The following is a 63792-nucleotide window of genomic DNA, read 5'->3' as shown; positions in this document are numbered from 1 at the left end:
CTTTGTATTGTTTATTTTAAATACAAAGCACATTTAATCTACAGTAAATGTTGAGATGGGTTGTTTTATGCTAAATATGTTGGCTAAAGGTTATTGAAAAATGCGTATTAATTGTTAGCGAGTGCAACAGCTAATGCTATACCCTGTCGGGTAAGTTAGAGCCATAAGATTTCAGTGGCGAAATGCGGTATTTGTGTCCTCATATCATTTTACCCCAAAGTAAATGTCATTGGAGTGCAAATTGGCAAATATGACTTATGCTGCAATTCATTACACACACAAAAAAATGCCTCCGACAAGGAAAAAGGCAATTTAACTGTCATTTAAATCCAAATTTCCAGACATAAACACGCCACAGCAACGTTTTCCTTCTCCTTACCTACAAAGCCTTGATTGGTGATGCACCATCATATCTTAAGGAGCTTGTAGTACCATATTGCCCCACTAGAGAGCTGCGCTCACTAAATGTTCCTTGAGTCTTAAAAAGTAGGATGGGAGCCAGAGCCTTCAGTTATCAAGCTCCTCTTTTATGGAACCAGCTTCCACCTTCAGTCCGGGAGGCAGACACAGTCACTTCATTTAAGAGTAGACTTGAGACTTTCCTCTTTAATAGTGCTTATAGGCTGAATCAGGTTCACCTGGTCCAGCCCCTATAGATATGCTGCTATAGGCTTATAGGCTGATGGGGACGTTTTAGGATACACTGATCACCTGTATCCTCTTCTCTCTCTCCTCTCTCTACAGATGTCATGTGTAGATTAACAGCGTTACAGAGTTACAACACATTCAATGAATATGAAAAACATTTCTGAATAATTAATAGTAGGCATGGGCCATGATCCAGAACTCCATGATCCATGAAACAGGGAGGAAGAGAGGAGAGGGGGGTCATCAGCAAGGCCATGGCAGGCGCCATGCAGGGCCACGGTGTCATGACCCAGAGTTTCTGTCTCGTTTTGTGTCTTATTTTGAAGTCCTTGTGTCATCTGTCTCCCTGTGATTGTCTGCCCTGGTCCTGATTGTTTCCTTCTGTGTGATTTCTAGCCCCGCCCTCATTGTGTCCACCTGTGTCTCGTTATTAAACTATTAAGCACTATTAAAGAGGAAAGTCTCAAGTCTACTCTTAAATGAGGTGACTGTGTCTGCCTCCTGGACTGAAGGTGGAAGCTGGTTCCATAAAAGAGGAGCTTGATAACTGAAGGCTCTGGCTCTTATCCTACTTTTTAAGACTCTAGGAACATTTAGTGAGTGCAGCTCTCTAGTGGGGCAATATGGTCCATCCTGGAGAGTGGTCCTCCTCTGTTGCTCTCCTGAAGGTTTCTTCCTTTTTTTCCCCGTGCAAGGATTTCTTTTCTGTTTTTCGGGGAGTTTTTCCTGATCCGATGTGAGGTCCTGGGACAGGGATGTCGTATGACCTGTCCCAGTAGTCATGTGCAATTAGTCTGCTCTTATCCGAGCCTAAGTCGTCCACTAATGGGCCATATATTTCGAGATCAAATTTAATTTGAACAGTATTTTGCATTCCCTTACACTCCTTTATAAATGACACTTCATAATTTTCAATCAAATTAGAAACTGCAACAGTACGATATTATTAATATGAACATCTCAAACTCCAAAACTACTGAAATGATGGTCTAATTGACTCTTACATGTCAGTGAGAAGTCTAACCAGGTGCATCATGGCTGACTTATTTCTCTTGGATGCCTCAGGGCCCCTTGGAAGAGAGCGTGTCTTTACGCAGCGTCCTTATATCGGCAGAGACAGATGGACAGTTCTTCACATGCAGGTTTATGCAAATCGATGTCCAGGTGATGAAATACTCCATTACTATGGCTCAACATCACCTGTCAGCGCTCGTATTCTTTGGTCCATCTCTATGATGGAGTCTTCGCCTTGACCCGGTCCCGTTTCAGTCATTGATCGCCTTGCTGTGCCGAGACGTTTTATTTATGCCATTTCCCTATTGAACCATTTCTTCCTTCTTCCATTGACAGTACGAACCTTAGGTGACACGGCAATAACAACAGATGTTATGTTCTCCCATTGGCTGACAGTGCTAAAAGAAAAGATGATTATTTATGGATGTATCCAAAAGTCTAAACTCTCTCGATTTGTAAAGTTATTTTTATTCTTTAATACTATTTTCATGAATTAACAGTTCCGGACACATGGGGCAGGACAAGTAGCCCTGTATGGTATTATTGGGGCATTAATGATGCTAATCTACAATTCTCACAAACACAACGTTATCTGTAGGACTTGTGCTTGTAGGAAGAAAGAGTTAAGATGGGTACCTCCTCTCTACCGCCATCTGCCTGATGGATCGTTGAGGTCTCCATCGTGGAATATGCCTACTATGAACTATTCATACACTCTGTCACATTCATTGAATGTATTTAAACTCTAAATCTGTCCTTCTGTACACATGACATCTATTGCATCTGTCCATCCTGGAGAGGGATCCTCCTCTGTTGCTCTCCTGCAGGTTGCTTCCCTTTTTTTCCCCCTGAAGGGTTATTTGGGAGTTTTTCCTGATCCGATGCGAGGTTTTGGGGCAGGCATGTCTATGTGTACAGATTGTAAAGCACTCTGAGACAAATTTGTAATTTGTGAAATTGGGCTATACAAATAAACTGAATTGAATTGAATTGAATAAGGCCCCTTGACTTTTCATGGTCTTGGGTAAAACAGCAGGGACATTGTTAATAGTGTAATGGTATAAACAGGCCAAAATAAATTGTAGTTTTTGACGGCTGGGAATGGCATCCATGAATCTCCCACTGTCTCATACATGTCCTGAGACCAACCGCTCAGCCGATGCTTTGGAGACCTTCTCTCACATGCAGTTCAGTCCACCTGGAGCCACCAAGATCACCTGCTCTACATTAAAGGTATTAACTAATGTTGACATTATTAACACGTCAGTTCAAGTGAGGCCAATTACACAAGGATTGATCCACAATCATAAACAGTGGGGCGCCATTAGAATTTAAATGAGTATCCAGGTATCATTGTTGTGCCAAAAGTGGTGTAGCAGAAATGACAAACCACCTCCATTCAACACAAACCAGCGCAGATTTCATGATGATGTGTTGGGTGGGCGAATTTGTCTAAGCAGGGGCAGGTAACAGGATAGGAGACTAGGCATAGGAGATGAAATAAAGACAATCAACTCATTGCAGAGGAGAGAGGTTTGGTGGAGCAATAAGATATTGTTTTAGAGCAACACAATTATTTGGTGCTCTGCTACCACCTAGTGGCATAACGTTGAACACATTCTACAACATCAATTTACCTTCGCAGAATGCGGAAGGTTATGTTTTGATCGCTGTGTATTTATTTATTTATTTGTATGTGTGTGTGTTATTCGCGTATTAAACCGAATCGCATGAAATTTGGTGGGATGATTTGTTATTTGTTCTAGTTACCTTCGCATTGAAAATGCGGAAGGTAATGTTTTGATCGCCGTGTATTTGTATGCGTGCGTGTTATTCGCATAAGTCAAAAAGTATTAAACCGAATCGCATGAAATTTGGTGGGATGATTGGTTATTATCCGGGGACCATTTGATTAGATGTTGGGATCGATTGGGTCAAAGGTCAAGGTCATGAAAAGGTACCAAAAAAGTGCCTGCGGCCAAGGTATGCGCTCTACCGAGTGCCCGTTCTAGTTATGTCAATGTATTTTTTCACCGAGGGCATCCTAACTTGTTATAGTAGGAAAAGAACAACGCTTGGTTCTCTGCAAGTGTCCCCCGTCCTCCACGACAGCCATCAGGAAGAACACCAGCACCCTGAAACTGGAATCCAACACATTTTTATTTTTATTATTTACACCTGTGCTTTTCCTACTGTGACATGTTGACATGTCCTCCGTGAAAGCGGGCCGGACGTGCAGTTGATGCCTCTCACCAGGGTCAAAGGTGAAGGAAATCTGTTACAAGCCCACAGGTGCGTGAGCCTGTAAGAGAACCCAAAGTCAGCAACAACTCAACAACACTAGTGGAAACGTCTTTATTAAGGCGGATATTATCCATTGTAGCTCGTGTTAAAACAGCAGATGAAGCCCCCCACATACATCACACCCCCACTGGGCCATAGGATCTGAACACCTATTTCATTGTGGAGCTAAAAAAAGGAACAGCTCTTCAGATGTCTCTCTGAGAGCCTGTAAGTGTTCCTGTTACATCACAGTAGAGTTTACACCATTAGATACAGGGCCTGCAGCCAGTGGTGTTTACTCGGGGTCTGTGAGTCCCAGCCTAGATTTGCATATTTGTAATGTGTGTATACTGAGGCATAAATACATAACACATTGTTTAAATTAGCAACACAGCTAGAACATATCAACACAAATTGAAATCAGAAGTATAGTAGCTTTTCAATTACTGCAGCCAGTTGGGGAAAAAAGTTAATTTGGTATTTTGGATGAGATAATTTGTTATTGTGATCCTCACAATGTCCCAGCAGGACATGCCCTAACTCAAGCTGATCTGGACACTGGGGAGGGGGGTGATGGAGTCCTTCATGTACTGAATGTAGGCTGTTCTCCCCTAGTGCATGAAGGAGGAGTAGAGGGAGTGTCCAGGTTGTTGGTGGCCTGCTTGTGGGAGCTGTAGACGATCTCCCGGTTGATCTTGAGGTGGTAGTCGCGGTCACTCCTGGTGTAACCCATAATCCCCCTGCAGACACACCTGTAGAGGAGAGTATAAAGACCCTGGATTGAACTGAGTCAGACATTAAGCTTCAAGGAGTCTCTACACAGCAGCTCCTCCAGACCGACCTTGAAGACGTCTCCTTCTGCCAGCCTGCTGCTGCTGCTGCTGCTGCTGCTTGACATCACCACCAACATTCTGACCTCGAACCACAGCCCCGATGACCTGCTGGCTGCCAGAACACGCCACGATGTGCTGGTCCCAGAACCGATCAGGAGCGACTGACTACCACATCAGGACCAACCAGCAGGTGGCCTGCAGCTTCCACAAGCAGGCCACCAACAACTTGAACACTCCCTCTACTCCTCCATCATGCTGAGAGAACAGCTAGCCTTCTCCATCCAGTAGGGACTCCATCACACCCAGGGCATGTCCGGCTGGGACATCGTGAGGATATACACGCTCTACGGGTGTTAATAGCAATGTTGATGCTAAATTCAACAATCTCCCTCTTTTTTCCAGTTATTTAGTTTCTGTAGTTAATCCAAAACTGTAAATTAGGGAACCACTGCTGAATATTTAACTTTCTTTCACAATATCATTTCAAATGTTGAGACAACGGAACATCAGCGTAACAAAGGTAGCGCAACATGACTGCTGAGGAGTTTATTTATTGATTATTCACCACCTCTGTTCCCGCAACTCATTTATATATGCACAAACATGCAGTCTCTGAGAAAGATGACTGATTTATCAGTGATGTTTAATATGTGTGCAAAATATGATCACCAAGGTGATGAGACTAAATCCTGAGGCGAACATGCATCATTCTATTAAAAGCCAAAAGAGATCTCTCGAGCCAGATATTAAGGTCTAAATCCATGGGTCAAGATGAACAGCGAGGCTATTCTATTGTTTACACTTGGATCCCTGACAGTGCCTTTAATTAGCTTACATCACTTACCTATTTACAACTGAAACAATTAGTCACTTGTTGATGATGAGTGAACGTAATTAGATAAGATCAGCAGAATATTGTAAAGAATCAGTAATTATGTTCATGCCATTTTTCCCAACAAATGTGTCAAACATTCTGTGTTTTCAGCCTTTTTGATGGAACAAAACAAACAAATGAAGACATCACGTTGGGCTTTAGGAAGATTTGTGTCAGTGTTTTGTGACATTTCATTGAAAAATGAATTGGCAGATTAGAAGATCTAATTAATTGTGACTTAAATGTTTTTTTTAAACATTGGGCCTCCCTAAAGTATAAGCTTGTGTATATTGTGTGATATTGTAATAACTTGTGTGCACTCTTTTGGCCACATATCTCGTTGTTGTTATTAGACCACTGCCTTATATATATTATATGTAGTGGTTTGAGATATACTGGTTCAGTATACAGTCTCGGTCATAACTAATGCAAGTCATTTTAATGATGCGACTTGACTTGAGGTCCAGAGGAGCATGACCTCAAGTCACCTCATCACCAACGTGACCAGCAGCCAACATTCAGAAGGTCACAGTCGGAGATGCAACGTTTGTCTGCACCATTCGACAGCTCAGACGTGTTTTTCTAGTTGTGCCTAAAGAACCCAACCTGAGAAGTGATGGCAAATACGCTTTGCTGCCAAAGGGATCGCAAGAGTAGTATTATATTGACATATATGCGCGTATACGTACGTGCACGCGCGCAGCCTCACATGCACTCTCATGCACGCATAATTATGTCAATATTATGCATAATAAAAAATAAAAATAAAGAATTTAACATAAAAAATATTATTAAAAATATTAAATATTATCAAAAATTAAAATTTATAAAATAAAAGAATTCCCTGTAAACAGGAGCTCATGTTTGTACCATATAGACCTTTATAAAACCCTACCCTGTGTCTTTATTAATACAAAGTGTTTATCGATGAGTAATGGACTGTAAAAGGGGGGTGTTGGGTAGGATGTCACGCAAACACATGCACTAACTTTGGATGGCGTGTCATACGTACATGCGCGGCACTGGGAGCGATACTGAAATGTGTATTGGGGTAGACGGCACAGGGAGCGATACTGAAATGTGTATTGGGATAGGCGGCACTGGGTTCGATACTGAAATGTGTATTGGGGTAGGCTGTCCAGGTAGGGGCGGGAAGCTAAGGTATGGGGGCGTGTTTGGTGAAAAATAAATAAAAAGGTACGTCCGGAGGAGTGGTCAACGATGTTATTGGGTGCGTTCTACTCGTGAATAGTTGGGGGCGGTGTCAGGTAGGGTATGGCTTGTTTCTTAAAAACTTTAAGCCTCAGATCCACTCGAGAGGCATCAGTCTACCGGTAGCTAGCTGTTGAACACATCGCCATACCGTTTGTTGCAGACCCTTCCTTGAGAATATTTTTTCTCCAAAAAAAAACAATGCGGATTTGTTTCTTGAACTAATATCCAAGGTATTGCAGAGCAATGATGACTCGATATCAGACGATTCGCTGGACCTGATTGTTACAGTAGCCCGTAACCGCAGTGGGGGTGTAGGGGAACGACTAAAATTGGGAGGGGTGACCTATGACGAGATACTATCTAAAAAAGGCAGGTTTCTCTTCCATACTGGTAACATGGACAATCAACTGTGCTTTGCCTTGTGTATAGCCCATTATAAATACCCCCAGACCACAGCGGCTGCTAGACTGTCCTACGCCACACGCATACAGCAGACAGCCGGTTTTGATATAAACCACCCTATCACACTCACCGACGTTGGTAAATTTGAAACACTTTTGGGGGTAAAGATCATTGTCTTTCACAATAGAGCCGGTTGTAAACGTCTCGAATGTTTTCAGACCCACGATGCATCGCACACTCAAACAGTATGGTTATACCTACACAATAATCATTACTACATGATCGAAAACAAGAAGGGTTTTTTCGGTGCGAGATACATTTGCGACTATTGTTATCAAACATACAGTACCATATTGTATCACAATTGCTCACAGAGATGCAATGTGTGTTTCACCATAGAGTGTCGGACCCAGGTCGTCGCAAAGCGGAAATGTGGTGACTGTAAACGCCTCTGTAAATCAAAATTCTGTTTTGAACAGCACAAAAAAACGGATATAGTTCACCAGTATATCCCCTGCAAGACCTTGAAACACTGTGACGACTGTCAGACACTCTACAGACTTGCCAAAAAGCCCCACACGTGTGCTACACCAAAGTGTACACATTGTGGGGAGCCACGACTGGAGAGTGACAAAGAGCACGGCTGTTTTATTCAACCTGTCGAGAAGAAAGTAGCACAGACAAAATATATACTGTTCGATTTCGAGACACGGTTTCACGGAGGGAAACATGAAGCAAATTTTGTGTGTTCTATGGAAATGTCTGGGGAACGCTTTTGTTTCACCACTTTGAGGTGTGTTGAGGCATTTGTCCGGCGTTATCGCATGCCAAAGTACAGAGGGTACACATTCATAGCACACAATGCGTCGGGCTTTGACAACTACATACTCCTGGAGTATTTTGTCAAGCAAGGTATCACACCTAGTGTGACTATGAGAGGTAGCCGTGTCATTTTGATGTTTGATCAGGCCTATCAACAACGGTGGATTGACTCCTTTAGTTTTCTGCCCATGCGTCTGTCGAGGACTCCTGAAGCCTTAGGCTTTGTCGACCTAGTCAAGGGCCATTTTCCTCACCGGTTTAACACTCGCGAACATGAAAACTACGTCGGAAAATATCCTGAACCGGCTGACTACGGGTTCAATGAAATGATCGACAGTGACAAGGCGTCGTTCATGAGCTGGTACAAATCAGTTTGTGGCGGCACTTTTGACTTCCAAGTGGAGATCGCAAGGTACTGCGTCAACGACGTTGAACTATTGAGAAGGGCCTGCACAACCTATCGCAGTAGTTTCATGCAGTGTACCGAGTTAGACCCCTTCAGCTACACCACCCTCGCATCCGCTTGTATGGGGGTGTTCAAGACCCTGTTTCTGCCCCGCGACACTGTCGCTTTGACGTATGATGGGGCATACACCCCTCAGAACAAAACATTCTCCGACACCTCCATACAATGGCTCGAGTACCTGTCACATTCAAACAACTGTGATATCAAACATGCCCTCAACCATGGCGAACAAGCGTTTGACCCCTTCTATGTGGATGGTTATAATGCTGCGGAGCGGATGTGCTACGAGTTTGCCGGTTGTTTCTATCATGGATGTGTCAAATGCCATGTGCAGGGGGACGTGAACCCTGTTACCAAGGTCACCTATGGTAGAATGTACAACGCCTTTAAGGACAAAGTGGAGAGTCTGCAAAGATGCCATGGTGTACGTGTCACGGTGATTTGGGAGTGCGAGTGGTCCTCCTTAAAACGTAACAATGCATCCGTGAAGGCATTCATGGCCACATATAAAAAGCCTGAACGGCTAAACCCACGAGAGGCCCTCTTTGGAGGCCGAACAAACGCTATGAAACTGTACCACCAGGTCAGTGATGAACATGACGAGAAAATCAGATACTATGACTTTACAAGTCTGTATCCCACGGTACAGAGTACCAAACCGTATCCTGTAGGACACCCCGTGGTTATCTTCAAGAACTTTGATTCTATAGATAACTATTTTGGATTTGTAAAATGTGTGGTGCTACCCCCAATAGGATTGTACCACCCTGTCCTCCCCCACAGATGTCATGGAAAACTCATGTTCCCCTTGTGCAGAACATGTGCCGAGGATTTGAATCAGGCTACAGCCTGTACACACAGTGATGTAGAGAGACAACTCTCTGGCGTGTGGGTGTCATTGGAGCTACAGAAAGCCCTTGAAAAAGGGTACCTGATAGTACACATTGATGAAGTGTGGCACTTTCCCACCAAGACAGACACTCTGTTTAGGGGTTATGTAAACACATTTCTCAAGTGCAAGCAGGAGGCCTCGGGGTATCCTGGTCACGTCAAGACCGATGTTGAAAAAGCAAAATACGTGGCGGATTATTTTGAGAAAGCGGGCATTCAGCTCGATCCATCCAAAATTTGCGTCAATAAAGCCATGAGGAGTTGTAACAAACTCCTTCTCAACTCGTTATGGGGTCGTTTCAGCATGAGAAACAACATGCCATCCTGTGAACTGATCACTGATCCGACACGATTCACCCAACTGATGTTTAGCGACCAGTTTGATGTCCGTCAGTTCTGTTTCATATCGGACGATGTGGCGTTGGTTCAGTGGCGACATGCAGACAGTCGGGGGTCTCGCATTAAAGATGTAAATGTCTTTATAGGGGCTATGACAACAGCCCATGCTAGACTGGTGCTGTACGATGTGTTAGACACCCTACAGGAAAGAGTCTTGTACTGTGACACAGACAGCATTGTGTTCACGTCTGTGTCTGGAGACATTGTACCGCCGCTGGGGCCCTATCTCGGAGATCTAACAGATGAACTTAACAGTGGTGACTTGTGTGGCACCTCGGAGGAGGATTACATAACAGAGTTTGTATCGGGGGGGCCCAAGTGTTATGCATACACAACGAAACAGGGCAAGACCACTGTGAAATGCAAAGGCGTGTCTTTGACGGCAAAAAACGCAGCGATTGTCACACAGGCTTCTTAAATAGGCATGGTACACGCGTTTGTAGCCAATCAGAACGCTCCAGCTCCGCCCCTAATGACTGCCTCCGACACCATCAAACGGGATAAGAGGCACTTTCATCTGAGAAATGAGACAGTTTTCAAGAAAGTGCGAGTTGTATACAACAAGAGGCGAGTAATGCCGGATTACACCACGCTCCCCTATGGCTACTGATATAGACCAGGGTTTTGACGCTCGTTTTCAACATCCCTTCAGTCTGGTCGTCAGTGGTCCTTCAAACTGTGGAAAGACTTTTTTTGTCAAGGATATTATTGCCAACGCAGATAGGGTTATTTCACATCGTTTTGACAATGTGGTATACATATATTCGTGTTGGCAGCCTCTCTATGACCAACTCCTGCAGATACGCAATATCAATTTTGTAAACGGATTACCCGAATCTCTGTGTGATGATGACTTGTTACCCATAACTCAAAACAATCTACTAATCATCGACGATGTGATGAATGATGCCAGTAACAGCATTGAAGTTCAAAATGTTTTTACTAAATATGTACATCACAGAAACCTAAGTTGTATATATTTAGTGCAAAATGTATTCATACAGGGAAAGGCTAGTCGAACTATTAGTTTAAACACAAACTACCTCATTTTGTTTAAGAATCCTAGGGATAAATGTCAGATTATGTTACTGGCTCGACAAATGTTTCCTGGTAACACGCAGCATTTTTTTAGAGTCATTTAATGATGCGACACATCGACCCTATGGTTATTTACTCATAGACTATAAAGCCATGACACCCGAACACTTAAGACTCAGAACTTCTGTGTTGTCAGACCACCCCGTGGTGTACATGGCTAAGAAGCACAAGAGATAATGTCTCAGCGTATGCAAAGGAATATTGCTCTGTTAGAGTTGATATATAAATCGCCTCCTAAGGTGCGGCGAGTCATTGTGAGTAATGCCGGAGCTGATTTTGTCAAGTCTCTGTGTGAGATTGCCCTAAATGTTTTGAGCGGTAATATCCCCTTGACTGACAAGCAGTACACCCTCTTAAAGAAGAAGAAGAAGCTTATTAGACTGGTGGCATCAAAGAAGGGTTCACTCACTAGTAAGAAGAAGAAGCTCAATCAGACAGGCGGTTTTTTATTCCCTCTGTTGGGGGCGGCTATTCCGTTTATAATTAATCTCATCAGAGGTGGTCAGTGAGTGCAAAGTAGATGGATCATACACAGAAAATGTTTCTGGTGCCTCAGCAACAATTGGACGCTCTAAAGCCCCCTATGCCTGACCAGCGACATGGTTCTATAAGACAGTCTGTGGAAAACGACCTTGATAGAGCCATGAGCGAGGTGTTAGAAAAACCGGACACGGATGTATATGAAAAAGCTAAAAAATATGCGGGTATTTTACAAAGATACTTGAATTTTGTGAGACAAGGCGATCGCGAGAAGAGCGTCTTGACTCTGTCGCTGCCGTCTGGAGAGAATCATGCTGGAGCTAACCCCACAGCATCAAAAGAGGAATCGGGTACTTACGACATGGTACCTAAAAAGGATCTTGTTCTGGGAAGTGTTATAAAACACTTGCCTAAAAACAGCAAAAAACATGCTGAATGTATTCTGGATACGTTAAACAGCTCAAACGATGTGTCGTGGAACGAGAGGGGGGAGCTTATCATTAATAAACAACTGATTCATGGATCACACCTGCATGATTTGGTGAGAGGTGTCACTGCTGCCCATAACGTCTTAGACAGCTCTAGACCAAAGGGATGGGATGTTTTTTTTTAAACACTCGCCGGTTTAAATGTGCCCTTATCGGCTATACCCAACCCTGCGGTCCGCAAGCTTGTAGCCAAAAATAAGATGAATGGCACAAATACATATGAGGCCCCCGCACATACATCCCATAATCGTATGGATGATGAATATGACACCCCTGTTAAGATCCCCAAGGCCTCAAAGGGTAGATCACGCAGACCTGTTAAGCCATGGGTGACTTTTTAAGCTTTTTACCCTAGTATAACAACTTGTGCATGTCTTTTTATAATATATATGTATGTGTGTGTGTATATCCATAAGTGTATGTATTGCTCTTTATTTTATTTTGACCACTCTACCTCGTTGTTTTAACACATGTATTAATTGTTTTTGTTATTGTTTTTGTTTTATTTTGACCACTCTACCTCGTTGTTTTTTCATTACCTGTATTAATTGTACATATCATATACTCTGAATAAAAGGCTAAGCAATAATTGGTTGTCACATGTTTTATTTATAAAGTATCTGATAATACAGTACAGTACATGATGTTTACGAACACTGCACACAGGGAAAATAATCGCCACAACAATCTGTAGAGTGTCTTTTGTTAACGAAACGAGTAACAACTGCATCATTAGTAAACAAATTGTTGCCGTAAAGGGCCAACACTTTAGAATAAGGCCATCCTTTTTGTATATGACACAGAAAAAACACACAATGCTGCCCGCAAGTAGTGGCTAGATGGTTCTGCACCTGTTTTCTCGAATAAGATACGTGCTCACACGTTTCATAGAGGAACTCTTTTATTTCTCTGGGGAACCCCTCGTAGTCGGGGGCATGCCCAAAGCTATCGAAAAAGTAACCGTGATTGTGTTTTGTGATATAAATTGCCAACCAATGCTCTCCAGGTTCGTCAGATGCGTGTGTGTTTACAATCATCATTGCGGGGTACGTGTATAATTCTGCCCGGGGTAGTTGATCACAGGCCAGGACCCCCACAAAACGTGTTCCATTAATCACACAATTTCTGACTATACTAGTCAACTCTATGGTATTCATAGTATTTCAACAGGTACCCCTCAATATGCATCCATCAATACCTGTCGCTGGTTAGATATCTCGAGTACAGAGTCAAACACGGAATAACATATCAACGTCACAGTTCTAGGCAGAGGTACACGGAATCGAGCCTCCAGACGAACGTTGCCTGTTCTAATCAGGGACACGTTCCCCGAACATCCTTCGTCAGGCTCCAGATTAATACAGAACATTGAGTAACCATTCCCAAAATCATTGCGTGTGACGGCCAGCGGCCTGTCCTTTAAATGCCTCCCTGTAGTTTGAATCATGTGGTAATATTCTCTGGTGTATAGACCGTTTTGGAACGAAGGCTGGAACGGTCTTGATGGATGCGACTGACCATCTGCAGATATGCTCAAATACTCTAAATCATAGTGTTCAAAATTAAAAGGATTTCTGGCATAGCTACCGGTATATCCTTCATTATCCACAAAGCATAATACCATGAATTTAGGGAGTTGACCCATGTATAAATTCTCCTGATTGCATACTCTTGTCCCCGCGGGTATGGAAAAAGTTTTTAAAGCGACTCTGTCAAGAGCATATTTAGCATTTGTGTGTTGTAGGGCTCGGCTATGAGCCATTCTGACAGGGGGTGCCACAGTAACCTTTTTTACAAAAATACTGGCTGATACAATCTTAACTCTGTACAGTGTATCCGCTGCTGTCATTAGGGCAAATGCATCTTTTGATCGTATGAATTTCAGAGAAATATCGACGCCGTTAAGCAACAACTTCTCTTGAAAAAACAGATCAGAGTGTATCGGGGCTATGAGCTCAACCGTCCGGCTAGCCCCCGTGTAGTTTCCACGCTCCAATAAACCTGTGTTAGCCCCCTGTATGGTGGTCACATTCATATGTGAGCCTGTGTCTTTGCAAAATAATCCAGGGCTGAATTGTGTATCCAGAGTGTCTTTGCTATAGTTGAGCAGACATTCTATTATTCCTCTGTAGGGGTAAGTATTTGAGGATTGTGATATGAGTCTATCCCCCAACATGATGTCTACTTGGGAAAATAAGGTGCATCCTGGGTAGTTTATGAATCCTACATCTGCGGCAGCGGGTAAATCAGACCCGTCAGGATTCGTAATCTTCACCCTCAAAGACAGATATGAATCATTCAAATCAAGATAATCTTCACCGCTCGATGAGATGTAGAACTCCAGGGGTCCTGTCTCCGTTATTGCAGACACTGGAGGAATTTCTAAAAATGTCGATTTCTCGAGGGATGTTTGAGTGTAAGGAACTGTAAACAGATCCAGCTCGGTCTTTACACATTCTGCAGATTGTTTATGTATAAGAGACATAGCTTCTTAGTTTCTTAACTTAGGTCTTGTTGTTTTTTCTTCTTTTTTCTTTTTAAAAGATGTCTTTAGCCGAGAAGTGAGCACATTTTCCCTGTGATCTGCTTCGTTTGGTTGCTGTTTTCTTTTTGACTGGTTTTGTGGTTCTACCACCTGTTTTACGTCTTTTATTTGTTGTACGGGAACGCCCCCTATTCACTGGTGGTCGTTTCAGTGGGCGCCGCATATGCACTAACATACCATGCCCCTCCTGCTTATCCTCCATGGTATGTTTAGTAAATTTCGAGACAACATCACCCATGATATTAGATGCCGCTGTCCTTAGGTGTGGTTTAGCAATGTTAAATCCTCTTTTTAAAAGAGGTATGGCCATTCTGAAAAGACTTCGAAACATACCACCCAATCCGTTTCCATACTGGGTGCTTGCCCCTATAAAACCAGGTAGGTCCCCACCAGCCTGATTCATGTAGTATGTCATATAACGGCCTTCGTCTCGAACGTAGGGGGTTCGACCCATCATTCAATAGTTTTAGAAATACTGTTTTATGGGTCTAAAATGTAGCTTTACAATCACTTTACCGTATAAAAAAGGTATATACCTGTTTTGATCGTCTTTTAAAGCTAACTCAATGTCATCAAACACGTTTTTGGAGAGCGACGTGTAGTGCGGCTTGTCAAAAGTTAGAGTGGGTATACGTCGCACCTCGTCAGACACATTTATACATCTCAGGAGTGGTACATGGCTATCGCCAACCAGTTGATAGTCTACAATATCACTATATACATATATGTTATAACAGCCCCCATGAATATCGGCAGCATGTGGGGCGTAATTTCGGTGTAGAGGGTCCACATCTGTGGGAAAACCAGTTCCAGGAACGAATCCTAGAATCTCAGCCAGACGGCCCTTTATGACAATGTCCCTATTTGCCATGCCACTGATGTAGACCCTATTTTTAAAGCTATCATAGTACATGTATTCCTTGTAAGGCTTTTTGTTTAAGGCTCTGATACGGACGTTAAACTCGTAAACCAGCTCCTCTATAGACCCATAATAGCCCACTGTCATGACGATAAAAGACCGGCCCCCCATTGCTATATCGTCGGATATTTGAATGCTGGCGTCGCTATCGTTGAAGCTGTTCCACATTTTGGGATATTGAATCTCAATCAATCCAACCTCGTGTGGCTCGCTCAAGACGATAGTTTTTGCTAATTTGGTTCTGTAATTCCATATCTTATTATTCGGATATACCAGGTGGGAAGCGTTACTAGGAAGTGTAACATAGAAACCGTTCTTATCCATAGCTATACTGTACCGATGTTGTCTGATGAAAGGTGCTCAAGTGTGTGACCTTTTGAACGATGGGGCCTACCTTTTTCTATACAGGAACCATGTCTTTTTCAGGGATCCACGTGTTAAACTTCTGGGGCCACCCTAGCCACTTTACAAACACCATATTTTTACCATGATGTTTTTTTCTGGCCAATACGCTTTCTATTTTAAACGTCTTGTTTTTACCTATAATGACCTTGTGTAGTTCTCCCTCATAAAAGGTGCCCTTCACAGGATCGTTGGCACTATCGGTTAGTTTATAAACAGGCGGTTCCCTGGATAGACACTCTGATATGATGAAATGCTCATCTGTGAATGTCTGCTTATAACCTTTCCTAAACACTCCACGGAGTTTTGAGATTCTCACGTTGTCTCCCTTGCTATATTTAAAAACCAGGGGTTTCTGAGGTTTCAACTTGTACAGATGCATGAATACTATTTTTTCATTGTTTTTATCTACAGTACTTGGTGTCATATTTATAGACCTATGGTGAGAGTTATTATAGGCTTTAACAAGATCCTGAACCACCTCTACATATCGGCGTGAGTTAACAGACGTTAAATACCTCCACATGCGGGTCTTGAAGGTTCTGTTAAAACGTTCTATGATGCTAGCCTTTGTCTCGTTTGATGATGAAAAATGCTTGATTTTATACTGATCCATTAACTGCTGACATTTTTTGTTATAAAATTCTGTCCCCTCATCTGTCTGCAGCTTCACAGGGATGCGTCCCTCGTTCAAAATGTCTTTAAAGGCGGTTGTCACAGAGGCGGCTGATTTGTTAGATAGACATCTCACCCATGCGTATTTAGAAAAGACATCTATACACATCAACAGGTATCGCACTTTATCGTTTTCCTCTGAATATTCGATCATATCTACAAGATCGGCCTGAAACTGGTGGTCTATACCCCTCACCAGGACCCTATTCCTAGGGAAGTTTATAGCCGCTTTGGCATGGAGGGTATAAACATCTTGTTCTAATAAAAAATTGTTGACCTTGGATAATTGTGGCATAATGCCTGTTTGCTCTCTGACTGCATTACGTAGTTTTGCTACACTACCTAAGCCCCCCGGATGAGCTGGATCGTAATAAATCGTCTGTAGTGTCCTATCCATGATGAAGGTTTGTTAGAAATGATCACAGCAGTATCTGTAACAAACTGTTTTATTGCATCCACCCGTACATAAACACCACATCATCGTATTTGTCGATAGGGATAAACACATGTTTGATACCATAAGAAGAAACAATAGCATACTCAACGGTTATAGGGTGGCCTATGTACAGACCTTAGCCACCTATCACGTAGTTTCTTAAGCCGGCGGGACCAATTGTACCCTGGGGGCTCATACGCAGCTGGCATAGGGTCATCAATGTTTTCAAGCACAGTGGTCACATTATCAACGGTAAGCAGATTATGGCATATCATGGCAGCAGCTCCATGGACCCGATCAGCCGTTGTTTCAATACCATAGAGTGCCACATACATTTGCACTGTTGGTATGAAATCGTCGGTCCACAAGGTATACATCAACTCCTCATAGTGCTCAGTGTAGAAATCTTCTGGTATAGGCCATAGGCAGGGGTGGTGGATCTGACTGGGATGAGCAGTATAACAACCGTAACATTTTTTTCTCCTTGTAGTATTGTATGGCGGTAGACAGCAGACGTAAAACACCCGTTTTAACACATTCTGTGAAACACGGGTGTTCTTTTTTAGGGGAGTCGGGAGGACCTATGATGTCAAGCCCTCGGGTATTCATTGCAACGGTCTCCCAAGTGTCCTGATGATGCTGTAAGGACATAGCATGTCCGGCCATAAAATATGCTACAGGGTCAACAGTGCAGGTGACCTCGGCGTCCGTATTGTCAGTATCGGCCCATGAATGGTTGGCATCAGTGTTTTCAGCGTCTGAAAAAATAAAATAAAAAAAACTTTGTGTCAATTATGCATCAAATTTAAACACATTGACATATCAACAACAACAACAACAACAACAACAACAAAAAATACACATGTTGAAACCCACCTTGATTTCCCACGTTTAGAAGCCCTGGTAGCGTCGACTTTATCAGATCCGTGTCCGCATGATAGCAGAGACACCAATGTGCATACCAATTGGCGCATCATCGTAGACAAGACGTTTTCTAAGAGAGCCGTAAGTCTCATAGACTTTGTCTGCACTGATCGCTTTGTCAACCTGGCTGAACAGACCCTGAATGGCCTGCCAATCACACCATTGGACAAAGAAGGTTGTCTGAAACCATTTATCATACTCGCTACTATTGATCTGCTGGGTTGTCGGACCATAACCAGACACCCCTCTACGCACCATCATATGTTCACGGTTCATACAACTACTAACAAGTAGAAACCCTAGCGGTGATCGGGGTAGGGCACCTGTATCTATATGATATATTTGAGTACCTGTTTCACTATACCAGTGGACTGTGGTCATCTCATCAGACAGTTTATCCGGTTCAAATGACCCTCCGATTACTGAACGACACTGTCTCCAGTCACTAACAGACAATAACATGCTCTTCTCGTAGCCCTGGGATCTGGTACGCCCCATATGTTTGCTCATTAGCCCCACAGTACCGTTAGCATAGGTAACCTTGTAAACATACCCATAGATCCCTAGGTGCTCAACATCTACGCTGGGGCCATCAACAGAGGTACGCCGCACTGGTATGTCTGTATCCACATTTGTATACACTGCTGCAGTGACCCTGATTGGCTTATCTATATTATTATTAGGACTACAGGACCCCAACGTACCTATAGAACCAGCCGGTTTGTCTTTATCGTTGTTGTTGTTGTTGTCATTGTTGTTGTTGTTGTTGGGGTTGTCGATGTCAGACATAATGGCTGTATGTAGATAGCTCAACAACAACAAAATATTTAAAAAATAAAAAATAAATAAAAAAGAAGAAAAAAATAATCCTAGGAGGGGGTGGGGTGGGACAGATATCCAACACACCCACAAACAGCAGCAGCAGGAGAGTTAGCAGATAGCAATAGCAACAGCCGTAACAATAGCAGTCACTACAGGGTACACTCCAGTGACCAGACTGTTGGAGACTGACCCTTGCCCCAAACGCTCTCTCTATATATATACGCCTATCGGTATAAGACCGCCCCTACCTGACCCCACCCCCAACTAGAACGCTCCCAATAACATCCTTGCTTTAGTGCATGTGTCCGGGGCCACGCCCCCCTCCAACATTTCAGTATCGATCCCAGTGCCGCCTACCCCAATACACATTTCAGTATCGCTCCCTGTGCAGTCTACCCCAATACACATTTCAGTATCGCTCCCAGTGCCGCGCATGCACGTTTGACACGCCCTCCAAAGCTAGTGCATGTGTTTGCGTGACATCCTACCCAACACCCCCCCTTTTACAGTCCATTACTCATCGATAAACACATTGTATTAATAAAGACACAGTGTAGGGTTTTATAAAGGTCTATATGGTACAAACATGAGCTCCTGTTTACAGGGAATTCTTTTATTTTATAAATTTTAATTTTTGATAATATTTAATATTTTTAATAATATTTTTAATGTAATTTTTTTATTTTTATTATGCATAATATTGACATAATTATGCGTGCATGAGAGTGCATGTGAAGCTGCGCGCGTGCACGTACGTATACGCGCATATATGTCAATATAATACTACTCGCAAGCATTAAAATATTTTTTTGACTTTCAACATTTATTATAGAAATGACAAATTTACTGAAAACAATTCACAAGCGTTTACGTTCCCTTTCTTTCTTTGTTTTATTATTTTTCTTTTTTTCACGGATATCGTTATTAGTATTTTGGAGATAAACACAATTGGCCAGAAGAAGAAAATAAAAGTAGTAAAAATAAATCTATTTTCACGACATGTTTTTAGTGTCACACTCTTGAGCTCCTATATTCAACAGACACGGAGAAGACGGAAAAATATATATATATATGAACACATGTCTCTGAGAACAAAAGTTTTTGCATCAAATATAAACATCATGTGCCATTGTGTTCTGGTAATTTATTTGTTTGTTACAGCATAAACTCATGAATGCATTCCTCTCTCGGTGGACCTTGTGATTAAGAGGCATCCTAAAATAATGTCTTCAGTTGGCTTGCACTGCATCAGCAGGCACCACGGTTGATCTTAAATCACCTCGGGTACTCTGAGTGACTCCATGAGAAATGGACTCTCCCCCTGCTGAGTCCACAGTTTGCCTGATAGATTGTGCTGCTGCAGATGCTATTGAATTGGTCCTGATAGACCATCTGAACGGTCCGAGGAACATCGTAAGCCAAAAGCAACGGGCTGAGTGGTGAGTGACCTTGGCACTGAGCTCTCTCTTCTTTCACGGTTATGATAGAGGATTTTTACCCTGTGTTATTTGATTTCTTTCTTTCTTTTGACTGCTGTCTCTGTGGCGCTCTGGCCTGCCACTCTGCTGTCATTTTCATCTCTTCTGCATGACAAACTTCAGGGTGGATGAACCCCGAGCTGCTGCAAAGCAGACCGACCCTCGGATATGTGTAATAAAAAAAAGAGAAGAAAACATACAGATTGGTGCTCAAAGTAAACACTTTTTAATTTCATTAAAGGAAAAACAAAAATAATACATTCGAAAACATTTGCTTTGTTCAAATAAAACGGAAGACAATAGAACAGTTGATGATGGGGGAACATAACGGAAGTATATTGTACAATTATGCCATTTAAAAAGCTACAAACCACCTTCTCATCATTTAATTCCTCCAAGGAAGAGGTTTGTACCATGCACCGTACATCAAAACACAGAGGCATATGGTGTATATTTAAAGGTCCCTGAGCATTTGTCCACAATGATAACACACCTTGAGTGTTCTCATGTAGAACAGCTGTACAATACATGCTGCTGATGTGCGTTATAGAGCTCTTATGTGGCAAGTGTTGCATTGTTAACCACCCTGAAGCCATCTGAGTACACTCAGCCATCCATGAAGATAGGAAGAAAGATTACCTAAACTAAAACTACCATAATGAACGTGCACTGGGGGCAATATGTGAAATACGATGGGTCTCAGAGGGGTGGTGAGGGTGCACGGGAGTCTTGATTAACACGTGAGACCCCCCGAAAGCATCATCAGCAAAACATTGAAGGGGGGTTCTTTACATTTGTATTTGTCACTAAAAATGACGACGTCCTGCAGTATTCATTGTTCAAATTGCAAAACATGTATTCAAATACATGAATAGTGCGTAAATGAAGCATCCAGCCAGAAACAGGTTGCCTGAAGAGAGAGATACTTTTTTGCACTGTGGCATGACATATATAATATAGCTCAATGCAAATCTTAGAGACGAGGCAAAAACATAGACACATATAAATATTGACTCATGGAGGGAAAAAAAATCCCTTGATGTTATTCTAGGTATTTAGGAAGCAGTTATTGGAAAAAGAAATTTTTTTAAACCACCCATTCTGTAATTAAAAGAATACAGGGAGTATTTGGTGAAACCACTGACTGATAATTAAGCCATAATAGGCACTTGTGTTGATAATGGGGAATAAAGGTACCACAATGGACCTTTTCTCTCCCTTCTCTCTTCGTCATTCTGAAAACGCGTCGCTCTCCTGTTAGAAAAATCAGGTCAGCCTCTCACACTTCTTACTGTTACACCCAGACCTTCTGGGTAGTTCTGTGTTCACGGTCTGTTTCTGTTGTGTTGGCTGCACTCACAGAGAGATTACGACTCCCTCGTTTCTGGTCAGTGGATGGGAGGAGGAAGAGGAGGGGCGTCATAACACCGCGTTGAAGGACGCAGAGCTGCGGTTCGGAACCGGGTGGAGAAACCAAATCCAAATCCAGTCGGCACCGGTCCTGGGCGGAAATGTAACATCCCGAATGTAGGGGTACAAAACGGCGTCCTTGTAGTTCTACGTCGGGCATCGTAAGCCGTCGCACACATACACGCGTAGCCTACGTATTTAAATATGATGTAGCGGAGGAGACGCACTGGCTGGACAGGCGGTGAAGAGAGGTCGCTGACGGACTGCGCGTAATGCTGAGTGGACCGCAGTATTGTTCTCTGTGTATTCCAGCCGAGACGGGCTACCGACAGGAGATTCGCACTTCTTCTGCAGTGCAGCTCGATCATTACAACCAGATGCTCTCCGCCGGACCGGACCCGTTCAGATTCATGCCGTCCAACCCGACCGGAGCCTGAGCCGAAGGATGCAGGTGAAAAACCAGATCTGCACCGAGCGGAGCAGCACCGACGACCCGGAGCAGGATGACAGCCAGAAGAAGATCTCGTGTTTTTCCAACATCAAGATCTTCCTGGTGTCGGAATGCGCGCTCATGTTGGCACAGGGCACCGTGGGCGCCTATCTGGTGAGTTCACACACCCCCCACCCCCAAACACACACACACACACACACACACACACACACACACACACACACACACACACACACACACACACACACACACACACACACACACACACATACATGCGCACGCGGACACAATGTTGGTCTGAGGGGAACATCGCATCTCGGACGGTGTATCTCAGGTAACATCGGGTTAACGCGGCGCCCTTCAAACCCGGCACCAGGCAGCCAGTGAGTAACGATGCGGTGCCGTCGCCGCCGATGCGGTTAATAATTCTATTATTGTCATCACATTAGAATAATCATATCCTCCAGCAGCCATGGGACGCGGCGCTTTCCCTGATTGATGACTTGCTGCGTATTATCCATCAGGCCTATGCACCATCTGCATGACACAAAGCGCGTCACAGCGGCCGTGGGCTGCACGTTACCGGTGGAGATTTATAATAATCATAAATAAAAAAGTCTATGCTTATATGGATGGTCTGTTGTGGAGCAGGTTTCAAAACGCCGGTCAGGAGGTGCACCTGCCGGATCTGCTACAGCATGCACCCCTATGCCTGAGCAATACAAGGAGGCCTTTGACTCTGAGGAGATACAGGCCTATAGCAGATGACGTGATCACCACAACAGAAGCAACAATAGCTTATGTTGTATTGACACTGCATTCCCACTGGCGGTATGTTCTGTTTTATGCACTGATATGTTAGGACTGATATATCTCACTATAAGAGATGAAATGCATTCAGTAGATGGACTGATGGGTGAAATGAGTTATGGAGCCAATAGGGAGCACACATGTGTTCATACTGTCATGCACGTGTACTGACACAGGTGAAATGAAGCATCTCCCCTAACGCCAAACACGTACAAAAAACATGATTGATTGATCTAGATATTGGATGAATTCATTTTGAAGTGCAATGTGTGTCATGTCAGCTGTTTATGTCAGGCCAAATCCTCCCACAGCAGTCGTTAATGTATCTGTGTGGTCTATATCTTCATTAGTCAGAGATGGCTCGACTACTTACTGTAAATCTCTTACATATGAAAGATGCCTCTTAAATGAAGCATATCATTTCCCTGATCAAAGCCAAAGCCCCTGACAGGTGTCAGCACAGTCTGTATACTATAAATAATAATAGCACATTTGACTCTTCACGAGGGACAGAGCACTTGATAAATACCCACCTTCCTACACAGTCACATCAGTGCAGTCTAGGAAGGCAGTTAAAAAAAAGGCAAGGTCAAAGGTCAGTTTCATGAATCTCATCAGATCTCACTTTTATATTCGTGCAACTTTTGCATGCTGGTTCAGACAAAAAAAAAGAAAAAAGGCTTGGATTGTATCAAATTGCACTCGGTCAAATGGGCAACTTTCCAAAAATAAAAGTTCTTCCATGATGTTTGATGGAGACTGCAGCTTGGCAGGAACACAATGGAGCTGGTTTTAATGTGTTTTGCACCAGTCCCAAACTGAAGGTGCATAAGTGTTTACATTGAAGACTGCAGTGGATCTTCCTCCTCTAAACCAGGATCCTAATACCAAAAGTGCACCTTTAGCAAATCCCGCTGCAGACAAAAGCACTGTGGAAGCACTGCCTATCCTCCGCTGTACAAAATGTAGTTTGTCATCATCTTTCCCCGTCTCTTTTTTAAATTCTGCCACTTAGTTGGTTCACATTGTGCGTTCTCTATCCTTTGGTGTCCAGTAGCACATTGTTTTATTGTTTTTTTTTAAACAAATTAATCACAATAACTTCCAGTAACTTTGACCAAGGACTAGGCGATGACGACTGAGGACCGTCGCTGTCAGCAGCGAAGCACCTGCACGTCAACCTTCCAGGCCGAAGTCTCGATGCATCAAGTTTTCTCTCACGCTCGACAACACTTTCTATTGTTCACAAACATCGGAGTGGGACTGGACTAAAATATCTAAATCTAAAAGCCACAAAGCGGCTGTTCTCCATCGGCGGCCATCCAACCTAACAGCTTCATACATAAACGTTCTCTAAACGCTGCGGTTTGGCCTCGGGGAGCTTTGCTCTGTGATATCTCAGCTCATAACATCAGGGAACATCTGAATCACAACTTTGAAATAATTGTAAGTGAACAGTGGGCAAAATGTTCAGTGGATTGAATTAGTCATTTTAACAAATGTTAACAGCCTGTGAAGTTATTTCCCTTCAGTATAGTTATTAAGTAAGATTAAGATATAACTGGACATGAACATAAAGACAATTTTACAGCCAGTGTGGTCAAACAATCCGCCTGTGAATGTTGGCAAAGTAAGTGGCGTTTGGTCCCACCCATCCACACGAGTGAGCGTGCCTTTAAACTTTCATCAACACTGTGAACAACCATCAAAGTGTCCGCTTGGTGCATGTTCAGGTTTCCAGAATCCATATTCCAACAGCAGGATCTCAAGCTTTTCAGAGACAACTGGGCGGTTCAGTTTAACCGGTGACTTTCCAGTCTGGGTTGCTCTTAGTGACTTCTTGCCTCTTAAATGTGTTCAACACACTCACTAAAGTCACACTGGTCTGAGGTTTCTTTGGTGGTTACTGCTTCAAGAGCTATTGCACTCCGCCAAACTTCTGTTGCCAAATTTACATAAGTCATCTTATTTACAGACTGGAAAAGGATCTAGATCTCAGATTTGTTATCCTGTTGCTCGAGTGACTTTTCAAGCACAAAGGGTTCCAGCCTCTTAAATGTTCGGATTGTAAGCTTTTGGGGCTGTTTCGGTACTGATTGTAAGGAAAAAAAGAACAAAAAAGCTGTCATCTTTGGCTTACGGTTACAGTTTTTGGACATTTTATAGTAGAAATAATTCAACAGTTAATTGACATATTAATGGATAATTAAAAATAATCGGAAGTTGTGGCCTTTCTGAAGAAACTATCTAATTTTGCATTGGAGATTAGTGTTAAAGGACAAACAGGATGAGCAATGGGAAGAAAAATAAATGGACCATGTCCACAATCTCTCTATTTTTAGCTGCATAGTCATGGTTTAATTCTGCTTTTCTTCTGAAATACCTTCAAGAGGTCTCGGGGCTCATACTGTACCTTCTGCTGTGGATGAATGATTAATACAAGTGTAAAATAACTCCTGACCAACCTTTTACCGCCAGTTCTGTAGATGATCCGGAGTACATTTGATGCGAGGAGCCACTTTATCACTCGCACACCTCGGAACACAGCTGGTACGACGTGTTTGTGTCCGCTTAATTAGAACAGCTGTGGGAGGTTTTGTTGCCTAAAGCTACACACATGCACACTTTTCTTTTTCTCTGGTTGGCATCAGAATAGCCACAGGGCTGTTTTGTGGGGAGGAGAAGGAGAGGTGGGGCGGCAGCTACTGTGTGTCATAAACATGTTGATGATGTTGGTGCGAGTCACAGATGGCCGGCGTTTACCGACGAGCAGCTCAATGCCTAGCTTTAAATGTTTAGCACAACATATATCCTAATGTATACCTCTGACAGATTTGGTAGAGTTTTTAATACTGTAGAAACCATACATTATTCATTTCTGAATATAAACCAAGTGTATAAAACGTGCATCATAAAAGTTAGTGGGTTGGCTGTGATGTCATTGGAAATCCTAAATGGCTGCGAGCTTTAAGACGATGTATGCTCACTCTCTCTCTCTCTCTCTCTCCCTCTGCCAGGTGAGTGTTCTGACCACTCTTGAGAGACGCTTCAACCTCCAGAGTGCAGATGTGGGCGTCATCGCCAGCAGCTTCGAGATCGGCAACCTGGCCCTCATCCTGTTTGTCAGCTACTTTGGCGCCAAGGCCCACAGGCCTCGCCTGATTGGCTGCGGCGGGATCGTCATGGCGCTGGGGGCCCTGCTGTCGGCCCTGCCGGAGTTTCTGACCCACCAGTACGAGTACGAGGCCGGGGACTCGTGGCACGCCGAGGACGGCAGGGACATCTGCTCCAACAACTCCAGGTCAGAGAACCGAGACTCTGGGTTTAAATGTGGCAACAGAGCGAACACCAACATGATGTACCTGCTGCTGATCGGGGCCCAGGTGCTGCTGGGCATCGGAGCAACGCCTGTCCAGCCTCTGGGAGTGTCCTACATCGATGACCATGTCCATAGGAAAGACTCCTCGCTGTATATAGGTGAGTATCACCGAGCCACCGTACAACCGGAGCATGTACACTGATAGTGAAGTCTGTGTTTATGGCAGTTATTGTTTGCCGTCGTCCTGCACGTGAACAAAGTCATTTTTTCCCACTGAATCCTCGACCTGAGCAGAGCACCGTGGATCCGTAGTGTCAGTAAATCAAAAGCTTTTTGTTCTGTAGACTCCATCACCGCTCACTGAGAGCACTGTGGTCAGCTCAGCTGTGATGTACAGTTTAATGTTCCTTCCGGGTTAAAAGTCAAACACCATGAAAGCCAATATGTTGTGTTTTTAAGAAACAAGCAACAAAAAAAGAGATTAATAAATAGTTGGAGAAAATGATTTGGCCTAATGGCTTGTTGAGAATTATGTGTGTTCACTGAAAATGCAGGGAAAGCTAGCATAGCTCCAGCATTTAACTGTAAAACCACAACTTGTCGTCTTTACTTTTCTGTTCATGTAAAGATTTAATTAGTCAAATTTTAGAGGTGCAAGCAGGATATATATATATATATATCTATATATATTAGGGCTGTGAAACGCTTAACAATTTTAATCAAATTAATCACAGGTTTCTGTGGATTAATCATGATTAATCACATATTGCCGATATTCTCGGTATATTTTTGTGAGAACATAAAGATTTATGACAAAGGACGGATATATACATTTATACATTCTTTTTTTATTCATAAAAGCAGTTATTTAGCAGTTCTCTTCCATATGGAACATTAATATATCTTCATCCTAAACAGAATGTTTAAACAGAACATTTTTCTCTTTTTTGTCAACCATTAACTCCACCATGATACAATCTAAAGGCCTCTAGTCTTCCTTTAGCAGCTGCTGAGGCAAACTGACTGTGGGTTTTCTTCATGAACTGGGGCCATGATTAAAGGGACGGCCGGGGACATTCGTATTGTGCCGCTAGAGGTGAAATTATTGGACCGGCGCAAGACGGACGAAAACGAAAGCATTTCAATCAGGTAAGACCCTGAATAAAGAAAGGATGTTTATTGTTAACATGTGATGCGCAATGGTGAAGTCTCAGAGTCTTTGGCGCTTGGACTCTACGGGGAGATTTGTAGTTGAGGGCTGACTGCCCTGATCAGCAACGAGATAGATCCCCCCCGTGGAGTCCAGACCTGGTGGTGGCTGATGAGCTGATGGAATGATGAGTTGAAGCTGATGGATCCTTGAAGACTGGCTGGAGATGGGGTGGTGGAGGGGTGGATGACAGCAACCTGAATGAACTGAAGGTAGAGAGACGGTCATATTTGAATGAGACAGCAGCGAGACGATTGGCTGGCCATGTCCTCATTTCCCCGTGCTTATTGGATAGAGTGGACCAGCTGATCTGCGCAGCTGGAGTCATGATTGATGGCGCCGAGCAATGACGGCGAGTAAGTAATGAGTGCGCATGTGTGGGAAATGATTATCAGACTGAGGGATGGAAGGCTGGTGTGAGGGGTATGGTCTTCCTGTCTGAACTTACGCGAAGCTTCATTTGTCAAGAATGTTTTCATTAATCAAGAACGAAAGTCGGAGGTTCGAAGACGATCAGGTACTGTCGTAGTTCCGACCATAAACGATGCCAACTCGCGATCCGGCGGCGTTATTCCCATGACCTGCCGGGCAGCGTCCGGGGAACCAAAGTCTTTGGGTTCCGGGCGGAGTATGGTTGCAAAGCTGAAACTTAAAGGAATTGCCGGAAGGGCACCACCAGGAGTGGAGCCTGCGGCTTAATTTGACTCAACACGGGAAACCTCACGGACACGGAAAGGATTGACAGATTGACAGGTGCAAGTGACTTTTTTTTTGCTCCATCCCGATGCGCACACACAGCTCTGCGGCGCGCGAAACGGAGAGCCGAGAAGTGTTAACGCGACACGTAGAGACAGAAATGACATGCTGCTGTGGAGACACGATCAACAACAGACAGCTGTTTAGTTTAATAAAAGAACAAAGACGTGCTAAAGAGAAAATTTCAGGGGGGCGGGCCAATTTTTTAAAATGTCATGCGATCTACCAATACTACGCCGCGATCGACTGGTAGATCGCGATCGACGTGTTGAGCACCCCTGATCTAGAGGAAGTAAAAGTCGTAACAAGGTTTCCATAGGTGAACCTGCGGAAGGATCATTACCGATGAACAGCACGACCGTCTGCATTAGAGCGGGACATAGTTCAGATTGAATAGGTATATTGGAAGCTCATTCTGTGCATGCGTTAAATGCGTTAAAAGAAATAACTAATTAATCCTGTATTTTAATCATAACGCGTTAACACGTTATTTTTCACAGCACTAATATATATCACAATAGTAAGAGATGGCCGAATCGAAGCTGAGATACAAAGGAGGATGCCATAGGCTAGCATGTGCTTTGGTCGCCTTCGCGAAAGACTCTGGAACAACCACCATGTGTTCACAAGAGTAAAAGGCAAACTTTTCTGAGCGATCGTACTTTCCTCTCTGTTGTACGGGGCTGAGACATGGACAGTGTACAGGAGTCAAGTGAAGAAGCTACACGCTTTTATGATGAGACACCTGCGGTCGATCATGAAAATCAAATGGCAGGACAGGGTGACTAACATGGAGATTCTCAAACGAGCAGGGAATTAGCACACTCCCCAAGATTTGTAACTATTTCTCTCATTATGTGCGTTCGGCCGACGGCCTAAGCCTGAGGCGCCCACGCGGCTCTTATATTCTGCTCTTGAAATCACATTTGTTTTATGACATGAGGCTGTCTGCAAATGCCAGTAACATCAGTTGCCTGTCCCGCCCCACCAGAAGATGGAGTGTATTGCTGGAGTAAAATAGATAAGCAGAAGGTACTGCTACAACACTAAGCTAAACTTGACTAATAATAATCATCATTATTTAGAAGTCCGAGCAATAAAAACAAAGCAGGAAACAAAGATCTCTGATCCCTGATCGAAACCACATCCAGCAACAGTTTGATTCTTCGTGCTCGAACATTTGGCTGACTTGGCATTCCAGTTGCCTGGAAGTCATAAGAAACAAAGGCTAATGGCATAATAAAATATGTACAATACCAACGCTTAACAAAGTAAATGGGCTGGTTATGTTGGCATGATTGAAACATGACTGTGACATTAATCATTCACGTGTGCATTAAATGATGAACTCTGCTGAATTAACGCAGAGGCTCATTTGAGAGGAGGATCTGTAATATTACAAAATTCTATTTCAGAAAATCAGATCGTGGATATAATGGTCACCAAATCATAATTAGTTATGATAAGTTAGACGAATGGATAATGGCCGGTGCGTACGTAAGATAGAGAGCTGTGGTCGGGAGCTGAAGCAGTTTTAGGCTTTAATTAATATGCTAGTTGATACAAATGTGGTCATAATCATATCACAAAACAAGGATGAAGACACCAGGGTTGATAACAGATGGTTATAGAGAGTGTCGGTCACTAAGAATGCCGAGAAGTCCTTAATTTGAAAATAATACATTTATTATTTGAAAGCACCACTCAGAATTTTATTTATATATTTATATTTTAAAAGTGCCCTATTAAACCAGATTATTTTTATTGTTTATTTTCCATTATAATATTACTAAAATGTGTGTGTGTCTGTTTTTAAATTATTTTTATGATTTAATTCCATTTTGTCATCAGACAAAGGGTCTAATCATGTGGTTCAATACAATTTCATCAACTCATGTGAAGATATTCAAACTGAAATGACCATATGTTGCAGAAATCTGTCCCAGTAGCTCCCATCGGATCAGGAAAAACTCCCCAAAAATAGAAAAAAACTTATAGTCTTTGATAAGAGGGGAGGAGGCCATTGTAACCAGTAGCGTTGATACACTGAGAACCTAACACTAATAATCCACATTCCTGGCCTCTCCGCTCCTGTAGCACTCATCAAGAGACATTTATCAAGGCCAGTGAATCTGACTCCAGACACAGGTTGGGTTTCAATGTGGACTGTTCAGAGTTTTATTTCCAGATTAAAATAAGAATATATATTTTATGTTTTGGGCGAAGGAAAAAAAGTCAGATCCTCTCCTATTATTTCATGTCAGAGATGAGACAGGTCCAGCGACATGCTTCTGTGATACTGCACCTCACAGTATTGACTTGCACCCCCCACCCCCCACACCCCACCCATTATATATTGAGTTGGGCCAGTACATGGAAATGACCCTGGTTATTAAACATGTTAGTTATGTGAGGGGAGGCTTGAGTCCATCAATACTTGTTGTTTGCTGAAGGCGTGTCACACACACCACCATGCCGCTCAGTACATGGATAATAAATGCCATAGGTGTGAGGCAACAACAGGACTGCACATGTTTAGGTTGGAAAAGCAAACCTTATGAATAGAAGATAACAAAGGAATCTTTCAATTTGATCTACTATTCTCTTTATTGTTGTGGTCGACGGGGGACGTTGTCGGTCTGATGCCGTCCTTTCTCACCTCGGTGCCTCTCAGCAGAGCACTTTTATTCCCAAATTTGTTCTCCAAGTCTTCAGCGGTCAGCAGCAGAGGACTGCAGTTACACTTACAGCAGAAACCAAGAGGTCGACATAACACACATTACAGTCGGTCTGCCAAAGTTGCCAAGGCAACAGTAGAGAGAAAGGCATTCCAGTTTGTCTCCCCGCTCAGCGACCTGCTCGAAGCAGAGCTCCATCTGGGAGACGCAGAGACAACAAAAAGACATATGACGAAAATCAAGGAATATAAATGCAAAAAGAAAAAGTGAGGTTATTTAATTAGATCTGATAATTTTGAGTATTTTCGCTTGTGAAAAAAATGCAACTTTGGTTGGTTAACAGCAAATCATTTGCAACATTGCACCGCCAGTATAAAAATACACCGGTCGATCTAAAAAGTTACCGTTTTATTACCCTCTTCTCCATTTTGGCAAATGGAGAGTATTTCGTTCTTGAGATTGTATTGGTAATTATCGCCCATTGTTATAGACTCCACATAATTCCACAATCATTCTTCTTATTGCAGTTTGCACTCAATTGCACATTTTACAGCTGCGTATGACATTCAATTATTGTCTGATAATGTACACCAGTAAAACAAGCACCACATTAAAACCTTGAAGAGCTGATGCAGCATTAAGTCAAAGCTCTGTAATTTATTTTCTTGTGCTGTCCTGAAGCTCCTCTTCTTGTGGATTCATCAGTTTGCCCTTACGGGAGGATCAGAACAAAAGAAAATAAAGAAAATACCATGTGGCTAGCTGCTCCTCCTCGCTCTCTTCTCTTCGTCTTTGGCGAGTTGCGGAGTCTCTGTTTGCCTTTCAGCGCAGACCTCGTGCTCGGTGAGAAGGCCCGGTGGTTTGTTCTGTGCACGGTTTGATCTGTACAGTTTCTGTCAGCACTCAGAGTAGGAGGGATGAGGGAGGGAGGAGATATGAGGAAGGGAAGGAGGCATAGACAGAGGACAGAGCGAACAGCGCTCGCACAGCACCCAACAACCCACCCTACCCCCAGCTTGGCGAGAGGCCAACTCATACCAGATGCCTGATGTTTCGACATTACACTTGATATGTCTTTGCATTTATTTTTTTGCTGTGTGATAAGTTGATAACGAATTGGCACAACTACACATTCGCCATCTCTAAAATTTCACTATTTATTCCATTTGTTAAATAACATCAAACATGTATATTTACTTCCTGCTTGTGTTTCTTCCAGTCTTCCAAAAAACAGTTGCCTTTCAAATGAAGTTTACAGCAATTAGACAGTAGATCTGTTTTCTAGATTACACTTCCTGTTCTTTTTTAAGACAATTTAACATACAGTACAGTCAAGTTTTATTGGAACTTTATTTATTTCGCAGATATTTAGAAATGAACCAAGCTAGTGGACAACTTGAAGTTTCCATCTGATGATGGCACTAGATATGAAGTCAACAGATCACCAAACGGATCAAAATTATTCCTAAGGGGAACACTTGAGACATTTCTCCCAGCGCCTCACAGCCTAACCTTCCTGTGGCGCTGGAGAACAATTCAAAGGAGCGCCAAAGTGGGGAGGGTTCATCCTCTCGGGACCACGAATGTCTGTTCAAGATTTCAGGATAATCCATCATATCATGATCGACCCACATGGCCTTTAAAGTTCAAATTTAAAATAAATCTAAATGTTCCACTCAGTGGAGAATGACTAACTGTGATTTCAGTTTGACTTTAAGAATCAGAACTGTCCGTCAGCACGAATCTGATTGTCGTTGTACGTTCGCCCTGTGATGGACTGGATCTGACAGTCAGTCGACCAAAGACTTCTCTTAACGGCAATCCTGAAAGAAATACCAACATTTTCTGCTTTTAAATTGTTGTTTTACATACTTTAGTTGTTTGTACTTTGTACATTTGCATTTTGGTAGATTTGGTGTCATGGCCACTGTTCGATGTCCTGGCTCAGTACACAGCGCCCTTTGCCAGTGCACAAGGAATCGTCTCTTTCATAACAATCCCCCAACCTTCTTCCTTTGACACGTACAGATCGTCTTTTATTCTTTTCTCCACACCACACCGTCTCTAATCTCTATTTGTTCTTCATTTTTAAACAATCCAGGCATATTGATTGCCACGGTTACCTCTTCCAGTGTGACTGCTGCGTGGTCCCTTGTAGCTCGGGGATTGCACAGGGCCCAGTCTCCGTACAGTCCATGTGTGTCATGTGCTGCTTCGTTTCCCAGTTTCAAGGCGCGGTGGCCTTTTTTGAAGAGCTGGCCGCGTGGAAACACGGTCACATTGTAAGAATACACCCTGAATAATGCAGCGTGATGGAGAAGCAGTCAGGAGGATTTTAACAAACATGTGACCAAATGCTTAAATAATGGCCACTCTATCGTGGCCACTTCCCCTGCACACGGATCAATACTGGTAGGGATGCCAGATTGAGGACACTGGGAATACTCAAGCGCAAACCAGCAACCAGTACTCAGGTGTCATCATGACACATGTCCTCCAGCATGCACCTGTTCTGTTTGTCTGTTCTGTGTCAGTACTGTATCCTGTTATCTTTTAAGTGTGTGTGTGTGTGTGTGTGTGTGTGTGTGTGTGTGTGTGTGTGTCTTTGTTCAAATCAAATGAGCAACCGGTAAAAAGATATTAGTTATCTGGCCATCAGATCATTGTGCCATCTGGCAGATAAGAGGACAACAGACAGTGATACACTACCTGAGCAATGAAGAGTGAGATCTGTGTGTCCAGAGTCAACAGCCACGTCTCTGAGGCACAGCAGCGCTCTGCTCTAAATGCTAAAGGGGGCACACTAACATGAGCACAAAGCCAATGTTACCTTGCTGATGTCCAGCTGCTCCATCTGCGTTTGGCATGCTAACGTTAGCACTTCACAAAGTAAAGCTGAGGAGGCAGGTTTGGGCTAAAACCTAATGATCACACAACAATGACAATCAGTGGATAATTAACGTTATTAAAATGTCTGTACATAACCAATTCAATTCAATTCAGTTTATTTGTATAGCCCAATTTCACAAATTACAAATTTGTCTCGGAGTGCTTTACAATCTGTACACATAGACATCCTGCCCCTAAACCTCGCATCGGACCAGGAAAAACTCCCAAATAACCCTTCAGGGGAAAAAAAGGGAAGAAACCTTCAGGAGAGCAACAGAGGAGGATCCCTCTCCAGGATGGACAGATGCAATAGATGTCATGTGTACAGAAGGACAGATTTAGAGTTAAAATACATTCAATGAATATGACAGAGTGTATGAATAGTTCGTAGTAGGCATATTCCACGATGGAGACCTCCACAATCCATCAGGCAGATGGCGGTGGGGAGGAGGAGTGGGCGGAGTCTCAACAGTGGGCGGAGTCTCAACAGGACAGTGGCGTCGTCGGTAGCAGGAATTCCACGGCCCAGACCTCGATGATCCATCAGCAGATAGGATCTATGCCGTCTCATAGGGTCCGATGACCCCATGAGACGTGAAGTCAAAAGGACTCCGGGGAGAAAGCAGAGTTAGTAACATGTGATGGAGAGATGAAAATTCATCCCTAAAGAGAGAAAAAAGAGGAGAGAGGTGCTCAGTGCATCCTAAAACGTCCCCCGGCAGCTATAAGCCTATAGCAGCATATCAAGGGGCTGGACCAGGTGAACCTGATTCAGCCCTAACTATAGAGCGTATTCACTCACGTGACCACAACAAACTCTGGCGGCCATGTTGGGGTCCCACCACGGCATTGTTTTGCTTGTTTGTATGCCGCTCTTCCCTTAGAAATGACCATTATATCCTGAAGGAGACACGATTTCAGTTCAAAGCGGTGTGCCTTGTGATTATGGTGCTGTGCCTCATTGTTGGATGTGGGACTAATGATTCAGAATATGGGTTTATCAGCTCAACAAGAGGCTATTACTTCAACTTGTCATGCATCTACTTCGGCTTCACTCGGCATATGAGCGTTAGGACTGTTCTCATGTGTTTCTGTTGACACATCGGGTTGTGGGCACGTTTCCATTGACACACTCGTCAATAATCTCTTTTTGCTTTTTCACGAGCGAAAATCAATGTATTTCACTTGCGTAAAAGGAACTGTGGATGGAAACTTGGGAGGAAGCCATGAACATGGCAACTCCGTCGGGCGATGTCTGCCTTTACTCTGTGATTCATTTCAAGGTAAAATAAAACACTGGCTCCATGGGAACAGCATCAGCACGGCCAACAAACAGGCACTGCTGGTCCTGAAGGAGCTGGAAGCGGCTTCATCCAGACACTCGTCCTGGAGGCGGAGCTGTGCGACTACGGATCATATATGAACCCAGACACGGGGCGCTTGATGTTCTGATATTTGTGGTATTTCCACAACAAGTATAACGCAGAAATAGTTGTTAATGTCCCATGGTCGATAGCGGAAATGAAAACTGTTTTACAGGAATGTGACCGGGCTATGTGCTGGTCACTAGGGGTAACTAGCGAATTAACCACAAAGTGTTGAGCGAGTAAAATCAGGTAAAAAACATTGAAAATATTCAATTCCAACCGCTGAAATCTTTCTTTGGTAATGCAGAAGGACATGAGGTTGCTGGGCTCTCGCATAATCAAACAGCGGACACGATAGACAGGTCAACTTCTTCTGACATTTTATAAGTGGGACCCCAAGATGGCGCGATTGAGATTCTGACGTCACGTGAATACGCTCTATAAGCTCTGTCAAAGAGGAAAGTCTTAAGTCTACTCTTAAACAAGGTGACTGTGTCTGCCTCCCGGACTGAAATTGGAAGCTGGTTCCATAAAAGAGGAGCTTGATAACCACAAATGTGTCCACTCGAGTCCTTGGGACTCCCCCTCTGGACACTGTGGGCATGTGCCACATCTCAATATCCATCCAATAGCTGTTGAGATATTTAAGTGAGGACAACAGTGGTGAACCGACTAATGGACCAACGATGCTATCCAACAGATATATTTATATATATATATATATATATATATATATATTTCATATTTATACTTACATGACCATGGAAAGAGTGGCTTCCTAGAAGGACTAACCTGCTCCTGAGCTCTGTTGACTACAGTGTAATGTCCGAGCCGGATTGTAATTGGATTATTGATTGCTGTCTCCTGCGTGACTGATACCCCGGATGAAGGCAACCGGTCCTCCTCTCTATTGTATCGCTCACAGAGCTTCCAACACAAAGGCAGCTGCTCAATTACAATATTCATGCTCTGCACCTTTTTTTCTTTTCTTTTCTTTTTTTACAATAATGTCTCCCCAAATACTATCTGCATTCCATCCTAATGAGGTCTAGTATGTGGTGTTTGTACCTCACTAAAGGAAGATGTACATATTTTGCTATACAGTAAACTGTCAGTCAGTATACTACATAGCGAAAGACTGTTTGTATATGCTTACTGTATACACATGTCTATGTACGCACCACAGGAACACTACCAAGTGTACACTCAGTAGGACGCTCAAATGCCGTCAGTAGTGTACAGGCATGCGTCTGTAGTCTCATAAAATCACATTATTTCCTTTTTTAAAATAGCTCTTAGAGGTCAAAGTCGAGCTATACAGATGATTTGTCGGTGGCACTACCGCGTCCCTCTCAGGATGGCCTGACAGCCCACCCCTTGGGTCTAGACGGAAATAACTCATCAACTGATGGATCGTCATGAAATATTGTCAGGACGTTCATGGTCCCTAGGGGACGAATCATCCTGACTTCGGTTATTGTTTGGCATCCGTATGGCTCAGTATGGTGGAGCAGGGTCGTCCTTCAAACAGAGGTTCGATCCCCACGTCCTGTCCTCGGGGCAAGACGCTTCACACCAAATGTATCTATAATCGGGGGACATTTTGTGCAATGCTTTGGTACAAGACCAAAACGAATTGTGCCCATCAGCAGCTGCTATGCTTTGTGTTCAGTGCTCATTAGCCAATGCTAACATGCTAACTGGCTTCACCAAGATGGCGCACATACTGAGTGTACCCGCTAAGCATCCCCATCGGGTTGGCGTCGCCACCGAGAGCCCGTTTGCGTGCCGACTTTAGCGTTCTGCTCAGTCAAGGTCAGTGTTACAGGAAGAGCTTTAGGTCGGGCCCTATGATCTCCGCAACATAGGCCTATGGTCATTCCAGTTTGAATATTTTCACATGAGTTGATGAAATTGAAATCTGCTGTGTCATTACAATTGAGTTGTTAGTCAGACTAACTTTGCACCTCTTTTGAGGTCTCGGAGCCTCAGAGCCTCAGAGCCTCAGTCTCAGAGTCTCAGAGTCTCAGAGCCTCAGAGCCTCAGACCAGGCTGCACATCAACAGGAACATTTTACGGCAGCAACAACACAATGAAGCACTGTAAATGTACAGTAACCGACTGTAAATAACAGTACAGTAAAAGAGGGCCGGGAGCCAGAGGGCTCTGCAGCCGCTGGGTCAGCTTCTCCCTTTCCTGCCTCACATCTTAGCCGCTATTCATCGGCGTAATGCGTGTACTGAAGCGCTGGGAGGCTGAGAGAGTCCACTGCAGCAAAATGTTTTTACTCCAGTGGAGTTATTACTCTTCCGCTGGAGGACAGTAAGTAAGTAAGTAAGTAATTTATTTTCCATAAGTACATATATAACGTGTACATACTGACAAACATTAACAGAAAAAATGTACGAATGGAGGACCGTCCAAAGACCGAGGTCTGTAGGCTCCTCTGAGATGAGGAGTTGGACGGCCCCTCCCCTAACCCTTTAACCCCCCCCCTCCCAACTACTACAGGCACACAGACAGTACACACACATATGGATGAAAACATAAAATGTCGTACAAGCAACAACAACAAAAACAAAACAAGAAAAAGTAAAAGAAAACCAAAAGAAAAAGAAAGAGACAAAGTAAAAATAATAATAAAAGACAAATGTGAACTACTGATAACTTAGAAAAAAATAATAATATCACGAACATAAAATTATGTATGTACATTTTATTTTAAATATGTTTCCTCTATTGTACTGTGCCGCCAGGCTGTATATCAATATAATAACTTTCAAGATGAAGTGAGATGGCGTTTAAGTCGAGAACCAAATGCCTTGGTGCTGGATGCCGATTTGACCTCGTCCGGAATTTGTCTCCAGAGCTTTGGACCTCTACAGATGAAGCTTTTAAATACAATGTCGACTGTATGTTTATTTATATGAATGCCACCACGCAGCCGCGTGTTATGGTCGTAGACATGTGTGTTCCTAGTGAACATACGTAACAGATTGTGTGGCAGATTGTTATTCATAAATTTGTACATAAAAATTCCTGTCTGACACAAATGTAGATCTGTAAATCTCAGAATGCCCAATCTCTTAAAAAGCGGCTCAGTGTGTTCGTTGTTCTTCACGTTGCAGATGATCCGCACAGCCCTTTTTTGTAAAATCTCGAGACATTTGACCTGAGTTTTAGCTGCGGATCCCCAGAGCATATTGCAATACAAGAGGTGCGGATGGACAAGGCTGTGGTACAACAAACGCAGATTTTCTGTTGAGAGTATATTTTTTGCGGAGCGCAGGGCAAATGTGCCGCTTCGTATGCGCTTCCGACAACTGTCAATATGATGATGCCAGCGCAAATTGTCGTCAATATAAACACCAAGGAACTTGGTGCACTGGACTTTTTCGACATTAGCCCCGTCAATCTCAAGCCTAAAATCTTGATCTGGGAGATTATTTGATTTATTTATTCGCATATAATTAGTTTTCTGTGGGTTTAGAGATAACTTGTTAGCTTTGAACCAATCCGATACGATTTTTAGCTCTTCATTTGCAGTTTGATATAAGTTATCGTGGTCCTTCGATGAAATATAGATAGTTGTGTCGTCAGCAAAGAGGATGCTTTTAACACGTTTTAAGACTTTTGGAAGGTCATTTGTGTACAATATAAATAGCAGGGGTCCTAATACAGAACCCTGTGGTACTCCACAAGTTATATCATATGATTTTGAGTTGAACCCCTTATATTTCACATATTGTTTTCGATCACGAAGATAACTTTTAAACCACTCGAGTGCCGTACCTCTAACACCATAATGGCTCAGTTTTTTAAAAAGTATTGAGTGGTCAATCGTGTCAAAAGCTTTAGAAAGGTCCAGGAATAATGCCAGAGTGTTCTCTCCGTGTTCAAGTGCAGTGTAGGTGTCAAACAGAAACTCAGTGACCGCGTTCTCAGTCGAGTGCTTTGGTCGAAAACCGTATTGGCTTCCGTATAACAAGTTATGCTTTGCAACAAAGCTGTACAGTCGTTTATGAACGACCTTTTCCAAAATTTTGGAAAAGCTTGGCAACAGAGATATTGGACGATAGTTCGTAAAGTAATGCTTTTCTTTGGCTTTGTAAATGGGGATCACTTCAGCGATCTTCATATCATCAGGAAAAACTCCCTCCGATAATGATTTGTTTACAAGATATGATAATGGAGTGGCCAACGATTGACCAAGTTGTTTGACTAGATTCATGCTGATACCGTCGTGACCGGCGCTTTTCTTTGGCTTAAAGCTGTTTATTATTTTAGAAATTTCATCCGGGTCGACAGGATTAAGAAACATCGATTGAATTGTGGACGATTGACCAAGATACTCAGCAAACGAGTGATCAGAGCATCCAATTTGGTCTGCATATTTCACACCTATGGTAGCGAAATATTCACAGAACCCATCTGCAATCTTTTTAGGGTCAACTTCCTTTTTGCCATTGACATAAAATACATCCGAGATACGAGACTTGTCGTTGGATTTGTTAATGATTGAGTTAATCACTCGCCAAGTCTTCCTTGAGTCATACTTATATTCTTTGAGGAGGTTAGAGTAGTACAATGTTTTGCGTCTCGTTTGGCTTTGTTTAATATATTTCTGTAGGTGAGAAATTTTGCCCGCGCAAGATGACTGTCTGGTTTCCCCAGCTGGAGTTTGAACAGACGATCACGCCTGCATATTGAGTTCATCAGACCCACCGTCATCCAGGGTTCTCTCATAACATGCTTGCGAGAAATACGAACAGTTCTCGCAGGGGCGTGATGATCCAGTATGCTTATAAATGACCAAGTGACTGCGTTACTGGCTTCGTCTACGGTCATGTTTTGTAGGTCAGACCAGTCAACATTGGACAGAGAATGATTAATATCTTGCAGCGTATGATCAGTGACAGATCGCGATGTGATAACGAGAGGCTGCTTTTTCTCATTAACCTTGTTTCGTTCCCCCATAAGCGTTAGACACGGCAAATGGTCTGAAATATCAGAAAAAATAACAAAGGAGATCAAGTTGCAGATGTTCTCCTGGTTAACATAAATGTTGTCGATGAGAGTGGAACTAGATTTAGTTATTCTTGTGGGAATTGTAATCGTAGGCATAATACCACAAGCGAAAAAGGAGTCCAGTAATGTCGAAGTTTGTTGATGGGAATCAACTTTCAAAAGGAGGAATGGACGCTGACTCAGCATGCGCTGTCTTCTCAGACCGGCCCAGGTTGTTTTATATGTGCACCTTTTAGGAGCACCTTTGCCAAGATACAAAGTGCCAGTGAGTGAACCGTGCCATAATGTGAGTCTGAGTGAGAAATGATTCATGTGCGGGCAGTGCGGCCAGGTGGAGGAGCCCCGTCTCATACAGTGTGACCTTGCCTCTGCTGCATTCATGGCAGCCGGGTACAGAACTCAACTTAGGTCCCTTCTATTTTTATGAGAATAAAGCTAGACATCAGCAAGATAACATTGTCTTCGTGCTCATGGTAATGTGCCCAAAAAGTAAAAAAGACCATGTGACTACAGAGCATGGAATACATTGTATATTTGATATGTGCTGTTATTCCTAGAGAACCCTCGACAAATCTGTTGAGTAGCGTTTGTTACTTCACCTGCTTCATCCCGGATGTTAAATACACACTTACTCTTTCGTGATGTAGATCCCTATCTAACTATGTTTGGGTCAACTCATGAATTGGGTCAGATTTATTGACCTTCAGGTGGAAAGAATTGTACATTTTAACACAGGTATGTAAAGAATGGACCAAAATATCATTTAGCATGCGAGAATAATAATTTTAAACAGTATTAGAGCATTTAGCTGATGAATAAACATTAAATATAACTGATCAAATAAATTAACTAACAAAATATACAATTTATATAATAGGAATACATTATGGAGATGTCCTTTCAGACTTCATATTGCAAATGTGGGATTTGGGGACTCATGTCATAAAATAGTTTTTGGCCCCGTGTGCAAGAGGTTGTGACTTCACTGTGATCTTTTTGAGGAGGTAGTTTGTGTTTATGTTCGATATGAATTCATCGTAAGATGTCTGCAATATTTCTGCTTTCACATGTATGAAAATGAGCAGGTTTGCTGGACTGTTCTGTTGGATTGCAATATATGTAATATGTATGTTATATATGTATATGTAATGTTTGTGTCCATGGTATCATGTGACCTCACAGAGGACTTAAACCACACAACTGACTCACCATCTAAAACCACTGGGATGTTAACCGTTCTGGTAACACTTTGTCCATACTATAACACTTTTTATAAGGACTTATGAGGTCATAATGCTTCATAATTAATGATCACTTGCTGACGTTTGTTTTGCAAGGATCATGTAATGCTATAATAAAATACATCGGATTTTATAATTGCATTATAATCATTGTTAGAATCCTATATAGTGTGATGATAAGCTACTCTTAAGTGGTCATTGTTTGCTTTTAAGTAAAGTATATCATTTAATTTATGCAAGAAAAACACACAGAATGTGAAATATGATTTTACTTTACTTAAAGCTTAGCTTTACTTAATTAGGGTGTCATAATTTTCGATGAAGAGAAATCCTGAAATATGACGATACTTATACATTACACACCTATTTTAGAATGGGTCACGATTATTGTTAGACATCCTCATGGATGAGTATGACTATAATTATACAGTGCAGTAAGTCGATGAAAACATATTATATGTGCACAACGCGTCATAGACGTCATCATAGAAGATGGTGTTGCAAAATGTCCCCCTGATTATTATTATTTACTCCAACATGGTCGGATATCTAGAGAGCGTTTGGCTTGACGTCCCTCCTGGTTCTGGTTTGTACGTGTGTGTTTGGGCTGTAATTATGGTCTGACTGTAATCTTGCTATTGAAAGCAATATAGAGAATATTATTTGCGGGAACAAACCCATGTCATGTTCATGCCAAGTTGCGGACTACATTATGTACAGTATTAAATTCACTTAGCCGTAGGATTCCACAGACAAAGCAGATGGGAAATGGAGACAAAAATAGAGTCGGCAGCAGTCTTTTTTTCTCTTTTTTTTGTTGCATAGAAGCATCGGAAATCTATTAAGGTTCCCTGTGGAAATATCTCATAGTGCACAGCATCTCCAGGGCCGAGCATGGACCGCTAACACCGCGCTGTGTGCTTGAGATGGGTGTCAGATTGACTTCCCCCATGTCGACCTGCACCCTCCTCGGCCCTTTTCAAAGCTCATGCCAGCACCTTCTGTGAGACATTTGTAGTGGGTTGTATTGGCCGTGAGGAGGGCAAGTTTAAGAATTTGGTTCCAAAATAAGATTAGCATTGCTTAAAAAAAAAAAAAAATTACTTCAGTGACAGAACTGTAGTTTAACGGATTTTGAAAGGATAATTGTAAACAGGGGAGTAAAGTCCTTGAATATGTTATACAGACTAGACAAGACTCTTATTTAATGAAGAACTTTATGTAATCATCTTTTCCCGGAAAAAAGAACACGCACCATGGAGATTATATTGCTTTGGAACGGGAAGTCTCTCCTTTACAGGTGTTTCTTTCTTCTTCTTTTGTGCTGTGTTTTAAGTGTGACAAATAGTTTCATCCCTGCTTAATAGTCTTTATCGGGATGATCACTGTGAACGTCTGCTTTCCCAGCTGCAAACCATATCCCGTACTTTATGTCCCCTGAGGCATCCCTCCAATGATAGGTGCTGCTTCGCTGTTGCTTCGCTGAGGACGGCCCTCATCCCGGCTACACGGAGAACTGCAATCATTGCAAAGTCAATGAATCCAGAGGGATTTACATGCAGCCCCTAATGAGCAATCACAAGTTAAACCAATCCTTTGAAAATCAATTAGACCCATTTGTTTTTATAATTAATGCATATTTCTAAATGTGTGCGTTCATCATAATCCTACAATTGGTGGTTGCTGTTGTTTGATGCATTTTCTCATGTTGGGTCGCAATGACTTTTTCAACAGCACAAAGTCAGAGCGGTGCGAGAATGTTCTGTAATTTTACAGGTTTAGACAATTTGAGGGAAACTTACCGTGTTTCAGTCACACTTTATATGTAAACCCAGCACTGCATGATCAGATTAACATATACAATTGCAATAAAAGGCATCACAATTATTGAACCAATTATTATTGGACTCCATTACACAAATGTATATCACACAAAATATACACTTTTTCTTATATTGTTATATTTAAGATAGAAACAGTATCCAACTTTATTTCAGCATTAAGTCAGGAAATGTAATCAGCATTTCCAATGGAAAATCTGAATACATATACATTTTACATATACATATATTGTGTACCATAATGACATTTTTTTTGTGTGAATATATTTTTAAGTTGAAGAGCTGCTCAGTTGAAGAATTGATGAGGGGATTTGCCAAAGTTAAGCACACTTTTATATATGTGAGTAGAGTAAATCCAATATTTAAAGAGTGTATACCATTTTAACTCTAGGCCTCCAGTAAGACAAGATGTACTTTCTTTGGTTAAAGCCTGAGTAGTCCATGGCAGGAAAGAATCTGACTGCCTTCAGCCGGGTCTGCAAGGAAGAGGCCTTAGAAATAGCAACTGTCCGAACCGCAGACCGCCAACAGTCCTGAATGCTTCCCCCCCGATGGGCGTCGGGCAGCTGTTGTTCCGTCTCTTCTCACGCCACGACAAAGCGTAGCGGTTGTTCTCTGTCATCGTGCATGTTTCTGCTATTGTCGTCAGCTGCTTCACCTCCGTATGAGAGTCACATGAGGCCGTGCCCACGGCGCCGTTGACACAATATTGGAGCTTTGGTGTTTTGTAGATGAGATTGGCTTGGATTGATTGGGGAAAATAAACAAAACAAAAGAAAAAACAACGTGGCTGTGAAATCGTCACAAAACTCTTTAAGTATCTGACTGTAATAATGACTAATTATCCTTTAAGACCCCACATCTGTCCAAAGGAATATGCATGTGGCTACTAGCCTGGGTATTTATGGCACACTCATGAATCATCGAGCCCGGGTTCAAGTATTCCTTTTCTCTCACTCAACTCATTTCCTGTCACCTTTCTACGGTGTATTTCCAATAACGGATTAAAAATAATTAGAAAAGTACCGTTTACATAATTGTGGATCTTAAAGCAGATTTTCAAATGGCTACAAAGAAATAAAAAAGGCTGCAATGAAACTATGTTTCTCTCTGACTTCATCTTTATAAATGCACTGATAAATGCTTTTTGCTCTCAGATTTATCACGGGCGATAACCACATCATCAATCATCACACCCCTCACCGGAAAATATATATAAATTGACCGGCCCTCTCGGTCGCTCAGTGTGGGAGCGGCCCCTTCTGCTCTGGGCTCTTTTATTAACAGCCAGGCTACTGGAGCTCATTTCTATTGTTACACTTATCACCACCATGGATCACATACACTCACACACACACACACAAGCACACACACAAGCATGCACACACACACACACACTGCTGCTCAGTCTGCTGTTGCTTCCTGTAAACCTCTCGGCCAGAGCAGGGCAGTGCTGCGTTCAAGAGGAAATCCATCAGTGACACCCCCACCGCTCTCACACTAAAGAACCCATTTCCTGCTTGATTAGTCATGATCCTGCAGGGATAATCTTGTCTTAGATCAATTCCTCTGTGCAACCTATGAGCAGGAGATCACAGTGAGGTGAATAAATCTGCTACTGGGAGACATCTGATTACATTTACAGTCCCATGGCATGAATTCAGCAGTTAATCTTGACTTGAGCATTTCATTCTGGATTTAACCAACAGAAGTGTAGTGGGAAGCTCCATATTAGCACATATTTAATAAAAGGGCTTTAGTCACTTTACCGTCTTGATACAATGCTGCCCTCTGCTGAATGATGAGGAGAAATGCACTTATTGGAAGTCTAGCATTTTTCTTTTAGTTTCTGGTTGATGGGCAGTAGGTTGATTTACAAAAACAAATTTCAAATAGGATTTAAATGTTTTCATTTAGAGAGACAGTGCAATGTTTTATATAGATACTCACAGACATAGGCATTGACATACACATAAACAAATATACCAACATAAATATAAACACAAAGAAAGTAATGCGTAATAAATAAATAGATAAGTAATTAAAGGCCAAACACGATAACAGTGGGTGTAAATAAACAGCAGCAAATTAAATACAGATTTTAAGAGCTATACATTAATGGTTAAAACCCACCAAAAGTATAGAAACAATAATAGTAATGATTTATTCTCTGTATATACTAGATTTAAATTGTGGAATTATTTTGACAACAAACTCTTGACTCAAATAGACTCCAGTCCTGACTATGTGATGCTCTCTTTCTCCTTCTGTCTCGCAGGTATTTTATTTTCCACATTAGTCTTCGGCCCGGCCTGTGGCTTCATCTTAGGTTCTGTCTGTACCAAAGTCTACGTCGATGCTGTCTTCATCGACACCAGTGAGTCGGCAGTTGCTTTTTTCTTTGTATTTCTTTAGCTGCATCCTTAAATTCTGTTTGTTTCCATCGTAATAGTAATATTTGTATTGTTCTTCTGGCATCCTGTTTCTTCACATTGATCAGTGAAATGTAATTTGACAACATCATTCAACGTCCCTCCTTTTGTGATAAAATGTCCCCGCCTCTTGTCCAGGTAAGCTGGACATCACCCCGGATGACCCTCGCTGGATCGGGGCGTGGTGGGCCGGCTTCCTCCTCTGCGGTGCCTTACTCTTCGTCTCATCCCTCTTCATGTTCGGCTTCCCCCAGGCGCTCGACGAGCAGGACATGGACGGTGGAGGGAAGAGTGAGCAGGCCATGCTGCCTTCCTCCCTGACCCTGGAGTACCAGGGCTCCAAACCCAACGGGGCCTTTCATGGCTTCGACATGAACAGCGGACTCTCCGTTTGCGAGCATCTGAGAGGTAAGGAGGAGCTCAGCAGGGTCGAAGAGCAGTGGGTCATTTCCAAATCTAACATTGGAATTGCTTCATTTCAGAAACTATAATTTGTCTGTTTTTCCTTTCCATTTCCTCCTGCACTGATGCAGTCATCCCCCAGGTAACCAGGCACCTTCTCTCTAACCCGGTGTTCAGCTGCATCACGCTGGCAGCCTGCATGGAGATCGCTGTGGTTGCTGGCTTTGCTGCTTTCCTCGGAAAATACCTGGAGCAGCAGTTCAACCTGACCACCTCCTCAGCCAATCAGCTGCTAGGTAAGCGGATCGTCATCTTGACCGCGTGGAACCCATCATTGTTCTGTTTGGCGATCCAACAAATATAATTTACAGGGAAATATAAATATAACGGCCACATTTGTGCAGTGCAGAAACCTCTGCTAAGGCGTAAACATCCCCTCCCCCAGGTATGACAGCCATCCCCTGTGCCTGTCTGGGTATCTTCCTCGGGGGGCTGCTGGTGAAGAAGCTGAACCTGTCCGCTCTGGGCGCCGTCCGCATGGCCATGATGGTCAACCTGGTGTCCACCGCCTGCTACGTCTCCTTCCTCTTCTTGGGCTGTGACACCGGACCTGTCGCCGGGGTTACTGTAGCCTACGGCAACGAGTAAGCAGAGAAACCAACGCGTGCACATTTTAACAAACACGTTCAAGAGTTACAGAGCCATCCACCACCTTTCTCGTCACGAGGATCAAGATGATCAAGCTCGGAGGGGCTGTTAATGATTTCTGGAGCTTTTCTCTATATTTGTACATTAACAGTAAAATGGCAGCAGCGCTTTAGCTGAACTGCAGCAAGGAATCACAGCTGATGCCTCTAATATGATGCCTGTGCATTCTCAGTGTTAACTGTGCTTTTTAATTCCACACTGAATCGAGCAGAGCAGAACAATGCACCGGCACTGCCCTCGGGGTTAAGTTTAGCTACATTTCTCAGAAACTCAATATCATCGCTGCTGTTTTCTGAATCACGCGGCTTTCCAGTAGCTCAGCTCTTCTATCGATTGAGCAGTGAGCCACACAAGCTGCATTTTCCTCCGAGCGCTTCTGAAGCTCCAGCTCGGTAGAGCTTTCTGGTGTCGGTAAGTGACACCGCAGCTGCGCACGGGCATTTTACGCTAAGCTGACAGAATGGCTTCTGTGTGACGTGACACCGCGTGCCGATCTTTGGGCTGATGCCTCTGGCGTCTCTGCCGCAGGCTATTAGATTATTTTATATTGAAAGAATAATGTAATTCGATGTAAAAAAAATAATCAGCTCGGCTTACTTCACTTTCCGAGTAGCTCGCACCAAACTTTTTTTATTCTCTTCTGATGTACAGATGTGCTCTCCAAAATGAACTTTGACCTCCTCCATAGGACATTGCGGTCCTGGCAGCGACCTGAGTCGGCGTGCATCAATAACTGCAACTGTTACACGGCATCGGTGAGCCCCGTCTGTGGGTCCAATGGAATCACCTACCTCTCGGCCTGCTTCGCTGGCTGCACCAAACCAGTGAGTGAAGCAGTTAACGCCTCTGAAATGACCACCATGGACAAGGGAAAGCTCCTACATACATTCCTACGTGCAAACACACATATATACACACACTCTGCATCAGTCCTGGTTTATATATTTTTTAATACCATTTTTATCTCATTTCTTGTCTTTGTGTCAGAACCTGACCAGCTGCTCGTGTATATCCAGCACCAGTGAGGAGGCGGTGGCTTTACCGGGGAAGTGTCCCAGTCCAGGCTGTCAGCAGGCGTTCCTCACCTTCCTGTGTGTGATCTGTGTGTGCAGCATGATCGGAGCTATGGCCCAGACGCCCTCTGTCATCATCTTAATCAGGTAAAGACCTATTGCTATACACACACTGCCCACAAGAGGGAGCCGTTGTTATTCTAAGCTGCTCAAAGGCACAATGACGAAATCCCTTTAATCATCTTTACCTTTACACAGGGCACCACACATACAGCTTCAACACATATTGTCTGTGTGGATATATATAGTAAGTCATGCAGATCTGACTATATATCAAACTTTGGATTTATTACAATTACAATTATTGCTATTTTCCTCCTTCCAGATATAATTAAATATAATTATTAATATGAATTTAAACGCTGTGATCTGTGAACACGTCGACATTGCTCAAAAGAAAGCAGCATGGGGCAAGAACACAAACAGGGAGAGGATTATTCATGTTTCTCCATAATAGTTAGATATTTTGGGAAATGCACTTATTTGCTTTCTTGTTGAGAGTTGATTCGAAAACCATCCTACCAGCAACCTCAACTTCCTGTTTTCATTCTTTATGCTAAGCTAAGCTAACTGATTGCTGGTTGTGAGAGTGGTAGGCTATCAGTGTTTTTATCTGAAGCTCAACAAGAAAACAAATAGATATCATTCTGTTAAACAAACACTTTGTGTCATGTCAATAGTAAAGATGCTAAACTGTCTGTTGTATCCATCCGTCACACTTTAAAGACCAGTTATCAAACCGACTGTATTTTACTCAGTTACGTGTGCACACAACAAGCACGTATTACGTATTGGGTGTGCTCACTTTCTGTTTTACCCCCAAATAAAGTGGAAGATGTCTAAAGTGTTGGCTTGTTTACAATCTGCCTGACCTCAAACTTGTGAACAATGTTATTATAACTGAAAGAACTGATGGCCCGAGGTTTTTGGCTCACAAGTACAAAGCGTTTATGCCAATTCTGTCTTTGTTTTCAGAACTGTGAGCCCAGAGCTCAAATCCTATGCCCTTGGAGTACTGTTCCTGCTCCTGAGACTGATTGGTAAGAACTGTAGTGTATATTGACTTCATATGCTTTACTGTCATGCATTAAAAACCACAGAAAATGATTTGTTCTTCAATTTGACCTGCTACACATTGTGTAATAATACACTGACGTGCTCTGTGGTCACCTCGCTCGAACTGAACTTCATCTGCCTGCGTCTGTTCGGATATGAAGGAAACTCAAACTGAATTTGCTTTTTTAACCTCTGACCTGCTGTCTGTCGTAATCCCCTCCCTTTCCAGGCTTTATCCCGCCCCCACTGATCTTCGGCATGGGCATCGACTCCACCTGTCTGTTCTGGAGCTCAGTCTGCGGCGAGAAGGGAGCCTGCATGCTGTACGACAATGTGGCCTACAGGCATCTGTACGTCAGCATCGCCATCGTGCTCAAGTCGTCGGCCTTCATCCTGTACGCCACCACGTGGCAGTGTTTGAGAAAGAACTACAGGAAATACATCAAGAACAGCGAGGGTTACCTCACGCCCACCGAACTCTTCGCCTCCAATGTGACTCTGGACAATTTGGGCAAGGAGATCACCCAGAACCCAGCCAACAGGACAAAGTTCATATACAACTTGGAGGACCCAGAGATGTGTGACAACATGGAGTCTGTTTTATAGTGGTGGTCTGCACCGGGAACTGCAGACTGGAGCTGAGGCCGTTAGTGTGCCAACTGGTCTGACGTGCGACGTCACCTCGGTTGCCGTGCCAGTGTAGAGGAATGCTCTCAGTAAGGGTCTTATCATCTTCTCGCCCAAAACATCTAATATAATGAAAAAAGAGTCGGAGGAGATTTTTCCCAAAATGCTCTCTATCCGCATATCACTTTTTACTAAAATACAGACGATCCAATCCATTTTGGTCAGACAACATCATAAGCTGAGTTAGACAGCAAACATGGGGAAATAAATAAGGAATTACATGGAATGACTTCGCAGTTATTGCATTTTACCACTAATCCACCAGGACTGCCCTGAAACACTCTTCTTTAGTTCAACTTCATTAACAGTTCAGTTCAAATTAGATTGACTAGGAGACAAGTGGTCTTTGGGAGGCAGACGTTTTGGTCATTTGTTATATTTATTCAACGGTTTATTTTCCTTTAGAAGGATGTACTTCTCAGGTCCAGATGCCAGACAGAAAGGATGACAGTCGGCACGGTTGTTCATCATTAGCGTATGCAAGCTTCCGCTCTTGGTTGGAGTAGCTTTCCAGACACAAAGTACATGCAGTCGTGACGACTAAGCAACAGACTTGTGTGTCCCCTCAGTCGATTGTCTAAGTTCACACAGCAAATTAAGAAAAACAGATCTGCGTTGGCTCCAGAGGCTCATGTAGGCACGCCACACAAGAGGCAAAGGAAAACCAACAAATCAACAAGTAATAGAAGTACAGGATCAAACGTAAATCCAGTAGTAGATAATAATAAAATAAATAAAGTATTGGGCAACATATTACATCTCGGCGGCCCTGTTTCCTGGCTACATTGTTAAAGCCTCCGAGCATTACAGAGTCAAAATATAAAATAAGTAAAGAAACAATACGAGCCCCTCTACCCCCAAAAATAGAACCAATTAATTTGTAACCAATTACATCATAAATGTATTACTCTTTCATCTTAATACAGTGAACAGAAAACAAATCATATTGGTATTTTTATTCTTGGATATTTCCCATAATGTCCCAATTTCCCAAAAGTGAACAGTACAACACTATTTGTGACTAAAACTTTTATTTTGTACAACGAGTCATCTGACAAGGTCAACGGGTGGTTATGACAAATATCTTGATTTTAGAAAGTCCTTCTTAGTAGCTTTCAATATAATCGGCCCGTTCTTGTTCTAGAAGGCATTTTAGGACCTTTGTTGAAGGTAGAGGAGGGTTAAGCCAGTACGTAACAATCATCCCTTTACTGTGTCATAGTGAGGAGTTTTGCTATGTATGCTGGACGAGATTCTGATAAATTTTCAGTTTTTGTTTTTTTAAGTTTGATTTTTATTTCTTTTGTATTACTTTAAACTAATTTGTCAGTCCTTACTCTGGCATTTATTGAAATGAAGTGCAACTTCCAAAAGTAAATACAAAAAACAGAAGTCCTTCTAGATGTTTAGCTGGTGACGTACACAGCGACAGACTGTGTCAGAGAGAATGAGAGAGTTTGGTGGCCTGCTAATGATTAGTTGGAGACCTGCGCTCGACTCGGCACCTGCACCTGTGACGTCTCAGTTTCACGACAATCTCTCCGACGGTGCCGCCATTGTAATGCTGCCAGGAACACTCGTGTCAATGGCGACTCGAGACAGAAATACAGTTTGACTTGGTGGTGTAATTCTACTCCTGGGGACGCCCTCTGCAGCAGTAATGCATGGAATACACAGCAACCTGAAAAATAACAAGCAGGGAACATTGCATATAAAACTCTCCAGGGAAAATGTACGTCGTAGGGCCATAGCAGGCGGGGGAGGAGGCCTTCGCAGATAGAATCGGCAACAGCAGCAAAGCTCGCGTGAGCGCACCGACCGAGCGTGCGCAGGCATTTCAGTCGAACGCCAATCCGAGGCACTGAGACATGGCGATTGTGGCGGGCTAGCTGTCAGTAAACACAGCATAGCATGGCGCACAGTGTCCAGCCAGAAGTAGTTTGTTTAAAAGCATGCTGGTAAATGCATGCAATGTTAAAAAAGAAATATTCAGTATGTCACTAAGCTGCACAGACTCTGGTGGCCATGGTAATGGTTAAATACACATTTAACTCCAATGGCCTCCAAATTCTATTTTAGACCTTGGAGAAGCTTTATAATGCATACTGCATTGTGATGCTGACGATTTTTTAGCAAACCTCAGCTGACTCACTCACACTGCAGTGATTGTCTAAACACAGATATTTGTTTATTTTTTTATTTTTATGAGTTTTTCTTTTTTAGGAATTCTACGGGATTCTGATTAATTCAGTTTATAAAGAGAATATATTATTTTTCCTGGCTTACTTTGTAAGCCAAGAAAAACAATATATTCTCTTTATAAAGTATTTAATATGTTTTGCATCAAAAATATGGACCTTTGTCCAGCCACTCACCATCGCAATAGATTTCATCCCTTTGACGTTTTGGAGGTGGGTGTTAAAGGAGCAGTTCAACATTTTGGGAAATACGCTTAGTCCCTTTCTTGGAGAGAGTTAGAAGCGAAGATCGTGGTTGTACGTCATATAAAAAGCTGGAGCAAATCGATAGCCTGGCTTTGCCCAAAAGTAACAAAATCCGACTACCGACAACTCTTAAACGAGTTTCCCCATCTTACTGCTAAGCTAGGCTAACTAGCTGCTGGTTCTGGCTTCATGTTTCCCGTAGGCCTACAGACATGAGAGTGGTATCAATCTGTTTAACCTAACTCAGCAAGAGAACATATAAGCGTGTTCCCACAAAATGTCCAACTTTACTTTACCGTTAAGAGTTCCATGATTCAGTCTCATTTTATGCTGCCACTCATGTTTTATGAGTGAAATTCTTTGCAAATGGTGGAATCTATCTTGGATCCACTCCGGTCTCATGATGTATTTAGTTTAGCACTTCAATGAACTCATAATGTAAGATTCAAACAATACATTGATGATGCTTCAGCATCATGAATAATATAGAGAATATTCTATAAAATAGGGAAAAAACTGACAGTTGTCTGAAATCACCATTGGACCGACATTCAACACAGAGCCGTGCCAGACCAGACTAATGTCTGCTGGGTGGGATGTGAACCAAGGGAGCATGAATACAGATTTTCAGCACAACTGTGAGACTTAAATCCGAGCACCGGTTAGGCAGTGTTTGAAACCGTCTCCACGCTTACCATTTGAATGTCCCTGATGGATAAGATTGGCTCCTAGCAGGACATTCATGGCAGCCGGACATTACGCCAAGAGTTTCTGACGGGGAGGAGGGTGTTCACTAACACTGGCCACCATCTCCCCCTCAGTTACCCACTCACCCCCAAACACTGGCGCTGTCTTTGATATGCGTAACGACCAGTGTGTCAAAGTGCCGACTCCCCTGTACATAATTGTGCCATACAAGTGCCAAAGTGACACCATAGAAGTGTTCTGTAATGTCCTGCGGAGAACTTTGTCTCACCCCGCTGGAGCTCAGAGCAGCTCCTCCAGCTGTATTTAGCCTTTCTGTGATATCCCTCTACTTATTTTCACCATATCATACAAAAGTGTCCCAAAAAACATATTGCCTATAAAATATTGTATATGGGTCTAGATAACAGTATTATTTAGGATGTAATAACTGTTAATATGTAGGACTTTTCTACTAGTGAAGGTATTGTCTAATTTAGATTAATCTGTCTTTCCATCAGTGGCAACGCTGATAAATGTTTGTTGCTTTGGTCCAAATAAAAACAACACTTTGCTTAAAATAAGTGGCACCAATGTTGAGCCTTAGCCTGACATTGTACAGTAGACGAGCTGACTGTAGATTATCAGCCAGAATTCCCTGATAGCGGTCCTGTGCCTGGGTACTAAGCTCTCCTCGGAGACCTCCTGACATTGTGCCACATCAACCTGTGCACTGTAACATTCAACACTTGCAAAGAAAAAGCCAACGTTTTTGGGGTACGTGTCACGGGCCGGGCAAGCGTGACGGCACATGCTTGACTTTGTATTCACCTGCGGCGACAGGACTGTTTTTGCCTTGTGATGAGAAAATAACTTTGGAACATAACTTTTTTTTTCTTTTTTTTCCTACATCCTGTTTCTCTCATTATTCTCTTTTGATGACCTTGCCTTGTGGTTACAGCTGGTTGACTTTTATAACGGATATTCAGTGACAGAAGTATTGACGTATGAAGAGTTTGTTGTCAAAATATGATATTTCTGGGCAAAAGAAACACAACTCTTGAGGTTTATCATTCAAGACACATTTTGACATCAGTGGACAGTTGTCCTGTAAATAGGCCCATCATTTCTTTGTGTTGCAATTCATTCTTTCTTACGGAAATAATCTTTTTTTGTAACCGATGGATGTTATTTTGGAAGCAAACTCTTCACATGCAGTGAGATAATGCTCTGGTTGGAGCCTTCAGGCAGCATGTTGCCTCTGATTAAAGTGAGACCATGTGCTAACCATGTTAGTGAGGGGTTTGAAGTGATGTGTTTGCTTATGCTGTGGATGGTACTCCATGTGTGGATTTCATGTCTCTATGCAGAGGACCTTTGAAAAGAAAAGGGCATTGAAATCAGAAAATATCACCTATATTTTCAAAGCATCACTCAAGGTTTTTAGATATGCTTGGTTGCTTCATTGGAATTCATTCCTTTTCTTTGGATCATTTGAATTTATATTTAAAAGCTTTATGTTCTGTAAATTTTTTGGAAAAAGATTACATGATTGTATGTTTATTGTAAATACATTAAATATACTATTTTTGTTTTTAATATGACATTTTCTGACTAATAATTATCAAGAAATCGATGACAATTTTGCAGTTGACTAGATCACATTGTCCCTTTGGGGTCCATTGAATTTATTAATATGTCAGAATCACATCGACGTACAGCCATCAAACACCTGCACCGTTAAACCAGCCAGATATGTTTTCACCAGACGGTTGAACGTCTAAATGGTTGTTTGTGCAGAACAAGTCAGAGTCTGCATTCATGCCAATATCTCTTTGAGACTACTTGCTTTCAGCTGAATACTGATATCCGCATGTTAACATACATAGAAGGACAATGAACATGCGTATGATAAGCAGTTAAACATTGTTTCTGTTCCCCATTTTACACAACATTTAGTATTGGACAAATTAGGGACCACATTTAATGATATGTGGCTTAAATTCTCAAAGTCCCCAGAGGATTGATACTGTGGGGACCATGAATGTCTGTTCCGAATGTCATGGCCATCCATCTAATAGTTGTTAAGATATTTCGGTCTCGGCCAAAGTGGACGACCCACCAACTGACCTAGAAAAGAAGAAAATCTGCTTCGAATTATGTTTTCTATTTATTTATTATTCACATTTTTCAAATATTTGCTTTTATCTCGTGTAACACTATAGATCATTTACTTTCTCAGGACTCTAAAAAGAGATAATATTCTTAATTGTAATAGTTTTTGTGTGCAGTTTTCCATGTGACAAGGAGATAAAGGGCTGTATCCACTCGGCGAATGCCCAGTCAGGAGGTGTGAGGGCGGTCACATTTTATTTTCTCCTCTAAACGCACTGACAGAAGAAGATAAATCCTGACATGGGTTTAATTGAAATGTGCTTGTGCTTTGCCATGATCTAATTTCCTGTCATCCAAACCCTGTGTTTATCCCCGGGCCTCCCCGCGACCGTCAGTGGAAATAATAACCGGGGTTATGGATTGACCGGGGGATCACCGTGTACCGCTGTTCTGAAGGGAGCGATGCATGTGTTCGGGGCCAAGTCGCAGCGTTGCTTTTAATGCGAGAGCCAGGGCCGAGAGCGCTCCTGTTTCTCGAATGCAGATGGGGTCTCGCCGGGGCCACGGTGCAATGAAATGGAAAGCATGCCATTCCCTGTTCCGCTTGATGCCGAGTGACTCTGAGAGGTTGTGTCATGTTCCTTGGCTATTGATTCAATGACATGGGACTTCACGATGAAAGCTTTAACCCGTGCGGGCTCTCTGTGTGCTGACAGAGAAATGTGTCTTCCAGATGTCTTCACATTGACCCGAGGACTCCGTTGAACTGACGTGTCCGCATCCCCAAAGTCTCACCTCCTGGACCCAGAAGTGACCTTTTCACGACCTTGCCTGTCTTTCACGCTCTGTCAGCCGTGGGCCTGGCTGCTATCCAAACAATTCACTGAACTTGTGTTTTTTCTCTTTTCTTACCGATATACCTATGGATTACCTGTCTGTGACAGTCAACCTATTGAGCTTCCGCTACACGGTTGACATGGCTGGGAATTCAGCACATTATTCATCGCTGTCACAGTGGGTTCGAAAGTCAAGGCACGGAGTTAAGCACAGGCCATTAGCTGGAGCAGAAATGACAGCTCAGAGAGCCAGACCTTCATGGCCGCCCGCCTCTGCGATGCGGTTCATCCTCGAGACAAAATCGCCATATGCCCTTCATTTGTTGGAAGAAAATGTGGATATCTGGAATTGTCCGGCTGCGAATAAATGATGATGTATCACTCTTTACAATGTATGCTTAATGGATTATTCTGCATATATCCCTAATGCCTTGTCCCGTGACGTGGCTCCGACAGCTGACCTGATTTATTGCAAGGTTCCCTGCATTGTTAAAAAAACAATCTCTGACTCAGTGACAACGTCCCAATTATCCCTTTCATGCAGAAAAGGTCCGTGTACAAAAGAGGCTGTGAATTGCAAATCCAGCTGCTGCCTGTCCTTGCTCTCCTCTAATCTAATAATGTGATCCATCATTTCAGCAGCGACGGCTCTGCACCCGAGCTTGGAAAAGAATCCCACAGAGGATTATTATTAAGATGTTTGCATATCCATATACGCAGTCCTGAGAGGTTTTATGGGGGGTGGGGGATCACAAAAACATGTTAATAATAATGTGTCACTTCATGACTTCACATTTACGTGTCCGGGACTAAAATAGGGACTTTCTCGATTATATATTTCTTGACTAAACTGTTTTACCGGGGGGTCAATAACCTTACAAACACACACTTGGCATCCATAACCAGCATAAATGACTTCAAGAAATTAAGAAGCACTTCTGTTTTAGGCAGGGAAAAAAACAAAACTGTAAAACCCGGTGTTTCCTGCTGAGTTGTAGTGGCGCTGTTGGTTGAGGGATGGTCCTGCAGCAGAATCATCCATTACCCTGATGAGCCCCCAGCCCCTGAGCTACGACAGCACAGCCACACGATGAGCGGGACAGGCGACTGTCACGATTTGTTCCGCTAAAGCATTCATCACACTAATTACCCATGGTGCCAAGCAGCTCCTGTAGCCCGGTGAAGCTTTGGCTGCTCGTTTGGAGCCGAGGTGAGGTGAGGGAAAAACCTACGATGAGTCTAAACAGGAGGCTCAGGCTGTCCTCTTTTTTTTGTTCTGTCTCTCCTGCACATAATTAGCTCATTGCAGCAACTTGACAAATTGGAATGATGAATCTGGCCTCTATGAATAGATGCATTACATGATCAATCAAAAGAAAAGCCGGACGGTGTTCCCAGTCGGAGGAAATGTGCCGCTGTGAAGGACAAAAGATGTGTCTTTGCTTTGAATGACATTTGGTCGAAAAGTAAGAAAAGGAGGGCTTGTGTCTTTGTTGGGCTTTTGTCTGCAAAGATGAAGATGCAAGTCGGCGCTAAGAGAGTGGTGCAGAGAAAAGTGGCTGTAAAATCTAACAGTTTCATTCCTTAAATGACAAATTAAAATCATTATATTGCAATCATCCGAACATAATGTCTGTTTTAAAGGACTATGCAACCTGCCTGTCTGCTACTGTTTCTCAAATGCAGACAGATGCAAATGAACCTCTCAGAATCTCTTTGAATTAAAGTCATATATGATCTTGAAAAGCACCAAGAAAAAACGTCTTCTTTGTTTTCGCTGGTTTCCTTCAGAGACGCCTCTAACTGTCCATGTCCCTTTTGGCCTCCTGGCCTTCACACAGCTGTTGGAACCGATGTAACATCCAGTACACGCAAAGTCCCAAGACCTCCGTGTCGTGGCCACAGACCAACAGATCACAGAAACTGGAAGCACCAAATCCCTCCTCATTGTCATACTTTGAGAACTTCACCCAATCATATTATGTGATACTATATTATAGTAAATGCTCCAAATACTTATTGGAATTTGGCACCAGCATAATTCAAAGTTAGTAATTTGTATTATCCTATCTAAATATCTTCTCTGAGTCTGTCTCTCGGAGTGGTGCCACTTAGCTGAGCAGCTTAACTACTTACTGTAGGTATGGCAACAGTTCATTCACATCTACAGCAATATGCTATAGAAAGTTATGGCTAGCGTGTAATTTAAGCAGATACTCATACACATATGCAGTTATCAACTTAGTGGTTTCATTTTTTATGAGGTGGGATAATTATTTTATGTCCATATCAGTCATTAAAAAGCGCAATACATGAACCACAGAACAACTACTATTTTAAAATAACCAGTTTTCTTATTTAGATACACAATCAACTTTCCCCAGTTTATAATGGCGATAATTGTATTTCTGCACGCATGTTAACATGAACGTAGTATTTGAAGTGTCGATGCTGCTTCAATAGAGTCAGAAAGCAACAACAGTCTGACAATTTAAAAAAAGGTCTGTTTTATTTCCTTGTGGAGATTGTGTCTCAGTTCAGACTTGAGTTGTTTTAATTTGATAATTTACTCAGCGATGTGGGTTAATCGTGTGCCTGATAATGAGTGCCGGTCTCAGTCAGGTCAAAGGTTAAGTAGGGCTTTGTACAAGTCCTAATGAGGTCCCCTACACTTCGCCAGAATGTCTACGTTCACAACTGGGAAGGCCGTTAGGGTTGCGTTATCATTGGACACTGACCTAAAGCACTATGTGCCTCTTAATCACGTAATTCCTCGCATGGTTACCGTGCAGCGGACCAGAGGAGTCAGAGGTCGGCCGCCAGGGGTTCAGAAAAGGTTCAGTGGTCACAGGTAACGTGGTGGCTCAGGTGCACTAATCTAACTGACAGGTTATTGCTGCTGGTGGCTGCAAGGAGCCTACCCTGCTCTCTTTAGCGACCGTTGTCAGATTGTTCAACATGAAAAGATGACTGTTGTTGATGTCTGTTACAAGTTGAACACATAGGCCTACATCTCAAATTTCAAATGACATTTCCTTTAGCGTCACTACTGTATACATTACAGGGCTCTCAAGTCTCACGCATTTCGGTCTTATCTCACGCACTCCCGCCACGCATCGAATTCCTCACGCTGAAAAAACCTCTCGGCTATTTAATGCTTGAATGCAGGGGTGCTCAATACGCCGATCGATTGTTCCGCTGCAGAGCTCCGACGCCGGTCTGCGCGCATTGGGATGGAGCAAAAAACTAGCACCCCCCCCTCCCCCCCCGTCAACAACTTTTCTCGGAGTAGAAATAGTCACTAGCACCCCCCGTCAACAACTCTTTTCGGCTCGATGCCGGCGCGCGCAACGGTCAGCTGTATCGGGTGCTGATGGAAATCTCACGCTTGCCTGTCTTCAAAACTTGAGAGCCCTGCATTATCTTCACAGTAAAAACATCTATTGCTTCTCCACTGCTCTCAATATGGCGACAGCTTGCCTGGCGTCTTGCAACTAACCGTGCACAGCTAACAAAGGCTACAGTGCCGACAGAGCTAACGGAGTGTTAACCTGGGGGAGAACCAGTGGTTGAGCGCTACGCTTCAGCGACGACCGCTGTAGCCGCCGTATGAGCGGAGTGCAGAGCGGCAACCAGGGGCCAGCCAGTGCTAGCCACGCTCACAAACAATGCACGAAAAGGAAGTCGGCCCAGGCTGTCAACAGAGAACAGAAGAGCTTAGATTCCAACACACACGGGAAGAGGGACTTCATTGTTTGCTGCTAGATTAATGTTCTGAATATCGTATATGAATGATCTTTAATCGTAAAACTTTAAATATAAAACATGAACGTGTTTGAAACAAAACTAAAGCTCTCAGAATTAGATGTAATCTCAAAGCCCCTACTTAGGTCAACGCACACTGGTGTTTTCATTTAGGCTATGTCGACTGGATTAGGCCTCCCTCGGGCAGCAGCTGATTGACATCTCCTACAGCTCTATGGTTAGTTCTGATGAAAGTGTTGAGGCCTGGTCACGTTACGTAAAACATTTACCTGCACTCAGCTCCGTGCAAGGATCACAGAATGGAAACATTGAATTAGAACGCCTTGCTCAGTTGATAATGTACTAAATATAGCCCGATATCTAGTTTGAGCAATTCTCCGTTTCTGCATCTTGGTCAACGTTGAACAACAGTGAACTCTGACCTGCAAATTACAATACATTGCACCAAAACAGAAAATGCTCACTTGTAATTTGGGTTTAAAAAAAAAGAAAAACCTATATCTTTGTTTGAACCCCATCCCCACAATGTTTATTGTCATACATTTATTATACGTGTCATTGGTGTGGATTTGGATTGTGATGTTGCACCGTATGTATATTTACCTTCTTGGAGTTTATTTCATGATCATTTCAGACATCGTGCGGATGACAGGGGATGCAGGATGCATTTCGCTCAGCTTTCTCTCGCTCACTCGAGCCCTGCACCTTTAGTTCCGTTTGGTTTTATCGTAGTTCATATCTTAACACCATACCACATCATACAATTCACACATCCACTGACAAACGCTGCAATCAATATCCATTACGTGTTGGTGTTTCGTTTGATCGTCCCATGTAATCATGCGTTTCCTCTATGTTGTTGTTGCCTACATGCCGAGTTGTGAATTGCCGTAACACTAGTAGGAGATGCTGGCAGAGATTATGAGAGAGGCTACAGTGTACTTTTAGATCACAACCGTTTATCTCATTAACATAATGAGATTATGCGACACCTCTTGACTCTAAAGACCAAGAATATTACTTATTTTCTCAATAAGACCAAGGAAAAATATATATATTTTGTTTTTCGACCATCCTGTGTGTGTTTGTCCTATTTAGATCTCTTCCTCAGGACCAGCACAGAGGCTGTCATTGCCCCATTCCTCCCAGCTTGAGCCGATCTGCTGTACTGACACTGTATCTGCCTGACTGTTACACACGGGGTGGATTTAACAGATAACCATCTGGTGCCATTGGTCGGTGATAGGGGGTAAAGAGCTTAGCAGGGAGCCGTAATTCAACGATATGTTTACATGGCCACCTTGAAGCCTATAAAAGAATGTTGCAGGTCTCTGAGCAGCAAGCCAGCCGCCTCCCACTGTGCCGTAAACAGTGGCATCCTGGTGGTTTTGCACACACAGCAGGTCTCTCCTGGCCATACTTTCCCTCAACTTGTCTCCAATTAGCTAGCTTTCAGCTCCCCTCGTGGGATAAGTCTTAAAGGGCAACAGCTCACATAAACTAGGAAGTGTGGGGGGGGGGGGGAGTTTATGATCTTTAAACTCCCAAATCTGTCATTAATGTTTAATGGACTTGGCACTCGAGAGTTCAGTGAATTAAACGTGGAGGAATGCGTCATCACCCATTCAGCTTGGTAAACACTTTAACCTTGACCTTCCACTGTTGATTGGTCTTGGACGTCTGCCGTGGGTTTTGTTAGCAGGCAGAGCAGAGCTTGTTTTTGTGTGTCTGAGCAGTCACTGGAAGACTGCAGAGCTGGCCGTCTGGAAGAACGTGCGGCGCACTGGGCCTCGAGTCGGGACTCATGGAGCATGAGTCAGCAGTGAAATGGCCGAGCAGACATTTTCACATGGTGATGACTTGCTTCCAAGAGCCTCTGTGAACATCAAGATAATTGAATCTTTGAAAACCCGAAATAAGATAAGTAAATGGACAGGAAGCAGTCTTGATGGCGTGATACGGAAGCACATCAGGGGCTAAAAGTATGGATACACAGATGGCAGCCACTGGACAACATATGACATCACTGCAAAAGAAGTGTGGAATTTCTATGTGCTATTTCTAATTGACGTGCAGTTAATGAAACTGTGTGGTACTTTCTGTGTTGTGAAACTGATCTATGGATAAAATCTGACTGATATTTAGATTTTAAGTTTTTATGCAGAACATTGATTTTCTTTTGGTCTTTTTGGTTTGACATGTGAATGCAGTGTATTTAGTTATTACCAACACAATATTTTGCAGGAGAAGTTTTCTCTTTTCAGATGTAACATTAGTGTAATAAATAACATTATAATTTACTAAAACAATCATTCTTTTAACCAAAACATTGTTAAATGTGATCTTCCACATGCAAATTAAAAAGTGGACTATGTTCTGATTCAATCCTTAAAATGTAAAAACTATTAATCAGATACAAATCCGGCTACATTATTTCTCCCCTCTTAATTTACAGTTAAATATGCCAATGTGCATATTAGTGCAACAGAGATGGGAGACGTGAACATAATGTCCACATGCAGACTTGAAACAACAGGCGTGTCAAGTGCATCCAGTACTAAACAGGTAATGTCCTGTGTAATTTACTCATGACACTAGGTGGCATCAAATTACTGCAGTTAGGATCCGCTGCCTCTGTATGAGGGAAAACTATGTCCTCCGGTTAAATATTCACCGTGTATTTATTAAATCACCGCACAAATCTGAAGTCAAGCAGCCGCCAGTGCACAGAAAAGCGATAGAATGAGAGAGAAGACCACTAGAAGAAAAAAAAGAAGAAAAAAAAAGAGCGGGGAAAGGGGGAAGCTAGGAACTCGCGAGCCCACTCAGCCATGGAGTGTCAAAAGGAAATCCGAGCAGAGCCCGAATCTCCTCGCGTCGGCCCCGCCCCCAACCCCCGACGTCACCGAGTCACAGACCGTGACGCGCGGACGTACCACTCTCTTCTTCTGTGCCCGGGAGCAAAGCATCATCAAAATCATCAAACCATCGCCCCGTCTCTCTCCTCCGCTGTCTATTTTGTTTTAAATGTAACTTCTGACTGATCGACAGAGCAGGGAGCGTCTGGGAAGCCTGGGCCGGCGACAGCCCCTCTGATGAAGACTCGGTGATCTTGTCTAAAGCTGGACACACTGGACAGAAAGGATTAGATTATCTTTCTCTCTCTATATATATTTATATTTGGGGAATAACACTCCGGTCCTTCGTGGATGTCGGCTCCGTGTTGCCTGTCTTTATTTGCCCCGCTGTGGATGTTGCAGCGCATTATCTCGGTCTGAATGAAGCTTTTCTTTTTTTCGGATCTCCACGGCGCCGACGCTGTTTCTGGGTGACTGCCGGCTCTTTACTTGTGAAGTCGCGCGTTATAATCACATTGCCGGTATCTTATGAGCTCCATTCATTGAGTTTAAGGCGTCACTTGTATTTAATTTTGTCAAACAATGCCGCGGGTTTATTGAACGCGTGTTAGTAATTGGCGAGGCCAAATAGTGCGCGTTCATTACAGCGTGAAAAGAGGACAGTTGGGCGCCCCAAAAAGTTTGAGAGGCTGTCGACATGGCTATGGTGGCATGGAGGAACACAGAGGGCGTCGGGGACGCTCAGGGGACCCTCTCCTCGCCGGGGTCCCAGGTCGCATCACTGTCTCTGCCCGCGGAACTGACGGCGCACATGAACCCGGTGTCCTCTCTGGAAATACCCTCCGCGGCGGCGGTCCACCAGGGCGCACCGCCGCCCAACCCGTCCGGCATCGCGACCACCACCACCGCCAACAATAACAACAACACCTCCTCGTCCTCCTCCTCTTCCTCGTCCATGGACAAGCAGCAGAGCCAGCACATCGAGTGCATCGTGTGCGGGGACAAGTCCAGCGGGAAGCACTACGGACAGTTCACATGCGAGGGATGTAAGAGCTTCTTCAAACGCAGCGTCAGGAGGAACCTGTCCTACACCTGCCGGGCCAACAGGACCTGCCCCGTGGACCAGCACCACCGCAACCAGTGCCAGTACTGTCGCCTCAAGAAATGCCTCAAAGTCGGCATGAGGAGGGAAGGTACGGGCAGGCGTCCTCCTGTTGTCGCTCTCGGTATAATCACATCGTATTATCCAGCACCACACGGTTTAGGACCCTTTTCACTTCATGCATTTAGCGAGATACTTTATCTTGACCACACGGCAGTCAACAGATATAAATATCGTGCATTGCTATAAGTGTATAGCCTATAGCTAATGTCCACATAATTTATTCCTGGACACAGTTTGTGTTGCCTTTGTCTTCTCAGGAGAAATATAAATAATTATATGTTACGCTCATACTAATCATATCAGACTATTTATCTCAGGCAGGCTACTCGTCTCCATGCTAGCCTTCGCGTACATAGCCCGCTGTGACGTTGCAGAGATTAATGTTAACGTTACCCTAGCATCTCGTAGCATGGCTATTGTTGCTGCTCGCGTTGCGTCCAGCACGGAGCCATT

At 43.1% G+C, this 63792-nt stretch overlaps 2 protein-coding genes across 3 annotated transcripts in view; both read left to right on the top strand.

Annotated features, from left to right (window-relative positions):
• Positions 1 to 21888: 21888 nt before the first annotated feature.
• LOC130193198 (solute carrier organic anion transporter family member 3A1-like) lies at positions 21889 to 49659 on the top strand. The gene is made up of 10 exons (XM_056413624.1): positions 21889 to 22128; positions 25803 to 26262; positions 45393 to 45491; positions 45685 to 45954; positions 46080 to 46244; positions 46394 to 46592; positions 47345 to 47480; positions 47644 to 47816; positions 48705 to 48769; positions 49015 to 49659. Exons 1-10 carry the CDS (start codon positions 21970 to 21972, stop codon positions 49389 to 49391), a joined length of 2103 nt encoding a protein of 700 aa, XP_056269599.1. The 5' UTR covers positions 21889 to 21969; the 3' UTR covers positions 49392 to 49659.
• Positions 49660 to 62258: 12599 nt separating this feature from the next.
• Positions 62259 to 63792, top strand: part of LOC130193196 (COUP transcription factor 2-like) — a 6822-nt gene continuing 5288 nt past the window's right edge. The window contains exon 1 of one of the 2 annotated variants that reach the window (XM_056413621.1): positions 62259 to 63367. In XM_056413621.1, the coding sequence (XP_056269596.1) occupies positions 62872 to 63367 (496 nt within the window). In that variant the 5' untranslated portion in view covers positions 62259 to 62871. Of the gene's footprint in view, positions 63401 to 63792 lie in introns of both variants that reach the window. The other variant, XM_056413620.1, reaches the window with a different exon arrangement.

Source organism: Pseudoliparis swirei, chromosome 4 (assembly GCF_029220125.1).
Source record: "Pseudoliparis swirei isolate HS2019 ecotype Mariana Trench chromosome 4, NWPU_hadal_v1, whole genome shotgun sequence".
In the NCBI taxonomy this organism is placed as follows: Eukaryota; Metazoa; Chordata; class Actinopteri; order Perciformes; family Liparidae; genus Pseudoliparis; species Pseudoliparis swirei.
The sequence above is the reverse complement of the archived record's forward strand: the minus strand, read 5'-3'. Positions and strand labels throughout refer to the sequence as shown.

Excerpts from the sequence above, each read along its gene's own strand:
- LOC130193198 (XM_056413624.1), top strand. The coding sequence starts at position 21,970 with ATGCAGGTGAAAAACCAGATCTGCACCGAGCGGAGCAGCACCGACGAC. Across the intron at positions 26,263-45,392 it reads AGACTCCTCGCTGTATATAG|GTATTTTATTTTCCACATTA; the intron begins GTGAGTATCACC and ends TCTGTCTCGCAG. Across the intron at positions 48,770-49,014 it reads CCTGCTCCTGAGACTGATTG|GCTTTATCCCGCCCCCACTG; the intron begins GTAAGAACTGTA and ends CTCCCTTTCCAG.